General features: G+C 41.0%; 1 protein-coding gene across 1 annotated transcript; it reads right to left on the reverse strand.

Annotated features, from left to right (window-relative positions):
• Positions 1-30,991: 30,991 nt before the first annotated feature.
• Positions 30,992-50,795, reverse strand: LOC119726004. Its single transcript, XM_038197625.1, has 20 exons — positions 50,030-50,795; positions 49,092-49,202; positions 47,751-47,864; positions 46,528-46,702; positions 46,192-46,379; positions 45,637-45,747; positions 44,080-44,193; positions 41,841-42,075; positions 40,419-40,540; positions 40,248-40,331; positions 39,151-39,525; positions 37,928-38,047; positions 36,769-36,885; positions 35,585-35,705; positions 34,994-35,074; positions 34,367-34,438; positions 34,037-34,108; positions 32,827-32,901; positions 32,317-32,400; positions 30,992-32,196 (listed from the first exon to the last, which is right to left on the reverse strand). The coding sequence occupies exons 1-20, from the start codon at positions 50,517-50,519 to the stop codon at positions 31,023-31,025; spliced, it is 4,035 nt and encodes a 1,344-aa protein (XP_038053553.1). The 5' UTR covers positions 50,520-50,795; the 3' UTR covers positions 30,992-31,022.
• Positions 50,796-72,089: the final 21,294 nt, after the last annotated feature.

The raw sequence follows: 72,089 nt of genomic DNA on the forward strand, positions 1-72,089 counted from the left end.
ATTTCAGGTTTGATGACGTCATCAGTCAAAAAAGGGAAAGGAAGTAAAAGTAACGAATGGAAATATGGAAATCATAAGTGTATGTAATAATAACTCCCAACGTCCGGTTTGATGACGTCACAGTATTTTGATGCAAAAGGTCAATATTATGTGTAACAGATGTCATTATTTGGGCTAGGAACATAGTCATGAGACAGAGATCAAATGATGGATTTAAATTAAAAACAAAATTATCATTCTTAATTTCTCCCTACTGTACTTCCTGTCTGATGATGTCATGATCATGAAACCTTGCAAATTAATTTGTGGTTGCTCACGGAATATATAGGGGCAATTTGGTAGTTTGGGAGTTTTAACATTTGAAAAGGTAAAACTCCTTTTGATGTTCTGCTAGAGAGCATATTTTCGGGGATGACGTGAAAATAATGTTTTCTTTTGTTTGGCATTCCTCACTTCACCACACTTCAATAATGCATTTGTCTTTAGTGAGGTGCTTTCCTTTTCGAGTTAGATTCTATTTCTATTGCACTTGACACCGGAAGTGAAGGTCAAGCGGTTTTGTGCACGGGAATAGGAAATGTTGCTCAAGGTACCGTATACAACCTCAGGAAAAACTGAACAAGATACTCCAGAGATACAGCTCAGACTATTTTGTCAAATTGTGCCCTTCAATTGTCATGATGAAACATGGTACAAGTTCACACTAGGTTTCCCGTAAACGGTTCACAAGAAATTTAACTTTCTTTGATTTTAGGCAATTTCTTCATTTTAAATTCACCTAACTTTGACCTTCCGCTAGACCCGGAAGTAAAGGTCAAGCAAGTTTACGTACACGTCATTTTCAACGAAAATCGCTTGTAACCTGGAACCCGATGACGTCGAGGAATATGCACCACTTGGGATGAGGGTCTATATATGTTGAAAGTTACAAGTTCATACCAAATACCGTTTAGGAGAACATCCGCGGAGACTTATTGTCCAGAAAAAAAATAGAAAGAAAGAAGATTTATCAGAACAATTCGAAACATTGTCGGGTTGAGCCCGACCACTCAATGATTGTTATCAGACCTGGTGTAGGGTCCGTCACCGAAAGTTATCGTTCGGCAGCTGGTCGGGTAAGCCACGGTGACCACTATCCGCGTGCCCGCCGGGGAGGAGACAACCCACACGGTGTCGTCGATCAGGCCGCGACGGTCAAGGGAGTAGACACCGGCAAGAGTCAGGTTGATGCGGGACTCCATATCACCTATCAATCAAAGTGAGTATATTGTAGCGTGACTTAGTTTTGGGTCCTTGTCCTCCACTCCAACAGAAAGCTGAGAAAGTGGACTCAACGGATTTTCAACTCCAAAAATTCAACTCTGTTTTTATTTTACACAAACAAAACAAAGAGTCTTAGCAAATGCATACAAATGCAATTACTTTCCCCGACCATGGAATCTAGCCAAGCCCCACCCGAGTAAGTGAACAAAAGAAACCCAAAGAAGCTACCTATTTAAAGAGCCTATTTCCGGAACGCGCGCCAGCCAGACCCACCAGGTCGGGTGCGCGCCGCCAGAGGCCCTCCGCTGGAGTCCCAGTGCAAGAAAGCATTGACAACGAAAGTGCTGCATAAACTTTCCGTTACAATATATTTAAATCAGAAATCTTATCACTAGAAGGTATCGAATATAAATCGTCTGCTGGGAGAAGTTATATCTTTCAAACTGACTGTAATAGGCCTGCACTCTCAAAAGGTCCTGGTAAGATTTGAATCGGAATCTAGGCCTGAAACTTTTCAGGGTCAACCAGCCCCATGAGAGAGAAAAAAAAAAACAATTTTAAAAGCAAATATGCCAGTTTTATTCATCAATTCTCAACATAACATTCTGAACATTAGTCTGTGTGTTATGTTTTTAATTAAAGACGAATTTAATTGTTGAAATAGTTGAAGTAATTTAGTATTTCTAAGCATGGCAACTAAGCATTTCGTTGAAACAGATCGCTGTCATTTCTTGTACATGCAATAGGCTTGCACTGATCTGCTTAAATCTTAAAATCAAGCTCCAACCCCCCCCCCCCAAAAAAAAAAATACATTCCAACACCCGTCTTGTTAACAAAATGGCTTCCCTAGATCGTTTTAGGTTGGTCAAAAAAGGAAATAACAATTTAAAAGGTTCAAGATTGAATGTGTGACATGACAAGACAAATTATTAGTGGGCCAATTTCAACTGATCACGTACATGTATTTTTACAGCCAATATGATAGAGGGTGGTGCAAAAAAAAGAGGGAAACCCACTTTTGACAGGAATGTTAACTTACTTACTTAACGTATTTGATTTGTTTATGACCTTTGTGGGCTTTGATTATACTGCAACGATCTAAGCTTCTCATAGACACACAAGAAATACACAGCGAATCGGTCTAATCGTGTGTCCGTGTCATGTCATTGTTATTGGCGATATCGTACTACATCCCCATTGTTTAGCTGCTTGTTTGTGCAATGTTGCAACATAAATTCATCAAAATATTTTTGAAAATTGCAAATAACTTACCACAATTAAATATGTCGTTTGCAGCGGGACACTGTGCAACCCCCTTGCAGACATACTGTGCTTCAAAACACCTCCCACCAGGAACGCATTCAAACTCATCTACAGGACATCCACCTTTAAATGAATGGTAACCAAAATTAAATAGAGACTTTCTTAGCAGTGTGTTTAGACGCTGACTAATAAAGCCTAATGCAGTCCCAAACCTTTTGCTTTTGAGCACGTACTATTTACACTGGGATATGCAACTGTGAGCAGCTGTAGTGCAAACACACGTATGACCACCCATCCATTCATGATGCCGATTTTAATTAGTCCTGCAGGCTAATCTCCTTTGAATGAGGCAACTTCTTTACTTTCTGCGGTAAATGTTTCTAAGAATATACAAGACGAAATAACCAAAGAAACATATACTTTAAAAAAGATAATACTCTGACTTGAAACACATAAAGAAAAAAAACAAATGAAATGGCAGAAAGGTTCATACTGCTTTGCTGCTTGTATTAGAGAAAGTTGGACTGCTGGGAATGGAGAAAGTGTTATATAATCCAACGTAATCTGTCCTTAATCCAACGTAATCTTTCCTTTGATATTTTGTCGGCCGTAACACGAATTAAACCAACTCTGAGTTGAAGATGCACATCTTTGTGTAAAAGGTCGGTACTTCGATTGACCTGGGCCAAACTCATTGTCTTAATAATATGTATTTAATGATCGCGAGAAAACTAACAGTATTCTCTAACATTTCATTAAAAACAATCACACAGGCAACACAAAGAGCACATTAAGACAGCGGAAAACGATTGACAGATAATCAGCAAAAGAAGCGTCAAAACAAACCCTTAAAGCTGAATTTAGGCAAAGACAGCCCCCCCCCCAACAAAAAAAATCATTTGTATCCTTTTAGAACTCAAACCCGGGTCAAAAACATGGGACACGGGAAAAATACCAGTGCTCGAATCTGGCGACCCAAATGTACGGTTCCAAGCTAAACACGTCATCAAGGGCACTGGAATCAGTATCTCCTAACTTGGCCCGGTGGCAGTCCGATAATAAGCAGTGGTGTAGTCATTCAACACTAGTCCGGTCAGAAGCAAAGTCAAGGGTAAGTCCAATTGCTTGAGTTGAGACCTCAAGACTGGTGATGTAGTGAATTCGACTGCAATACTGCTTATGGTTTAAATGTTGACAAATGTCTTGAATGAAGCCACACAAAGCCAAAGTATCGAGCACGGTTATTAATTACAGTCAATCACTTTAAACATATCCTAAAATGCTTTACAAACATGTGTATACAAAACTGGCAAAATTGCTTACCGCATCCGAGCTCATCACCGTGCACTTCACAGTTACTGAAGCCATCACAGCGATATGCCATGTCGATGCAGGCCATATTGGACGGACATTGAAAGTAGTCGATGTCACAGTCTAAGGAAAGACACGAACGCTGGCAACATTTATATTTATACCAAACTCGGAGGACAGAATTTAGTTGAGGTTAAGACTGTTGCACTGCACATTACGGGAAAACTGGTCATTTCGAGAGTGAGTTGTTATAAGCAATATAAAACAAATATCGAACTAACAAATATTGAACTAACGGTACATGACGTGGAAAAGATGAGCAAGTACAGGTGGATGAAGCATCTAAGGGGGGGGGGCAAAGCGACAACAGTTACTTTCCTCATAATACGACAATGGCGATGCAGTCAAAAATTGTGGAGATATGTTGTGTCGACGTCATCCATCACGATACTGTGATCGCAATGTGAGTCACAAATTCAAGATGAGAAACATAGAAATTACGATGAACATATGGCAAAGATGAATATGGCGTTCATTTGGCGTATGGTGTACTACGAATTCATGGATCAAATGGGAAATGGAAAAAACTGGCCGGTGTAAAACAAGTAAATATGTTACCATGTGTTTTGTGAACAGTAAACTCCATCTCCATTTTCACCAGGGCCGAATCCATCTGGTTGTTGAGTGTCACCCACATGGTAGAGCCACTAAAATATATCTTGGCCGGGACGTCGTCGGACCCTCGGATCTCCGTGATCGGTCCGGCAGTGGGCAGCTGGGCCTCGCCGTCGTCAAACCTCAGCCACGTACTCGAAGTCAGGTGGTTGTAAGCAGTCACCGCAATCTCCATGCGGGTCCCAGCCGGGGCAGTTACCCGCCAGACGCAGTCGAATTTGGAAACGGAAGCGATCGGCTGCACCACACCGGCCGGTAGTGTCGGTGTCGGTGACGGCAACACCGACCGGTTGCCGCGGAACACGACGAATGCACCGTGTCCGGTGTCGGAATCGAAATCGGCAAAAAGGCTGACTGGGTTATCCACACATAGCTCTATGTTGAAACCACCGCATGTATCTGATTTAAAGGAGTAAAACAATAACATAATATTGACACACACGCACAAGTGTTTATTTGCCTGCAATCGGGGACCCCCTATTGTCCCTCATTTGTTTGTACTAACTTGTTAGGAAGACCTCCCATATGTTTTGTATATGGTCGTCAATTGGGGACCTTTGGGAATTGGGGACCATATTGTCCTCTACTGTCAACGTCCCCTGTTAAATGCGGAAACAAACTCATATACACACTTTATACATGCTTCTCCGAGTCCCCCGACCAGTTTTAGCAAAACGTATATCAAGCGTTTATATTACGTTTGACTGCATTTCGAAAAAGACGTACACAAGGTACTCATCTTTTCTTGTGTTTTTGGTTTGTCTGTTTGTTGGGTGTTGGGTAGTTTGTTTGTGCCTTTGTTTGCTTGTTGTGGGGGCCTATGAACGTTGGTGTCCCTCTTCACATTGTGATATTTGTTTCCCTAGTATTACCAAAATCGATACCAATATGTTTTGATAGTTTGAACTTACCAGTCCAGACACAGTTAAACACTACAACAGAGCAATTTGACAATTACCACATTCCATCTCGTCCGAAAAATCCCTCCAACTGGCTTTCCCGTCACAAAGCGCATGCGCAGAGAGGCAGACGTTGTGGTCCGCGAACCGTGTCTGGTTACCGCTGCAAATACCTGCCGGATAAAGCGCATGCGATGTTACGATCATAACTGTTAAAGACGAAAACAAAATCGAATTACGAAATACGAACTGCTGCGAGGTAATTTATGTTCATACCTGTTAAATTCCGAGCTCTGATATTGAATTCCCAATTCGTCGCATGACTGCTCCCCTTCGAGGCCGAGGACTGGATGATACTGGTATTCGACAATGCATAGAGCGACGTTCCCACCATGTTGTCGTAATTCTCTAATGGCTTGGTCCAAGTAGACGGGAAATCCTGCATACTGATCGAATGGACGTCTGACTGGTCCGCCGCTGTGATGTCGATGTAAATAAACGTGCTGGGGTCGCTGGTAACCAACCACCCACAGAAGTAGTGGTAGAATGTTGGAACCGACAGATGTACTGGTACTGTCTCTTCTCCTGTTATGCTGATTACGCTAGGTCCGCAGATGGTGACTTAAAAACAAAAATGAGAAAAATGTTTCCATTACCTGAATGCATTGTACATGTATAGGGAATTGCGGACGGCTTAAATCAATCACAAAACATGTTTAAAATTATAATTTTGTACACAAATACTTTAGGTGGTAATACGGACGATGCAAATACCGGGCGAATTGGACGTCACGAATAGTTACTTGTTTTGTCAGATCAGCCGAAACAGCTCTAGTTTTGTTTTTCTTTTTTCTTGTCTTTTTTTCGGAATGTACGAGTTTTTTTTTTTTTTTGCACCAGTACGCGTCGGCACTGATCAATTTCAGCCTTTGCTCACACATAGACCACCAGCCGCTGATGCCCACAATAAAAACAAAAAATAACGTCATGATCACGTCATCTCAAGTCATGAGACATCACATTACATTGGGATTATTTGTAGGCCTATATCTAGAGAATTACAGGTAAAAATATGTGAAGAACTGTTGTGTACAATTTAATCATAATGTGCTTGAGATATGGTGATAATCTTTAAAAAAAATGTTTAAATCCATACTCAATTTCCAACTATGACACATCCCTGTATAATAAGGTACTTATTATACGCCTCGACTTACTGCATGTGCGGCTGTTTACGGATGTGTTTGTGGGGCGTACGTATGTACGTGCAGACAAAGTACATGCAAAGGTCGTTGAGGGTCGTTAGTCATCATGAAGTCACGTACCCCAATGTGTACCTATAACACATCCTTGTCATACAAACATTCTTTCAACCAAATCGGATGTACAAATATTTATTCGAATATGGGGATTTAAAATATACAACTTCTTATGTTTCAAAGGATTTATGACTTTGTTTGATGCAAAAAAAGTATTGCAGAGAAAATAACATGTGCCAAGGGTAGTACCAAGAGTATGGGATAGGGGATATACCCCCCCCCCAAAAAAAAAAAAAAAAAAGAGAAAGAAAAAAATCCGAAGAAAAAGAAATGTCCAAACAAAAAAGAATGCCGAAACAAACATCGACGTCGAAACATGGTAGATACCTAAACTAGGATGTGTCATAACAATTGAAGTGCCGTCATGATGACGTCATCACATGTCATGTGATATCAGAGTAAAGGACATTTTCTTAGGCCACTGTGCAGTGAACAAAAGGTCTGTATCGGTTGTAATTTGGTGTCATTATTTTGTTTTATTCGTGAAATTTAGTAACAACTTGACACAGTCACATAGTCATTTCAAAGTTCAAACAACCGAAACAGCTGGGTTTTGTTTTTCTAGTTTAAGTTTATGTATTCGTTTGCCGAACAAATTGATATTGGGACATAAAAACTTACCCGAACCAAATAGCAATGCGCTGTCAATACTGCATATAATGTGCATGCTTATTCCCTGTTCACGTTAGCACCAATTAAATAATCCAAAACAATACAAACTTACAGCAATCAAATTCGTCGAAGGCGTTGCTGCAGTCGGTAATATGGTCACATATCCTGGTCACCTTAACGCATTTGCCATCACCACAATGGTACTCAGAGGAACTGCATCCGCCTTCAAAGGAAGATGAACAGAACAAACTCGAATTTGGGATCGCTTAGGTACTCTGGATAGCACTTAAAATACACCTCAAGTTAGTCCATGGAAGTTGCTATGTCCCTGGTTCCCAAATATTCTTGTAGTAAATAAATATAAAAAAAAAACAATTTGAATAATTGTTCAGCCTCAATCAGCCTCACTGGTGCCCGCCAGTGTGGAGAACATCCGGGGATAACTGGTAGGCGCTGAACCACATTTTACGCGGAATATTGCGTGGAGACCCAAAAGACTTGTTTATCCGAGCCGTACTTTATTTTGAGCAAATGCGAATGACCATCCAGCGTACGTGATTTATACACAACAACGTCATTGTTGGTACTCAATCACATTTGTCTCTAGACAGCCGATATTAACGTATCGACATGTAAACTCTCAAGACTCCCGGAAAATATTGTACCGCAATCCGTGTCCAAGTTTGTTGAACCCTTTCCGTCGTAAAAAATGACACATTTCTGGTTCACATAACATGCTTAGATGTCATTTTTTTTCACGCGGAAAAGAACACGGTTAGGCAAATGTGTAGTCAGATTTCGGTTTAATATGACCCGGGAGATTTTAGAGTGTGTAACTTCGATAGCTTAACAAGTGCTTACACATACTCCTTGTCAAACTTATACTGTTGTAAAATGGGGCAAGTGTGCACGCTCGCGCTAGAGGCTTGGATAGTCAAAATATGTTGTTTTCTTCCGGATGCTGAAACTGAACTCGAAGGCCTTGCGGAGAGCGAGTTGCGCTCCAAACAAGCGAGTGACCTAACGAGCTCCTAGCGAGTACCCTTGCGAGAACTCGGGGAACTCGCAAAGTTTCGAATGTGTTTTAAAACCCGGCGAACAATTGCGAGCGTCCCCTGCCAGCTTGTTCTGAGTATCCACACCCTCTCATCACCTCTCACCACCACTTGCAGGTCCACCATCGACCCGTGGACCCTTAACTTACCGCAACCAAGCTCATCTGTGAAGTCATCGCAATCTCTGGAGACGTTGCACCTGGCAGAGAGAGGCACGCACTGCAGTCCGTACGAACAAGGAAACTCATCGACTGTGCAGTTTACTATGGTCAGTGGTTAAAAAGTATGAATGACATTCAAAAGACTGAGATCATTGCGAAGGAACTGCAAAATAAAACGCCAAGCCGGATGCCGTCTTGAGAGCAAGTTTACGGTTGCACCGTGTGACAAATCTCTCTTGTGCGTTAGTGCTGTTCTGAAATAAACTGTGGGAAAATTGACGTTTCGGAAATTTGTAAGACCTCTTCCCGAGTGCTCGAACAGACAATGTCGTTCGGCGTGGCCGGCCTGCCTGGGGCCTTGCATGATGTCTTCTTACGGGGATAGATCGAGGAGTCAGGGCCGTCAGATTTTGTTTATCAGATTGTTGCGGACACGCGGACACAGTCGTATTAATATAATTGTTCTAATGTATAGTGTCAGGACTAGGGAGGTGGTGTCCGCCTACAACCCCCCAACCGTGCCTGATATGCAAATACATTTTTTAACCCCACAAGCGTACTCTCATTCCCAAATTTGCCATGAAAACCTTCCCAGTATCGGGAGGGTCAATCAACCGGCTTACCAGTGTGGTTGACCTGAGTCACTTCAAACGTGAAGTGGTTGGCCTCCGAGTCGCCTTTAGTCGTTAGAATGTAGAACCTCATCCATGCCTTGTCACTTTCTGGGATGACCACCGACCCCTTAGGCAGGACGCCGCCGGAATTCTTGTTCACAATCCGCGAGGCGTAGGAGCCCGGATCGTGGCCGTTGCCGATCTGCATGTAGCTGCTGGTCTCCGTCACGTACTCCACGACGCGGATCACGATGCGGTGGTGCGGGTCCGAGGCCTGCAGGAGCCAGATGCAGGACACAAGGTCGTTGTCGGGCGAGACGGACGGGGAATGGATATACTCGGGAGAGTCGGGAAGTAGACGGATCATGGACGGCCCACAGTAAGCTATTGGAAAGCAGAACAAACTAGTTATGACCGGGAACAATTGATGACGCTGTGACATCTCTGTCGAGAATGTTCAGAGCGTGCAGGACAGGACATATCACGTGAGTGCAATATTCACAGGCAAAATAAACACTAGCAAATGTCATTTCGACCGAGAATAGTGTGAGGGATTCTGGGCAAAATCCGACCAGGGACTGTTAAGAGTGCATAAGGTTAGGTTTCGATTGAGATTCCGCGTTTTAACCTTTCACGTGATTTTAGTTTATTCGAATGAATCGAAATCCAACGTTTCTGACTGACTACATGAGCAAACCTACCGCAATCCATCTCGTCGAAGTAATTTAAACAACGCCGACTGCCATCGCAGATCAGAGCATCGGAAACGCATTTGTCGTTCCGGTCACTGCAGTGCATCATGTCGAAAGGGCAAGGCCCTTAAACAACGACAAAATAAACAAGACCAAATTGGCATTAGGGGTCTTAGTTGTCATGTGAGTCTTTTATTGGCAAAGTAAGACTTAAGGAAGTCTACTCCTCAATTGACGGTGCACTCAGCTCGATCTGTGGGTTTGAGCATGTATTATTCATCATCATTGGGCGGCTCAGCCGAGACGGATGAAACCAAGCTCTTCCAGACTCTCGTGTCAGCCATGGCCGTGGTGATGTACAGTGTCGACGTAGTTGAGGGGTCTCCTCCCTCTGTTGGGGCAAGGCAATCTCCAGCAGATGAAGTCAGACACAGTTTGCTCTTTGGTTCTGTAGCAGTGGCCGACAAGGCGGGCTCTGCGTTGTGCCACTGTAGTTGAAATAGGTAGGATGTTGCTATACATTTCTGCCTTTGTCTTATGTTCCTTCCATGATATATTTTGCCTTCTCATGAGAAGGCAAGCGTAGGTGCTATCTAGTCTCTGTTTAAGCTGCTCTTTCACAGACCATGTCTCGGCACCGTATGAACATGTATAATAATTATAAATATGACCGAAAGGAGAATTCATTTCCGTGTACTAGCCATTACTAATTACCTTAAAAAAAGAGAGTTAACCGAAAGTCAAATGAGAGCTACATTTCAACTTACCGCATCCAAATTCATCTGACTTATCAGCGCAGTCCTGATATCCATCGCATACCTGCCTGCCGTCGATGCACTCGATTGCGGAGCGGCACAGGAAACTATCTGCACCAGCGCACGACACTTAGTACAAAACAGAAAAAAATACTTATAAAAGCCACTTTTAATTAATATTTACGCTATGAAAAAAAATGTAACAAATATTCCACTAAAGGCTTGGGGTGATAAAGTTCTCTTCGTACATGGTGTTTGTGTTCGGTTAGGGGCGAATTCCACATATTTCGGATGCCGTATTTTGCAGGCAAGCAATGTTGATTACAAGTTGTCCAGATGGAATTGTACATCTGATTTAGGGACGAGGCCAAACACACATTAAAAGTGTTTTTTTTTTTTATCTAGACTTAAACGCCATCCCTTAACGCCATTAGCAACGTCAGCAGCCCCCCCCCCAACAGATGTCTGTTCCCTTCCCAATTTAAAATCTGGAATTGAACATAATGATAAATAAGCTATCTTCAGTGCTCTGTCCTCCACCCCTTTCAAAAAGGTATGCACCCTCAGGTGCCCCCAGAAGTTTAATAAGGTTACTGTTACCCGGATCAACAGCCGTCACATTGAGCTCCAGTGTAGTCTCGTTGTCCGCTTCCAGTCGTATCCACGTTTGAGACGCGTTCACCACTCGGCTAGCCTCCCTCAAAGTCTTGTAGACCTTAACGACGTCATCCAGCTCGCCATTAATGTCTAGTATCCCGACTACCAAGTTGACGCTGGGCTTGGCTTTGTACGGCTCGAATCGATGGAAATCGATTTTGATCTTCTGGCCCGGTTCGGCGTAGATCCACCAAGTGCAGTTTGTTAGCGAAGCGGCTTTAGGCTCCCTGTCGCCTTCCGTAAGGGCGCCTTGAGGAAAGACTAACGAGTATGACTGCGTTTTGCTGAGAACGATTGACAAAGACCCGCATTCATGTGAATCTAAAAAGCAAAATGCACCGTACATTAAAATGTGTATAACATAGCTATCTAATATAGCTAAAGTGCTAAATTAAATATAGATCTATGATAAGAATGACCAGGCTTCGCCTCTCCTACTACGCAGGGGGGGGGGGGGGGGCTTTATTAATTTTGCTTGCATGGAGGTGTTATACTCTGTAAAACAGAATTTGGGTAAAAGACTGTTGGACAATGTTATTTGAATTTACCTTATTGTTGGTTAATTTGTGTAAAACATTACTACTTCTTGGGAAGAATTTACCCAAGAATATGGGCAGTTGGTACGTTGACAAATATTGGGCAAAATATCAACTCATTTGCCCAACGTTTTTTATAGTGTAGGTGCATATACAAGGAAAGTAAAATTCACAGCGTTCACTTGTTCTCTCCAATCTTCAATCAAACGGGTATTATTTTCAAAAGGAAAATTGCTCACCGCGACCAAAATGTTGACGGGGGCGACCATCAATTTCTGCCGAGTAGTAGTTATGAAGACGTTCACACGGGACATCTTCAGCAAAACACATGGTATACGAAGAGCCGTAACATGGACATTCGTCGGATGAGCAAGACTCTTGATAAAAAAATACATACTGATAAATTCGGAATTTAAAGAGCCATAAAAAAGAATTGCCAACACATCAAGTTGTTATCAAAACAAAATTGCTTGGATTAACAATTGGACTGGCACAAAACATATGCATCTGTTACTCGCTGTTAATTAAAGATTTTTTTTTTCTCGAAACCTAAGATTTCTCACGACATATTAAAAAAACGGAAGACCTCATCTCAGTCTTATTTTCTAGATTAAATGACATGCCCTTCATGGAATCAACATAAAGGTGGTAATTCAAAAGCCGGTACATTTCAAATCACACTCGCAAGTGACATGGAATGATCAGTTTTCAAATGTAAATGAAATCAAAATATCAAGACAGCGAATGGGCTTTAGTCACGAGTCGGCCATATTGAATTTAAGTGAGGTAAAATCTTCTTGTTTGGAACTTGAAATGAAATGAAAGTAATGACATAAAGTTACTTACATATTTTACCGGTCTGCTCTGAAGATTAATTTTAAATGTGTGATTAAAAGCACCATAATGTTGTAAGCCACCAAAAAAATGAAAGTGAGGGGCTAGAATGTATAAAATAGTCTTATACCATCCCACACAACAGTTCACAAATAAAATAAAATACATTTCAGGGAACCCGACCAAAATAGCTTTATCGTGATTAAGGTACATATGCACCTGTTTTGAATAATGTTTGAGCACCATTGTTGATAACCTAAATACTCACTGTTTTGGTTCTCGATTGGGCTAACCGATATCTCGAAATCGGTACTTGTTTTCTCAGGACTGTGGAGACCAACGAGAATGACCAATCCCGATCGAAGAGAAATTACATTATTCGGAACCGTATCGGTGTCGAGAATCGATTGTGTGCTATCGACAACGTCTGGTTGCAAAACGACCACACGAACTTGTCCACCCGAGCACTTCAACCTCGCCTCGATGCTGCGGCCCCAGGGACCCGTGAAAACCCAGCATGCTGAGGCCGGGATGGACTCCGTCAAGTTCGGTAGGAGAGCGGTTACTTGTTTAACGTCCGCAAATGCCGTACCGTACTCCAACTCGACAGCTGTGCATGTACTGAATTTACTGCCCACCCCTACGGGATAGAAAGAAAAGACGTTGCAGTCTCATGTTCAACAGTTTCTAAAACTCTACAGTTAATTTGTTTGTCTTGGTTCACTCTTTAGCCTAGACCAGTGGCGCCCTCCAGATTAGCCTAGTGCCGTGGCGCCCTCTAGAGACAAATTGCCTGTTCTCCGTTTGTATTTCGAACTTACAGGCTAACTATGGCTGACCCGGCATATCCGGGTCGAATTTGACCCGCAAACAGGCTGACCAAGGATGACCCGGCATTACCTGTTCAAACACAAATACCCTTTTTTCCGAGTCGTGTTGACCCGGAAAGGGTCAAACAAATTTGACCCGGAAACCGGGTCAAAATTCCGACCCGGGACCTTTTATATTAATCCGTTCATGTATTGTGTTGTTATCAATACCTCCGTATTGCCGTTTCGAGGCTCTACCATCTGAGTTGTCCTATTTTTTCGGTTCCACATTTCGGTTCCATATTTTGTGATTCCTTAAAGAAAATTGGAATTGTCTTTACTTTGATTCTCTCATGTAGTAACCTTTACACCTCCTCTAAGTGATGATGGATATACGCTGTACAAAGGTTAGAAGCATGACAAAACACACACACACACGGAAGACAACGAGCACGTGAAGCAGGGATTACAATTTGAAAATCCAGAATGATTTCCCTTTCGTAATATGGACGAACAATATACCACTAGGGAGACATGTTCATGTACTGGTGCACAAATAATAATCCGACTTTCCTCACCCCTAAGCCCAATAATCCTTATTCAACCCTCTCGAATTTAGGTATCTTTATTGGACCATGGGCAATAGATGTAGCCTATGTTTTACAATAGAATCTGTAGCAATAGAAGCTGACGACATTGAAGTGTCTCGTGTCTCATTCCACATTTCTCCCAAAGGTAGACCACGCCAAAAGTATAATTAGCCACAATTACCAAATCACGAAACAGAGGCCTTGTTATTGAAAGTGTGATGTTAGGATTCGCATGTGAAATGCACACGGAGAAGACGAGGATTTACCAATCACACACTCGAATTATCGTAACATTCCTATCATTTTATATTCAGGTCTAATGTTTTGTCTGCAAGTGTTGTGATGGCGGGTTCTGGTTTTGTACATACCACAGTCAGCCGCCGGGTTCCACAGGCAGAGACAACTACTGATTTCATCATCAACGCAGAAAGAGGCGCCGTGCTCGCACAGATGTTCCAACGGTCCACAAATAGCTTTAGAAGCACAATAATAGAAATCACTCATTAGTATGGACCCCGGCGTACACAAAGCCTCTAGACCGAAAACAAACAATGATTTGAAAACGTAGAGATCACATTTGTTGAGTTACAAACGCAGAGTGGTCGGACAGACAACTATTTCATTTAACACTTCTTAGCTAATTCATGGATATTTGTTTATGTCAGAAACATAAGATCACGAAATTTAAGCTTTCCAGTACAACCCACTATTTCGTAAAACAAAAAGCATTTTTAGAGTTTGATAAATTTCAGGATACATTTTGTGAACAAGTAAAAGTTATTTCTGGTTTTATGACGCCATTACAGGAACAATGGGGAAAGGAATAGCTCGGAGAGGAAACATGTTCATTTTGAAGGAAACAAAATTATGGAAATCTTGAAACTATAAGTGTATGTATGGATAACAACTAATTTCGGGTATGATGGCGTTACAGCATTATGGATCCAAAGGTCAACATTGTAACTTATATCATTGTTTGGCCTACGAACATAGTCATAAGACATGTATCAAATTATAAAAAAAAATAGTGATAGTTTTTAATTTCTCCCTACAGTAACTTCCGGTCTGACGACTTCAAGATGTTAAAACCTTGCAAAGTTATATGTGGTTAATACAAAAAATATCAAGGGGCGATATGGTAAAATTTTGAATGATTTTTTTAATTAAAAAGTGATCTGGTTATATAAAATAAAATGACATATGGCATGATACTCATCTGAAGTATTCATGGAATATATTTAAATCTCAGCCAATTAATTCACCAATCCCTACTTCCAAATTAGTTGAAATTTACAATATTTGGTATTATAAACATTGGTGTTTCTTCCTTTAGATTGTGCTGGTGTGATCAACGACTGGTGCGATAAAGGCAACAATTAAATGATTGTCTACGATGGATAAAGGACATTGAAAGAGAATGTTCTCATCCGTCTAGCTGACCAACAAAATCATTACATTTTCTCTAACATCAGGTGTTTAGAGGGACAAAATATAAATGGAACTCTCAACTTTTTTTTGGTTGGGAGGGGTGTCTTGACGAAAGCCTGTGACAATGAACTTAATTTATAAACAATATTAGATTGAACGGGTCGAGAAAGTTTGGGGAACGTTTAGTAATCAACCGTGGAAGTTATCTATCGATTGGCAAGTGTCTGTCCTGTTTGTGAGTCTTTTTCATTGTGCGATGGACAAGACTCTATATGTTTCGGAAGAATCACCTGTGGAGTCCAATTTATCACGAACCTGGTCAGGAAAATTGCGAGTTGTCCCAGAGTTGAAAGCTCGCTAAAGGCACCCGGTCTAAAGGGCACCAACAATATACAGGAAGAGCACTACAGTTAGAAACACACTTTTACGAAAGTTGTCATTGACTGAGCACGTCTTTGACAGTAATTTTTATTTTCAACGTGTACTTCTTGTTTTGACATCAATTTTGAGCACTTTGCCCGAGACCACCTCACACAAAATCCCTTCCCCCCTCAATTTCGTCGATAACGATAATGCAGTTTGGAGGTGTGGTTGTCAAAATGGAAAAGGAAAGAAACGTGAAAGATAGCTGGTGATTAATTGAAAGGGGTCCATATTCTTTTCAGACAAACAAATTACTTTTGCCTGACATCTTAATGCAACGTCAAGAACCCTATTAAATAAACGCCAACGACCATGTTTGTCTTTTTTCACACGTTGTGTATCGGTCTCTTCTACAGATGTGTCAATACAAATTTGCCAATACCACTCACTTCGATTAGAGTGCGCGCAGTGAAAACATCGCCAAATCTACGCAATTTTTTCCACTTTCTTACAAACATGCCACGCACACGTTCATTGTTTCCTCGTTTGCAATTTGAAGAAATAGCCGAGTACGCGATTTTATTGTTAAAGCGATAGTGAATCGGACTATCAACCTCACAGAGTGTACTTTTAAAACAAGTTTAAAAATGAAACAGATCAAGGTTGGATTAAACCAAAATTTTAATCAAAAGAAAAACTCATTTTTCCCCCGAAACACTTTGTCTGATTCAACTTAAACTTTGCTGAGTACTATCCATAGTTGCCTTTGCTTGTTTTCCAAATATCAATAAAATCTGTTATCTTACGGCAGAGATCTGAAGAAGCCATTTTAGGGTGAAGCTTATTGAGCTATTATTTCTTCTATAATCGGATGATGAAGTCTTCACCATAGCATCGACGTACACACACGTTTGTTTTACATACGTAGTGAGGACTTTCCTTTCTTTGCGTGTAGTTAAGAAACACCAGTGGAAAAACTCATTTTTCTCAAACTGTGAAAACTCTTTTAACCCAATATTTTTTTCTATAATTCCCTTTAGTGTTTCTGTTCATTCTGCTACAGATAAATCTAACCCCCAAAATGCCTCTAAACCTGTTTTCCAGAAATGGGGAAACAAAGTGTGGACGTGGACCAGTCCACACTTCGTCGATGCCACCTTCATTATGTGGACGTGTTTTGATCGGAGTACAAACCTACCACTGTTTATACTGGTTAATATAAACCTCCTTTGTGGAGTGGTCGGCTATAACTGGACCACTGTTTAGAAATGCTCTGATAATTTTTTTTTTTTTATAGTAATATGTACCACTCGGGATGAGGGTCTATATATGTTTAAAGTTACAAGTTCATACCATAAACCGTTTTTGAGAAAACCTGCGGAGAATTATTGTCCAGAAAAAACAATCAGAACAAGTTTTTAAGAGTGGTTGATGGTATGGACTTGTAACTTTCAACATATATCGATCCTCATCCCGAGTGGTGCATACTACTCTGACGTCATGATGACGTCATCGGGATTCAAATGACAGGCAATTTTCTTTGAAAAAAATGACCATCTTCGTCAACCTATAATAATAATAATAATAAATTGCATTTATTATGCGCATATACCATAAAATGTTCAAATGCGCATTACAAAATTTGAACAGTAGCTAACATATTAAAAATACGAATTCGAATTAAACATTAGTCTTAAATGTAAAAAACACTAGATATTTTAGAAAACACTGTCAAAACAATGAAACTTAAAATTACAAAAACAAGACCTACATTTAAAATAGATAATAATAAAAACTTATACGAATGCCTTTGTAAAAAGAAAAGTCTTAAGCTTAGTCTTAAAAACTGTTAGAGACTGAACAGACTGAATTTCAGGCGGTAGCTGCTGGTTCCATAAGCTAGGAGCGGCTTGTGCAAATGCACAATCCCCCATTTTGCATTCTCCCAGATGGATAATCTAAAGGCAACCGCCCATTGCATCGCAGGGAATACTTGGATTGGACCTTAACTTATAACATATCTATAATGTATCTGGGAGCAAGATCATGAAGAGCCTTGAAGGTCAACAGAAGGATTTTAAAGTGTATGCTAGATTGTATAGGCAACCAATGCAACTGATAAAGTAGGGGAGTAACATGGTTTCACGATGGTTTGCCACAAACAAGCCTTGCTGCAGCATTCTTAACTCGTTGAAGCTTAACTAATTGTGAATTTGGTAAGCCATTATATAGGCCGTTGCAATAATCAAGGCGACTGGTTATGAAAGCATGTACTAAAGTAATCAATGCATCTCTTGACAAGTATTTCTTGATTCTTCTGATATTGTGAATGTGATAAAAAGTAGTGGAGCATGTGATAGTAATCTGCTTATGCATACTCAATTTTCAGTCGAACCAGCAACCTAAGTTACGAACTTGTAATGAAGGTGATGTAGTACAGTCTCCCACATTGATACCAGATATAGTCAGTTTAGATAATTGCTGTTGACTACCAATAATGATCACTTCAGTTTTGGCATCGTTTATCATAAGTTTATCTTGTAGCATCCATAGTCGAATATCCCTTACACAGTTTTCCATGGCAGTCACCGCTTGCTCTTGGTTATCTGAACTACAAGGTTTAAATGACAAGTATATTTGGGTGTCGTCGGCAGAGCAGTGAGTGTTAGGAAGATGTTGTTCTACTATGTCGAATAGTTTAGATGAATAAATACTTAAAAGGAGTGGTCCCAAACATGATCCCTGTGGGACTCCACAATTCAAGTTGAACTTATCAGACTATTCTCCGTCCAATAAAATACGTTGACTCCTATACCGGTTGAATTAAACCAGTTTAAAGCTACACCAGATATTCCAATTTTAGACTTAAGGCGGTTGAGTAAGATAACTCTTGGACAAAGTAATAAATGAAGTTTGTATTCTGTTATCAGATAGACCATTAATTGATAAATATTTTATGTCGGGTCTACGCTAAGGTTAAAGTTAGGTGAATTCAAAATGTAGACATGAGCCTTAATTGAAAACAAACATATATATTTCTTCCAAAAGGTTTACGGGATGATCATAAAACCTGGTGTGAACTTAGACCACGGTACGAAGATGTTATTCATTTTCTTACGTTATCATGACGTCATCAGGTATCAAATTACAAGCGATTTAAAAGCACAATTTGACAAAATAGTTTGAGCTATATCTCTTGAACTAAACAGAGTGTCATGTTCATTTTAACTTGAGGCTGTAGACGGTGCGTTTCGCAACATTTCTTATTCTTGGGTACAAAACCGCGTGACCTTTACTTCCGGTGTAACCGGACGTGCAACAAAATTTGAATCTAACTCGAAAGCGGAAGCATTTTGGTACAGACAAATATCTCCCCGAAAGGACGCCCTCTAGCGGAACACCAAAAAGAATGTATTCTTTTAAATGTTTTCAAACACTCAATCAAAATTGTACCATATTGCCCTACATATTCCATGAGCAACCTCAATTGAATTTGCAGGGTTTCATAATAATGACGTCATCAGGCCAGAAAATACTGTTTGAAGAATTTAAACATGATCATTTTGTTTTTAATTTTCAATCCATCACTTGATCTTTGTCTCATGACTTTGTTCCTAGCCCAAATAATGACATCTGTTGCACTTAATTTTGACCTTTAGTTTCAACTAAATAATGTGACGTCATCAAACCGGAAGTTTGGTGTTATTATTACATACACTTATAATTTCCATATTTCCATGCGTTATGTACTTAGTGATAACAGGTATCCCCCTTGAACTAAATCCGTACTCCCTTCACTGTTTTGACTGATGACGTCATCAAACCGGAAATGATTTGTACGTGTACCTAAAACTTATAGTGAAATCTATCACACCCTAATTGATGCATTTTTATTTACACAATAATTGGGCAGTGTCTAATGAAATAGTTGTTTGCCAGACCACTCTGCGTTTGCAAATCAACAAACGCGAACCGTTAAATCATGTCATTTCAGTCAGTAAGTATTTTGCAGCAGTTTAAATCATGTTCAATAAGCAATGAGAATGTACTTACGCACAATGTCCATGCCAATCGAAGTCAACTCAATGCTGAATGTCGCATTCGATTTCTTGGGCAGCTTAACGGCGATTCCCAGCCCTGCGAATGGTGCGTACATAGTGTTTGGGTTCCTCGTTCCGGATGCCAGCGGGTCTCGGTGTGAAGTGTTCAAGTCCACGGCGTCGAAATGGATTTCCCCTGGGTAATTCTCCACGAAGCGGAGACGTGCGTGCACTTGCTCGCCTGGCGCGGTCCGGACCGACCAACAGAAGACGGAGAAGCCGTCTTCTCTGTGAACAGAGCTCGGGGCGGAGGTGGATAGGGAGAGGGTCACGGGCTCCGCCCGGGGAACGAGGTGGATGTCCGTACACAAAGATTCTAGATTGAAACGAAGCCAGCAATACAAATATCGAGTGATCAATATACGTTCCAGTAAAAAAAAAAATATATATATATAAAAAAGGAGGGGGGGGTACGAACACAATTGACCTATCACGGTAGAATCGCGTTAGAATCGCGTCAACGCAGCTTGCAAAATATTGTCCAATTGCATGATATACCAATAGACGAGGAACGCGCTAAATCGGAGACAAAAAAAATGAGTGCACACACATTCCATAGAGTTGTCTAAGGGGGCGTGGGTAACTTGCAACGGCGATAGGTCAATAGGGTAAATTACAATTGACGATTTTCTAAAGGTAATAGAGCTTATTTTCACAAGTGATAAAATGGATGAAAAGGTAATGAAGCGCTTTTTTTATATTTTGGATACATAAGTCGAGATAATCCCAAGCTCCAGATATACGGGCTACATGGCGACAATATTGAATGACTAATAATATTGACGAAGAAGTTCCACTGGTTTCTCTCTGAAAGAGTATGGAAATCTTCTTTTTCTTACATAAAATAACTGAATTTTAAACTTTGGCGTTCAACTTTCTAGTGAGGGTCATATTGAAGTGAAATAATCACAAACTATTCCCTCTCGCGACAGGTGGCAAAGAATTCAAATGGATTGCTAAAACGGCATTCCAGTGACTTTATCCAATCTCTAATCCCTATGATTTGACTTGTAATTCCGTCGTTATTGACTGATGATTATGTTACCTGTTTACAAATGTTGCTTCAAGATGTCCCCAAAACTCACGTACAGGCTGTTTATAACGCTAAAACTCTTACAGTGAAGCGCCATTATAAGCAATTGGACATATATACATGTAATTCAAAAGCTTCTCAATTTGTTGTAGGAATAATAACCTGAAAAAATACCTGAAAAGGCCGCCCAACAGTGTGGCTTGATGGCGGTCATCATCAACCATAGGATGAACATAAAACGGACGAATGCGAACCGACCCATTGTCTAAAGGGTGAACAAACAAATACCAAACAATCATTCAGTACATTAAGTTCATGCGAATTTCCAATAAACTATCAACTAAGCAAACCGCCAGTCTTTATTATGCAGTTTGTACAGGTGTTGATTTTCAAATTGCGGGGTCTCTTCAGCTTTAGCTGTGTAAGCACATCAACGTCGGAAGTTATGTCAAGCCAATAATTAGTAACTCTGCACTATTGCCAATATTGAATCTGGTTCTCCTAGAAACTGCACATTATAAAGGTGCCATACCGATGTTATTGCGAGTAAAAAAAAAAGAGTTATGTCTAAGATATCTTTCTTTTAAGTTAAAACAAGTTAGGTTACGAACGGATTACAGGTACACCTACCTAGCTGTTATCGATTCGTCTGGGTCCAAGAGAGTGTGTGCGCTCAGTCACTTAGCAGCAATAACTGTAGGAAGATGCGAGCAGTTCCAAAGTTCACACTTAAATGTATATCATTTACTTCAACAAGGGATGCGATGGTCATGCTTTTTATGCAGACCATTTTTCAAACATTGGCTTCCATTCGGCTTTAGATACTTTGCACAGACTTCCATTTCTCAATATTTGCTGTTGAAAGTTTAATTCTCACTGTTACATTATCTGTCCATATACAATAAAACGGCGCTATAAAGATCGACCAGTATAACGAACGTTTAAAAATAAATAAATAAATAAATAAAAAATAAACATACGGACGCACGTAAGACAGTTTGACAGTATTCGTGAACACGGAGCACTATTTGGAATTTACGTGCACACTGAGTCAGAAAGTACAAATCAGGAGCCGATGTAGTCGAAGCCTGAAGCCAAAACTGTGAGCGAAATTTTGATTCGAAAAATCACCCATAATTACTGCATTGCAGTGTTGTAGTCGAGACCGGATAGTCCGAGACCGAGACCAAGACCGAGACCTGAAGTTGCGAGACCGAGACCGAGACCGAGACCAGCCCCTTCAAGGCGGACCGAGACCGAGACCGAAATGGTCCAAGACCGAGACCGAGACCGTGGATAATAAATAACAATAATGTAAATAAACAACAAGACACTAATTACAGCTGAACAGTCTGTCCTTGAGATGTTGATGTTCATGGGGATGTTAAGGAAGTGATTGAAAGTTAGGAATCACTTGTACCTGCTTATTTTTGTGTCATGCGAGTGCTCTTCGTGTTTGCTTCATGCCATAAATTACAACATGGCAACAGAATTTGTTATTGTCACAATCAATTTAAAAAATTGGAAACAACCTAATTTAAAGAAGGGGAAACCTTATTTGATGAACTCCATATATTTGTGTCACTTTTTTAAAAATATTGTTGTTTTTTTATATTGTTTGACTACTGTAAAGTGAAAATCTGATGAAGAAACTCTAACTTAGGAGTACGACAATTTGTACTAGTTTTCACGAAACTTGAACATGTTGAAACTTGACAAAAGTAAACAGTTAAAGGTGGATGCTTCATCCGTTATAGGAACTCGGACCCTAAACTCCACAGCCACCCCTCGGTTTCAGCAATGACCACTAACGGATATTTAAATTCAACTTTAATTTTACATTGGACCTTCTTGTAAACCTGATTCGAAGAAAATTTGGAGCAAGAAAATATTGATTTATTTTGTAAAATTTTAGTCATGGAATATAGATTTGTACATGTAGACCAACAAATTGAGAGATGGTAGCCAGATATGGATTGGTCTGCCCCCCCCCCATCCCTCTTTGTGATTCTCCTTCCAACCCTGCATGTTTGTGTGTCCCCTACATGTTTGTTTCTTGTTCCGCTGTCATAACCTCTGAAGAAGGTCTGGCTAAGGCTGAAATGTAATGCAACTTTATTTTTGTTTTATGTCAATAACGTTACATATACTATGGAAGATTGATGAACCATATATTGCCTGATCTATCTAATGCCCGCCGTCATCATCGTCATTAGCCTAATATGGCCGACACAATAGAAGGGCGCTGTCACAAACTGAATGTGGTGGGTGAGATGTACTTTTAGGATGGGTGAGAAGTACTTTTATGATTCATGGCTCAGTGCCCACGCCTCTCTGTGTTTTGTACCGTGCCATCGTATCACCCGCATCAGCTACTTTGCTGGGCAATTTACTTGAATATTTTAGTGATTAACAAGGACGACATGTTGCCAATTTATCAATAGTTTATTGTGATGGCCGTAAACAGCATATAGCGATTAATGGAACACAATTCTTCTCGACTCATGCAAATGCAATTGACATTTAGGAAGGAGACGAGGCAGGCAATTAGACTCTATTTTTGTGTGTACATGGCAGTAGCTCAATTTGTGTTTATCACGGATGAAAAGATGAATACATGGCGAGTCAAAAAGAAAGTGACCGTATGATAAAAAAAATGGCACGCTCCATTTTGTAAAACAATATAATTGGGATAAAGAACATGTTATTGAGTAGTAACTGTGAACATTTCGCGTAATTTGCATACTCTATTCCCAAGTCGTGTCTATTTTAATAATGATATCACAGAATTCAGCTGTCCACCACTAATACCAATTTAACGGTCTACGAATTGATGAATATCCATTCAAGTTATAGTCCATCATTTGTAATTTGTGCATTTTGTTCGTTTGAGGCAACAAAAGTGCTTAAAATCTAAAGAAGGGTACTGAACAACTAACCTGATAAAGTTTCAGCTCAGCTTCAGCTGTATATTCTGAGAAAAACAGCATTCTAGGATCTCAATTTCAAATCAAAAGTTGCTGAATCATGTTTTGAATTGCGCCTGAATTCAGCGTCCGAGACACGTTCTCGCTGAGCCGAATGCAGCTACGCGATGTCGCGCACTGATCTGATGAATTATAGCAACCGGGGGTGCGTGTGCGTCGTGCCAATGCTTGCGCGCGCTTCGCCGAATAACAAAACGAACTACTAGTTTAAATTTTCCTACGGTGCGTCTTAAGAAGCACCGTTGGAAAGGCCTTCTTTCGTTGATTACTTCAAAATGACAGCTTGCCAGAAAGAATAATTTCACAGGGAGTTTAGTTTCAACCAAGTATGTTTTTCAACAATAATTACGCTAGCGACTTTTCGGATAGCTGCAAATGATGGACTATAGCTTTAATAAATATAATGGAAAAAATAACGTTTTCCCGCCTCCACGAATAAAGGTAAAAATTGAATAGGAAAATAGGTCTCGAGACCTACAACACTGCTGCATTGACGTATATTATGGTATATAGGAATATCACATAAAAGGCATCACAAAACAGAACAAATGTTAACCAGGAATGTTTATAATTCCATCACTATTTTAATTATTAACCAATGATGTTAATCTCAACCGAAGTTTTAAATATAAAAACAGTTAATGTTCTTAACCAATGATATTGATACGTCAACATTGTTGAAGTTCGCATTTTCAGTTGGAAAATAATGTGTTCACACTGCAAAAAAAAAAATAATAAATGGACTTTTCAACACGCTTACCATTCAGCTTCGTGGTACATGGTCTTCATGACCTTCACTAAACAGTTTTCAGACGCTCCTCGCCGAGTAGTTCAGAGAAGAATGAAAATAGTTGAGCCCTTTCAACGGTAGTTACGAAGGGGAGCCCGCCGGTGATCAATCAGGGGTATATACCACGTGTGTGTCATCTGCTGGGCTTGTTAGCAAGTTTGGTCGCTCCGTGCCTGATGTAGTAGTAACACCCTTCGTAGGCGGCCTGTCGTGTTAATGTTTAAAATCTGTACTTGCGAAGCGCAAAGACTTGACCAACTTACGCGATCAAGAAGGCTTATTTACCGCTTTGAAAGCGACCAGTCAATTTGCAGTTTTCAAAAATCAGCGTCTTGGTCGGAGGCCTCATGGCGGGCAATGACTATAAAATGTTGTCTCTTTCGAGATGCATGCAATGATCGTGTACCATAAAATATTAATGAAAAATATCGTATGCGCATGGAACCATGGACCATTCCGGATTTGGACATAAGCCCCGCCCACTTTTGGCTTGAGATCACTTCTCACGGCTTATATTGTGTTCTTAAAATAGACTGAGGTCAGATTTGAGTCAAGTCTAGTCATCAGCAAACGCGGAAAGTAAAGGCATCAGTCCGGCACCCTGCGACTTAACAACCGCTCATTGCTGTCAGCGTCACGTGCGTGCAGCGTAACTTGTTCGTTGAACTACGACAATTCGAAATTCGAAACTGAAATAGTTGCATTGCATTAACAGTTCACTATTCTTTAAGCTTGCACAGAACAACAACGTGATCATTATTTTGAGCCTCGTTCGTTTGATCTAGCATTTAAAGCAGCCCTATTTCTATCTTAACTAGAAAAACAGAATATGGAGGATAATGATTGCCTGATAATAAAAAAAGGCATTAACAACGGCTCAAAGTCCCCCCCCCCCCAGCTAACAGCATCGTGACCTAAAACGCTGAAGCTTGAAATCGATGAAAGCCAATTACTCCCCTTTTTATCAGCTGAAAGCATTGTGTTTGCGATCCGTTTGCGCTTACTAGGGCGCACATCTTGCAACCACTTAAAACACGCTATTGTCAAGCCGTACTCCCTGAATTGAAAAGAGTAAAAACCACTCTTTTAAAGAGCGCACAGGGGACAACTCCTTTTGAGCGGTTTCTTTCCCTGCTCTGTCAAGTTTGCACCTTTTCGCTTGTTTTTTTTTTCCTCACTAGGCACGTAGTGAAAACCACTTTAAAAGTGTGCTGAATATCCCTATTTGTTTAAGAGGACACGTTCTTTTTTTTCTCTTTTTTTATAACTAATTTACATTGAGAGATAGTAGTGCCTTGGTTAATTAACCAAAACATATGACGTTTTTCCTTCGTGAGCCCTCGTTAATTTGGTGCAGCTTGTCTATGTCGTGACTTTTGACAAGAATTCCTAATATGATACCAATTTAGTTTAATGCATCATCTATTTAATTCTTTTAATTTTTTACGTTTTCAAAGAAAAGTACACAAAAATGAAGATCGTACAGTCTTTCTCAAAAACGTCTAGTTTGAATCAGAGTTTGAAAGCTGAGAGCTGGAAAGCGCTTTTGTATTGGATTTGTTGAAGTCGACTATGGACGCGAAGATATCAACTTCTCAAATACAATTGTATTTTATACCCAAACTGATCTTTCATAACAAACAGCATTTAACCAGAGTTCACGTACTGAACATGCACCAATGCTTTTGACTGGTGTTGAGACGCGTTAATCTACGTCAAATAGTAGCTGTTATTAATTGGCTGTTATTAATTGTTTGCTTAGAATATGAGGCAACACAACACAATCAACAGAAATATTGTTTGTTTCTTTTTTCCTGTTGGTTTACCTTTTAGTATTATCTTTGCACCTGTTATCGGTACGTCAAGGAGACATTTTGAACGCACAAAAGGCTAAATAAAATGATGCAATATGTTGAATGTATTTCAGATTTGAGATTAATAACCACCTCACTTTTTTGTTTACTTGAAAAAGTTGCTTGTTGTACATTTAACTGCACTTACACGTTGACGGCAAACAAGTGTTATAAGGACTTGAACAAATTGAATACACGTTGCCCCAGATGCGGCATGCAATGCTCGACCCCAACAGCGTGAAACAGGATGGTGAGGACCAGCGAACATCGTACATGTAGTGCTCACACAAAGCCTGGCGTTGGGACAGTACCTCAGCTCAATCTGCACCACGCCACTCCGTTGACAATGCACACAAGTAAAATATTGGACGATTATATCGTTATTTCCTCACGTTTTTTTTTCTAGCTAAGACATTCAAGACATACAGGGTCAGCGACTACCCTTCGCCAATGTTAGCCCAATTTACGAAGTACTTCACATCCAATTCCCCCTTCTTGAGTTTTCTGGGATTAACAAAAAATGATGTTATCATTTATCACATGATCTTCCATATAGTTTTATAAGGTTAACTGTGCCAGTTAGCGACCTTTTTTGTGAAAATCATCAATACTGAGGTTTGGCAAGACAACTCGATGACATCTGGAAAAACGATCAATATAATGGGTATAATGGCAGCCATTTTGGATCTTCCATATGTCCTCATAATTATCCAGTCACTTATTTCCAAATAGATTTTTCAAAGAAGTAAAAATACATAAAACAAATTCCAAAATACGGGAATCAACATATTACACGGAAGCCGTTACGATATATGCAAATATGACACCCCTCCCACAGGAAATTTAGGTGTCATCCTTCCAAATATCTACTTTAGGGATATGGGCTCCGTCCACCAAAAAAAGAGGGCGCCCTTTTACATAGCAACGACGTCCCATGGGCTGGTTGACGCGCGCACCGTTCCTTGTGTGTGACGCACGTACACCAGGGGATTTGTAATATGTACACACAGTGGCCGCGCTTCGCGGCAATAATATTGCAGTCAGGCAAGATGGCGTCGTTCGGTAACCCCCCAGCTGTACTTGTTTTGCCGGTGAGGGAGATAAGAGTTTGTCTGCCCAATTTGTTGCTGTGGACCAATCTTGTCAACAATTGGATCTAAGCCACTTGACTATTAGAGTCCCCCTCTGTCCAGAATGTGTCCGTGAAGAGTGCGTGAGAGCGCGAGCGTTTGTTTATGGTGTAAATCGAGGACACACACACGTGCAACATCATCGATGAACTGAGGACAGGAACTAAACCGAGAGCTCTTGTGGTTAGAAAACGTGTAAAAAAACAACGACAGCTGTTGCAAAAGAAAATGTTAAAGCGTTGATATGTGAGTAGAATATAAACAAAGGAAAAGGGAAGAGGAACAACAGAAAATCCCCGATTTACACAATAAACAGACGTGCAGGTAAGTGTTCCCTGTGTGCCTGGTGGTAGACTGCCCTGCAACGAGCCTGCTCCCTTGGCCTTGTCGATTGGACTGCAGGATGGTGTCCGCGAGGTTCAACCTCGAGTTACCTCGAGTTACCGCTTGTTTAATTGGGAATCCTCCCCTAACGTCAGACCATGATGGAGCGACATCGTGCATGAGCTGCCAGGCTGGCCATTAGTCTGCTCCATTACATATCGCGCTAATTAAACATTTGTTTACAGCTTCCAGATACACGACCATCGCTCCCTCAGGCTGGGAGGATTACACAATTGCAACACCGTCTGCAAATGGTGCTCGACTAGAATGACACTGTTAAAAATGCCCCTAGATTTACGGACTCTGTAAAGTGAAATATTCCGTTATAGTTATACTATAAAGTGAATTTTCGGCGTAATTTTACGGACTTTCCGTAAATGTAAATATAATTGTTTTGCTAATTAGTGTGATTACAATTCACCAAATCGGCCCAAACACCTACACATAATATAGTACATCTAATTACATATTGTTATTTCACCTACAACCGTGTACACATGTCCAATCTTATGTTAAGGGTCTGTTTATTTTACGGAAATTTTGCTGCCAGCAAGAAAATAGCGTTCCATTTGCCTACAGCAAAATTTCCGGATTTTATTTTTTTCATTCCGTAAAATTAACAGACCCTTAACATGAGTTTGGACATGTGTACACGGTTGTGGGTGAAATGTACTTAGATGTATTATATTATGTGTAGGTGTTTAGGCCGTTGTGGTTGATTGTTATCACTCTAATTAGCATAATTAATATTTGCATTTACGGAAAGTCCGTAAAATTACGCCGAAAATACGGAATATTCCACTTTACTGAGTCCGTAAATTTACGGGCATTTTTGACAGTGTAGTACAAAATATATGGAAGCCCAGAGAGATACTCGATTGTAACCCCATCTAAAAACACATTACAATTGTTCAGCAGCAGGATTCCATCATGAGTTTGGTGGTTTTGAGACATCATCTTTCATTAAAAAAAAATTATAATAATAAAAAAAAATATAAACTTTTTTTTAATTTCGCCGACGCGCATGGCTACTTTTTTTGTTGGCCTAAGTTTAGTAGGTCAGTAATCGACATCGTGGTTTGAGAACTGTAACGTCAACTGAATTTGTTTTACACATTGTAACAATCCTGAAATGGCGTCACCAGTAACCTTGTAGCGAACATAAGAAGCATAGGCTAGGCTGGCTCCCGATTCACGAATCTTCAGTGCTGCGGCTTCGAATGTTTGTAGCATTGGGGAGGCGGGAACTAGACTAGGCCGTAATACAGAATGATACCGCGCCAGCGTTGCGTTCCAGGTTGAGCTATGGAATCGATTAAAAAGAAATGTACTCGATTTGTGTTCTCGAGTACTGGATTCGAGTACCAAGTACCAAACCATGAGTCCTTGCAAAATTCGAGTTCCAAAAACCAAGTACGGGTCATATCCAAATAATTTCGAGTTCAATTTGGTTTGTTATTTCCAAATCAATTAGTTTTTATTATAACCACAGCCACGCAATTAACTTCCATGGTAAACCTTTGGAGCAGATTATCTGACATTAAAACAAGTTGTACAAAGTTTACAAACTACCACATAGATCAACTTTTCAAGACATAAACTTTTGTTCACGACGACACACGATTGTTTTATATTTACTTTATGTCGGAACGCTGTCCTTTATTTGATTGCGGTTTATTAGATTAAGTATTGCTTTCATACAGATCATCTGTTACGTAATATTTACGTCAAAATAACTAAATTGCATTCGTTTTAAATATGAGCTGAACTCATCACCATGATCATGGCCGTACTTTGAATTATTTATATTTCATGCAAGGTTATTGTATCTTTGAAAGGTAAAAGTGCAAACGTGCACAAGCCTATGTGCATTGGTGGTTGTGCAAGTTTCTAATATCTTGAAAAATTTTGCAACTAAGCTAAAGTGCGTTTGGAAGAAAAGTAACGTATATTTACTATTTGAGTAGGTAAACTGTTGCTTGACAATTACACATGTACCATGCTAATTAAACAAGAATAGCCTCTGAGGCATGTTTTGTATTTAAATACCGTTACATTTATCAAATATGAAGCACTGCACATTTATCGCTTTTTTTTTGTTTACAGAACATATACCACAATTTATATCACGAGTATACTGATAAGCTGAAACTATGAAAAAAAGAGATAACATACACATATGATGCAAACGATTCTTTGTCCCTAGTTGAAACAAATAAAACAAGACAGCGCGCCCTCACGGACTGGAGAGGCAGAAAACGCAGCAAGAATTGGTGACATTTTGTGAGGTACGTGCTGCGCTTTTTTTGTTCAGAAGATTGCTTTCGTGTGCGGCAGGCTTAACGTTAACGATGTGTTTAACACGCATTGAGTTTCTGATGATTCAACCAAACAGTGTTTCCAAAGCGGTGAATGGCGTGCAGCAAATGGCCTATTCCTTTCCCTATGGGCTCCGTGCGACAACTAAAGAGGGCGCGTTTTTTCCCACATGTAAAAGCCTCTTGGACGGGAGACACAGCGTGTGCGCCTGTACTGTATGGGTTCGCACGTGAAGTGCGCACTACTTCCTGGAATGTATCTCAGGCTAATCCCCACCCACAATAACTTTGGATCGTTCGAAAGACGAAGTGGATGGACCGGGAAAAAGTCCAGGTCTACCCCAACTCTCCTTTTGTGGCCGTTGAAAAAGTATTTTGTGCACGGAGCCCATAGGTCACTTGCTTCTTACGGAGGCCGTGTGCTTCCGTATATTTTTAATTAGTTCAAATACACATGGTGTAATCGATGTTATTTCAATAAGTTATTGACAGGCGTCGTTCGGAGTTATGCGGTTCAGAACACATCCAACGTAAACGTAAGGTGATTTTCAGCACCTGCAATGCATGCGCTTACAATAAGTGTTAATCAATTATGTTTTGCTGTCTGACAAGGAGGAGTTTACTGTTTCGATTGATCCAGTTTTGGGTTTCGAAACTGTATTACCCGACTTCACGTTACTGGGCTGCACGCTGCGCTTGGCCATGACAGACGAATAGATCGTGTACAGGTAAGGGTTGAGAGAGGAGTTGATGGGAAGGACCAGGACTACGATCCAGGAGTAGACCTCAGCACCGACATGCACCGCCCCGGTCTGAGACAGGATACCGAGAATGATGACAGGCATCCAGCAGGCAAAGTCCGTACCGACGATCAGCGCCATCTTGACGGCCATTTTGATCTCGCTGTCCCGGTTAGAGTTCTTTCTGATCTGGCTAGCAGACCGCTTGGCCTTGATGAAGATGGCGACGTAACAGACAAGGACGACCAGGAAACAGCAGAGATTGATGCCGAGAAACATGACGATTGACAGGATCCAGGCTGGTTTCTGACCGGTCGAAGAGACGATTTGCAAGGCGTCTGCGTCCCCGAATGGATTGTTGACGTCACTGGGCTCAAGCTGGACTCCGTCCGCCTTGGTGGTCAGGGGCAGGCCGATGCAGACGTCAGACAGACCGTAGATGTCCGAGTTGGAGTCGACGACTAGAGTCGGTACGATGCTTAAGCAGAGAGCCGCCACCCAACCCACTATGATGAACTTAATGGCAGACGTCTCGCCGAGCTTCATCCTGGTGAAGGGAAACACGATACCCAGGAGGCAATCAAGACTGATCATTGTAACGAAGAACACCGAGGCCTCACTGGACAGAACAGACAACACCCCGGCAGCCTTACATGGCGCGCTGGTCCGCCACTGCGCCGCTTGAGTGGAGTACCGCTCCCCGTAGTGAATGTCGGCAGCGGCTATTATCAACATGTACACCCCCATAATGAAATCAGACACGGCAAGATTAGCTATCAGCAAAGAGTGAGTCTTCTTGACTTCATTTCCTTCCTTGTGACGAAGCCTCCAAACAATTACCACAAAGTTGCCAAAGAGGGCGCTAATCCCAAGGACCCACATGCACACGCGCAGTCCGTAGTTCTGCATGAGGGAACCGCAGAGGTTGAGCGGGGGCTGTGACTGTGTTGTATGACAGTTGCTGATCTGGAAGCCTGGAATATCTCTCAGGAGATTGCAGCAAAGTCGGTAGTCATCAACAACACTGGGGAAGAACCAATGGAAAGTAAACTTGAGAAAAGCTTCAAAACTTTCATCGTTGGAAAGTATGGCATCTCTTTGCTCATAACAAAGCAAAATGTCATCTAGATCAAACATATATTACGCTTTTGTAGAAGCAGGTAGAGAGGAAAAGGCTCCGTATTTCGCATCTAATGGGTCATCGTCGCCTATGTCTCGAACCAGGACCCTGCACAAATCATAATAATGCACAGACATATTTTTTTATCGAGGCATGGTATTGTTCATCACCGATACATGGTGTCCACATAACTAGTCAAAAACGACAAGTACAATATCTATCACTGCTTATAAACCTAAAAGACGATGTGGTTTAAAACATTTCAAAAGGAACATCCGTTATTAAATCATGTTAAGACTCCAGTCTCATAGAAACCTACATTAACACTAAAATAACCCCGGATATCACACGCAGCTCAGTTGATTGAGAGTGTTTTCTTTGACCGTTGGCAGCCTACAGCGTATTGTTGATACTAAGTTCATATTCAAATTCTAACATTCGTCTAAGCCATAATGTTCAAAATAGGTTGAAACCAACATTAAATACAAAAGAAGTGTTAGCCTGCTTTTCAGCCCGTCCAAATTATACACTTACAACGTTTTCAGATTGTAGAGACCAGTGAATGCATTCTTAGCTGCAATTCGCAATTCTGGTGCATCCGTAATGACCCTGTTGAAAATACAAAGAGCAATATTGTCTTTTATTTACCCAAATGTCGTACTGATATCAATCATGCGCTTGAAGCTATTGAAAGCTTGCCATGTTGTCTTTATTAAAACTTCCCCAAAGTACATGAATGTGCAGACTATCGACAAATACGTCGTGCGGCATTATATACGCCACAGTGAAACATTCACTGTGGGAGCTACGAATATCCACGGGTTAACAAGAATCAATAGATCACGATGAACCGTCGAGATTCGTGGAGAAATCGCCTTTCTAAGAATGCACTACGGTTTCAGGACGGATACAGGCACGACTGTCATTATGTTTCACTACGAATAAACCATGGTTTGTCAAGAATATGATCGGATTGTTGAAGAATATCGACGGTACTACTAAAAATAATGACGTAAACGCCACGGTTGTCTGCGATTGGGCTACGCACGACCAAGGTTATCCTACGAGTGAAGCATATATACTAGTAGTACAACCTTAGCAGAATCCTAGCATATCAGGGCATATCCGTAGGACATTAGAAGCGAATTCGTGGAGATTTCTACCACGAACGAGCTACGAATCTACAGGACTATGTACAAATAGCCATGAATAACACTCTGAATTAGTACGGTTGCACTACGGATGGATTTTCACGACGATTCACCACGGAAGTTTTGAACAGTTTAAAACTTCCGTAGCTCCTCCACAAGTACCGGAGGCAGATGACCGATAAACACGGATGTACCAAGGATGAATACGGTATTCCCACGGTTCAACACGAATTTTAAACTGTGTATATCCATAGCTGCGAACCGTGACTGGAGCTTTTAGGTCACGGATCAGATGTGACGCTTTGGGGTCAAAATGTTTCCACAGGGGGATACTGACCCAAAATGATCCCTTGGCCTTATGGACTAGGTAGTGTAACAATTTGATTCCTGTTCAGGTTCCACTTATTTGTGTTCGATGACGTTACTGTTCGAACCGAAAATGTTCGAGACTCTTAAAATGGACATCCGGCGCGACCAGGCTTGGGTCATATGTTATTCAAAACATGTTAAAATGTGTCTCAGATGCTCCTTTTGATTAACACTATAAGTACTTGGATCAGATTGAACTGTAATAAAGTTTTCGTTTCACTTACAGCGCTTCGAGGTTCTGGAGTTCACTGAATGTGTCGGCTACTATCTCAGTCATCTTATTCCCGGAAATATTCCTGTCATTCAAACAAAATATGTACGAAGGCAAATTAGTGTGGAAGATGAGAAACTCTGTCAGCTTAAGATTTTACAAGAACCCGACATGGACCACAGAAGGAAGATCGTAAATGCCAAAACAAACCTTAAATTTCGAGGTAAACAAATTAATGAAAGGGAGAGTGATTGCAATTGCTACAGCTGCCAGACGTGTCTATTTTATCAGGTCATACTTGAATAATTCTTGGCAGATTTAGTTCGAAAAGAATATCACTCACAGATATGTAAGATTTCCCAAGCCGTAGAAGGTTCCTGGTGGGATTTCACGTAGCTTGTTGTAGGGGACAGAGCTTTGAATTAATAAAAAAAAACAAGGTTTAATGTCAAGGTTTGATGTTTCGTCGAATATATCGATAAAGAACTGTCGATTACACAAAGATTGAACACGTGTTAGGATCATTCTAGTTTTTGAAGGTCGAGGCCCGAAAGACATTACAACGGAAGGCCTTAGTCCGAGCATAAAGGTTATTGCAACGTCATTTAGTTAGGCGGTCTTTAATTTTGAATAACGAGCGGAGAGACAGCACTCAACTTGAGGTTGGTTTTGTAATTTAACACCTGCATTATTCACCAGAACTGATTATCTAAACTTCCCTACAAGCTTAATTGACTCGCTCTTTAAATAATTATTGATCCTGCGGTAATGAATGCGATGCCCGCCAAAAATTAAACGGACGGGAACACCTGTTATTTTTTTGTATTTCTTATTTGTTTGTGGGGGGGGGGGCATACCACTGCTTTATAGGCAAGGATAACATTGATACATGTACATTATTTACTAATTGATTGATTTCCAGCAGACAAAGACAAAGGAAACATCAGTTTCTTTTGCCTCTTCTACTTACAGTGATCGAAGAAGCTTCAATTCTTTAAAAAGTCCCGGTACGAGTTGAATGGAACTGTGGTTCTTTTGCCGAGTTAGCCGGCTATATAAAGTAATATAAAGAGAAAACAGTCGCTGAATGCATTATTAACAAAACAAAAAGTTGAGTTACAGTTTCTAGGTCGTGCAACTCATTGGCATATTTTCAAAACGGTAGGGACGATTTTGAAATAAAATTATGCATCGTATCAAATAATCGTTTAAGTATGAGAATAAAAGTCAATGCATCATTACGGTACATCGGCATGTACTAAACATGTTGTGTTAGTAACAAGAAGGGCATGTTATATGGTAGTGTTTTAACATAAACAGACCTAAAAAGAGGAAGAAGGCATTTGCTGTGAGAGACTTGAAGAGAGTGGATAAAACGAGAAGAAGGAGGCCCTAGAGTTTAAGATTAGAAAGACAAACAGACACAATGCGACAAAACCAAAAGAGACGAGACTAGACAATATAAGATGAGACAAAAAAAAAACCGAGATATGGTGGAACAAGACGAGAAATGAGCCAGACATGACAACGCAGTTGCACTTTTCAGCTTAGAAATACTCACAGTGCCACGGTGATTTTCGCGATGTCTTGTAAATCATCTGGTTTCCAATCATGTGAACACATTACCTGGAATTGGCCATTGACGTACGTACAGGAACAATTGTTTGGACAGCGTTTGTTATCTGCAAAATTATTGTAAAACACAATATGAACCTCTTTGCGTATTGCATTACCACATGTTACAAGATGCTCAGTCTGGCATGCATGTTCCTGTTGGGAAATTATTTTTTTATTTATTTTAATGCCAACCTTATAATAAACCGCACCGAGCCTCATGATTGGGTCAATACTGTACTATGAACCTTTGCGTATTTATTTCGGAACAAAAATTCCAGACATTGTTTTTACGTGCATCAGGCGCGGTTCTAGAACCAATATTTTTTTTTTTTTTGGGGGGGGGGGGGCTAGCATGGTGGATACAGTTTTTTTTCAGGGAGGCGTGCTGAAATGTTGACCTGTTATTTTTTTTCAGACACTTAGGCCTCCAATAGGGAGGGGGGGGGCATGCCATATTTTCAATGGGGAGCGCCAATAAAATCCTAAAATCATTCACACTATATTAACTAATCCACCCTTGTCACGGCTATTTCTTCTTTAAGGGGAGAACGTTCGCATGTACATCACAATCCTTCTTTTTGCTAATGCTTTTTTTTGTGTTACGGAATTATTTTGGGGGCTAGACAACATTTTAGGGGGGGGGGGGGGCTACAGCCACCCTCCAGCCCCCCGTAGAACCGCGCCTGACGTGCATCTATAAAGGGTGCCCCCTAAAAAAACACCGGAACGCCATAATACTTCAACTACCTTGAGACTCAAACCACTAATACCTAATGGACGGAGAATCTTTTTAGAAGAAATATAATGCCAAGCTCTTCCGAATTGGTCCAGTTGTTTTGCTTCCTATTTTGTGAAGACCACATCTTTCTTACCTAACAATTAACCCCTCTTTCCAATTAAGCCAAATTAACGTAGTAATTAGAAATTAGCTCACAATATTTAACATGATCAATGCCTTAATGTACACTCGGATAACGACGATTTATTCAAGCGCTGTATGAATGGAAATAACGAACAACAATAAAATGTAAGTATTTGGTTGCACGTGGACAACATTCTTGTACCAATATGGGAAACCAAAGACCTGGACTGGGATGGGATGTATTACAAAAGTTCATTTGTCCTTACCGCATTCTACTTCATCGTCGCCGTGCTCACAGTCAATTTTACCGTCGCAAACACTTTGGAACACAATGCAGGTTTTTGTTCGGCTGCAGTGGTAATCTGATGGGCAGTACACCTCAGCTGAAACAATACAAAAAGGATCACTGCTAAAACTAAACTGTGGAGGAATTCAGTTGTGTAAATGTAGACTTATGTTTGTGGACAAACACAGGGATGTTTCGTCAAACCATTTTGCTGACATCTGTCATGCATATACAGTTACAAGTAGACGTTCTACCCAGGAACGGTACTTATATATATATATTGCGATGTGTACAATTGAAGGTGGCGTTTAATAATACGTGCTTACATTATCATATGCCTTCGAATCCTACATGTTCAATGTGACTTTACATAACAGGTGATGACGTCATCATGACGTCACCTCAGCAGCGTATCCAGCTTTTGATGTCAGGGGGGGGGGGGCAACCGCACATCCGCACCGAAATGTAGACATGTTTTTTTTTTTTCTCCATACACTTGCCCTCCGTAAAATCAAAAAAGCGAGGGGGGGGGGGGGGACCCATCTTCCAAAGGGGGCGCTTTCAAACTTACCATTATTATGTTTACTCTATTATTATATGGACAATTTCACGGCGCATTGTAATGGTTGTTTAGCGGGGTTTTCTTTGGTGGGATTGATGTCAGAAGAACTCTATAAACACTTCAAATCATTGCTGACAAAAAAACTTGTCAAAAAAATCCGCCAGGGGGACAAAGTGCCCCCCCCCCGCCCCCCACTGGATACGCCACTGCGTCACCTCAATTGTCATCTATAACACATCCCGGTCTATACCTACCAAGTTACTTCACCGATTCGGAAAAAAAATACTTCTGTAGGCCTTTAGGCCTATGTTGGCCGAAAAAAAAATCAATTTTAATGTGTCGACACATGACATGTGATGACGCCATCATAACGTCACAACGACGTCACTGAAATTGTCATCTATAACACATCCCGGTTTCGGTGCATGCCAAGTTACAACCAAATCGGAACTAAAGTTCTTTAGATATAGGACTCAGATAGCAACAAACATTAGGAAGCAAAGTATCAGTCAACATCAGACAATACATGCCATACTATGTTCACTGATAACCTGTTTAGGATGTTTGCACAACTTACCACATTCGTTCTCGTCTTCTCCGTTCAGGCAGTCAAGGAATCCATCGCATTCTGCTGATGCTACAAGACACGCTCCCTCCTCGCACAGGAACCCTGACTGCCCGTCAAACATGCACCAATCTGCAGGGGAAAACAAAACACATTTAAATAGTGAAGTTATTGCGTATCTTCGAAAGACAATAAAAACAAAACATAGACCTATATTTAAAGGGAATATACAACATTTGCAAACATCGAAAAATAAAACTACCAAGTTTTTACGAAATACCTCACTAGGATGTTGGTAAATGACAGTCACAAGCATTCTGTAAAATTACGGCACCTGGTGTGAAGTCATTTTCAAGAAAATGGTATTTTTGTATACATTTCCAACGGTGGTCGGCCGACCACCGTTGGAAAAACCTAACTATTGTTCAACTACTGCTCCATATTTACCATTTGTTTCAGTTCAAATTGTGTTGGCTATTTGTTACATGTTCATGAATGAGTGCAGGCCAGCTAGACTGGTTCCCTTACCTTACAATTTTCAATCTATAAATTGATCCTTTTCATCTTTAGTGGAGTCAGGGAGCCAGACTACTTGAACATATTTGTTTTTCTTGTTTTTTTCGAGCATTTTCGGACACAAAACTTCAAACATGTAAGTGTAACAATATTTTGATCTATTATACTAACCCCTCAACTAGTTCATTTCTGAAAATTACAGTGAAAGCCAATGATGTACATTCCCTTTAAGTGACAAATGACGATGATGAGAGGGAGCAATGACGGGGCTAAGGTCTAATATAAAATTCGTGTCCATGCTCGATTCTCAAGAGTGAGAAATACCAACGTTTTTGGAATTTCATCCTCAAACGTACTTGGTTTGTAATCTTAAAAACAAAAATAAGATTTTACTTTTAAAAGATAAAGTAATTCCCACGTTACTGTATTATATTTAAAATGGAATAATTTAAACTATTTTAAGTCAAGCTACTGTTTCCATGCGGAATTGTTTATCACTTCGCATATCGTTGCCTGTTTTAACCTCAATGTTTTTCATATTTTATGTTGTTATTTTTGGCAACATTTTAGAGTAAAACTTTTAACTGGTAACTTAATCAATCACACTGACGGAAACCAATCTGTTTCTGACCTTTTAACTTCAACGTTTAATTGGCAATCTGGTTCGTTGTGGAAATGTACAGATTAATGTAATGTGACGTCAACATAATCTTAATCACCTGACTCCCCAGCTGTTAAATTGATATTGATCAGGTGGAAGTGGAATCCAGTCAGCTGGATGTTAGAGTCGGTCTGGAATCGGACAGTCAGTCCCATCGAAGCGTTAAACACCACGGCGAGTATCTTGGTTGTGGTCCCCGCAAGCGTGTAGCCCACTGGTTCACCCCCGGGGAAAGTGAGCCCGCTGACCTGGGCCACATCCTCGCCTGCCTCGGTGGAGAAGTCCAGGACACGGAACAGTGTGGCTGGAGCCGGACCGCGGGAGGGCACTTCCCAGCGGCAGTACAGGCCCGCCGGGTAGGGCTGCGGATAGCCCGGCGACTTGACGATTACAGCGTCGTCGAGAAAGGTCACAGCGTCGGAGTCGCATTGCACTGTAGAAATGCAAACCAAACAACTCTTTCTTTGAGCGACAGGCAACACAATGATTTTCAAAGCCTTCTTTTAAGGAGTTCCAGGAGGTGTTTCATACACAATGTTGAAATGTGTTCTCCGCTTGTCCAACCTATGCCGAAAATACCAGTATTCCGATAACGTCATGCTGAATTTGAAATGCGAAAACAGGAGCATGTAGTGGATACGTCTCCACCCCCACCCATACATCTTTGTGAACACCGGCAATCGTGGACCACTTTTTGTACCAAATCCTCACTCCGTTGCTTAACTTTTTTACAGCAGCTCTCATTGGTTTTGTACACGAATTCTAATCGAGGACTACCGGCCAATCGTGGACGTATTGTTTGTGTTCTAACCCTTTTGTCCTATGTCCACAATTGCCGGTGTTAACCTACTCACAGGAACACGCATGAGAACAAAGCGTGGCGTTATTACGTCTCAGATCCAATGACTCGCCCGCAGTGCTCGCGAATTGTCAATATCAATCATGACGATTCAGAAACAAAATCACTTGAACGAAGTGTAATACACTAATAAAAACATAAAGCCTAACAGCGACAAACGAACGAAGATTTGAATTAAAGGAGAATAGTGTGCTTAACTTTATAGCGACTTGAGAAGATCAAATAAGTTAAATCATATTTGTTTACGATTTCAGTTTTAAGGGTTGTACTTTATGTTACGTAAGTCTGTTACTTACGGTCAGGACAGACTTCTTCGTTGTTCTCGCTGACGCAGATAAAATCCTTGTAGTCGCACAGCGTTTCCTCTGCTTCACAGGAAACTGTCGGGAGAATGGTTTGCGAGTAAAAAGTTAATAAATTATGTTCTTAATTCGTTGTGTTTAAATATCAAATGAACAAGATCTTACCTTGGTCAGGAGAAACCTGTTCAACTCGCAGCGAAAACCCCGGATACTTGTTCTGGTAGTCAGAAGAAAACACCAAATACATTGAGTGTTCCATCGAAGCAACCCTCGCCGGGAACTTTTTGCTGCAATAAAAAAAAAAAACAAACAAACAAACAAACAAACACAGGTTAGCATTGATTGGATCACAAAGGCATACAAATAACTATATGTCGTAGAACACACTCTGACGGGGGTGATCGAACTGTTACTACCTTTGACAATGTGTGAATCAATGTTTGCGAATGTTCGTTGCATGCATGTTGCGTATGGTCAAATTGGTTTATAAAGAAAAAGCCCATTTTTAGATAGGATGAGAACCACGGAAGCGAGTAATGTAACATGGTGCTGTCATTCTCCATCCGTATCATATCCAAACCAAAGGGCGACACTGATGACCGCTCCTTTCTCCCTCCCCCCCCCCCCCTCCCTCCCAAAAAAATAAAAGTGTTAATAATAATAATTACTGGCAATGGGGTTATAGGGAGACTTTCCCATAGACTTGTGCACAAAAAAAATCCGAATTAATTGTGCCCTAACCCAATATTCCCTGGTCCTTTTTCCACGAATTTCGGTGTTTTTACTAATTAGACCACGAGCAACAAATATAACCTAATTTCGACGGGAACAATTTTCCTCTAAAGGGGGGCTGCGCCAATAGGGAGACACCTAGGTGTCTCCCTATTAAGCCCGTGTCTCCCTACTATCGAAATTTCTACGCTAACGTGTCTCCCTAATAGGACATTTGTAGGAATAATTATTATTATAATATTAATAATTTAATAAAAAGGTAAACATTAAGGCTACAGTAGGATATATGTGTTTATAATTTCATTGTTAGGGCAGTGGTAGTGTTGTGGACGCTGAATTATTTACTGTCTAAAGCCAACGGGGTATCCAGATTTTTTTTGGATTACACAGCAGTGATATATAATGTATCTTTTATGGGAGATCAAATGACTCCGGCAAGTTGGGGACGAGCGAACATTAAATCTTAAATTGGCATTTTTATTTAAAAACCCTGCGGTCTGAGTTCAAACAGTAAGTTTTTTTTAATATTTTTACTTTTCCAGCATTTTATTTTTCGAGCCGATGTTGTAGTTAGGCACATAGTAGTTAGTCCTTACGCGCGAGGCATCATATCATGTCACGTACCAGTTGTGCAAGTCACAACCCCAAGTGAAGACGTTTGAACAAGTCTAGTCAAGTCCAGACACAGTCGCAAGGTAGGTTAAGTGACAAGGCAAGTCAAAGCTATTTAAAACTGATCACGAAATGTGTTGTTTGTTTATCACCCTGTTACATTTGGCATTTCCTTCCAAACAGAATTATGATTTAGCTTGTAGTGGACGCGTCTGCCACAATGGCCAAAAGTCATAACTTTACCCGCTGAGCTGTAGAATGACGTCCTCCATCGGGGTGAGCCCATTGCCGATCCACAGTTTGTCGTAGCCCTGCTCCGTGTCAAAGGTCATGAACGTCATCATGACACGGTGGCCCCTTGCGGCCTGCAGCAGGTACTGACAGTCCACTTTGTCAGGGTAGTTTTGGGGCCAGGCTGGGGACGTGAGTGTGACCGGCGAAGTGTCGGTGAGGTTAAAGTGTGCATCTCCACATGGCCCTGCGTAATGGGAAATATATCTTTATTCATATATTTTAATGCGGGGACCTGCCCAATGTAAGGGACTACGTCTTTCAACTGCACAGTCAATTTCGCCTTTACTAAATTAGTCGGTTCAGAATAGGCGTAATAGTATGCCCGCGCATGTATAATAATTGTCACTCAGTATGTTTTTAGCACCTGCCATTGACAAGCTAAGGCTAATTATGGCTTGAATTAATTGCTTTGTCATTTACAATTTAACTTATTTGTTTTTACGAGACACAATTTATATTTATTTTCCGTTATTGTACATGCCAATGAATTGTATTTTGTTCATGGTTGGATATAAATAAATATAATTGAATTGAATTGAATTATCATTTAATTTAGACACATTTAAGTTGGGATTATTTGTTAGAACATGTTGTATTGCTTTGTTGATTACCTTAAATATTTTTTAAACATTGATTTAATGATTATTCGAGCTATGTTATAATGTATAAATTTTACTGCGAACGAATATCAAACTGGTCTGCCGTAATATTTGGTTCCGCAAGGTCTTTTCCTTTTCCATGCCTGAATCCCATGCAGTGCTACTCAGAAAACTTTGAATCCGTGGCTCCTGCCTGGTCCTGTTGACCATTAGGAGTGTCCTTGAAAGTAGTTTCTTTATATTTGGTTTCATTCTTGCGACTGTATATTCTGCATTTTTCGACGCTCTTACGATGGTGTTGTTTTTAAGCTACAATGTGCCATGTGTACAAACGTTTCGTGCGCGTTGCGAGTACACATGCTACAGTGATGTTAAAAAGTAACTATGGGTCATTGCGAGGATACCCGCGACATACTCCCGCGCTAACTAAACACTCGCGCGTTTACTCGACACTCGCGCAGTGCTGGAAATGTTGTATAACTATTAGTGAAAAAAAAATGTAATTTACATGTAATTCATTAGGATGTGTTTCGATTGAATTGTAGGCTGTTTGTTTGTTGGGGTGTTGGGGTGTTTGTTTGTTTGTTTGTTTGGTTAATTTTAGTTGCAATCTTTATTATTTGGTGATTGGAGAGCAAATAAGGTAATGTTGTGACATTAAAGGTAATCACTGTCAATCCAGGCCATTCCTTATCTGACGGTTTTTCTACTCTACGGAGACCAACACGACTATTAAATTATAATAAGCAAGCCTCTGTATTATGAGATAGTGGCTTTCCGCTGAAAAAAGGGAAAAGCTGGGGTTTTTTTGGTTTTTTTGCTTAGCACTTTTGGGGACCAAATTCCCATAAACGTGGTGTATGATGACATTAGTCAAATTTATATAAGGGCAAATCTGAGTGTCTTGAACATTCCTGAAAAATGTAGATAATGTTACACATTTGAAAATCATGATAACGTCATAACCTGATTTGTATTAATTTCTGAACCTTTTACTTTTTTTCCCTCTATCAGCAACATTAGTAAAAAAAAAATGCAATCAGATTGACTTCAAACTAGGCAAGGACAAAGACCCCAAAATGAAAGGTTACCCTGGACAGGTGATGTCATGATGACTTAATCAATGGTCTTGTGACATCAGCTAAAATGTGTATATTTTAAGATTTATATATTGAGAACTGTACGCCCGATTGGTTTGGAACTTGGCTGGTACATAGACAGTGACATGTTTCAAAGATCGGTTGACGTCATGATGACGTGATCATAGGTTCCGATACGCCCTCGTATAGGTACATATTGTAAAAGTCATATATCTGCAGAACTACAAGAACAGCTAATGGGATTTGGAACTGCATTCAAAGCATTAGAAGCATAAAGGTATTGAAAAATATACAGAAAAAAACCCTATGTTCTGTTCCTCGAACATACAGAGACCTAGTTTAATAACAGTATGTTCTGTTCATTCAGCAAATAAGCCAATTTTCATCGCTTATTGGCTGCCTGAATTGTTTCTATATCACGTATTTTTACGTTTCTTTGTTTGCCTGATTGCCCGGTTTCATTTATCTATCAACAACAACTGAACTGACCGCAACTGAATTCATCAGAGGCTTGCTCACAGTCGACTATTCCATCGCAGATTGAGCGTTTGGATATGCATTTTCCTCCCAAGGGACACTTGAACTCGTCTGGACCGCAGTCTCCTGCTCAAAGAAAGTGCAGACTTCGATGTCAATGATTCAAATTTGTTTCTTAACAAAATATATAGTAACACTTTTAAATTGTCCGACCTTTTAATTTTTACACTCATCGGCTCACAAACAGTCATTGCGACAAACAAATACAGCAAAATGACTGATAAACTGACTGACTGACCAGTCTACCGACCGATCACTGACCGACAGATCGGCCGATTAAGGGTCGGATGAAGGTAGCGGGAGATCCTTGGGCCGGGACAAGTTTGAAGACCAAAAATAAACATAAATGCATGGCTGCTAAAAGATTAGACGCTCTATCAAGATCTACATGGTGTCCCTAACAAACATCAACACACAACGCACCCTTTTTCACAGCTTAAGATGTATATCGCAAATATCAACACAGTTTTAGCGACAATAGTTAACTTTTGCACCACCAAAAATAATTTCAATCGCGTACATATGTATGCAGGTATGATTGGTCATTTGAAATTATTCGGCAATTGGCTGTGAAAGCCCCACGAACGACCGTCGACTTTTTTCAAGTAGGGTCCCTTGGTAGAAGGCAGTGAAGGAAATGACAATTTGAGTGGCCGGGGAAACCTTGAAAAAATAAAACGCACTGATTCTGGTAGGGACTTATCAACTCAAATCCACATGTTGGCACAGGCGAGATTCGAACTCGGGTCACATCGGTGGAAGGTGAGGAAAGTACCACTATTACTGATTCCTTATAAATAAAGTTATCAGATGTTTCCCTTTTTCTCAGAAGCCATTGTGCAAGACCGTATGACGTAATGCTACTTAACCGACCAACTGATCCGATCAGCTAAAAAGCAAAACTAATTGATTTCAAACCAAAAAACTTTTACTGCCCGACTTAACAAGACAGCCGACTGCGCCTGGTCGACCTATTAACCGTTCGACATCATCAAACAAGGCACCAATTTACGGTCTGACATTTTGGTTATTTTGACCATCTCTCAACCGGGGGGGGGGGGATTCCGACCCCCCCCCCCAAGATCTCGGCCATGGAGAGACGAACATTTTGAAACTGAGAACATGCATAGGGCAAGTCTTCCTAAACATACCCAAGAAATTTCAAGATTATAGGTCAAAGGGTTTTGGAATTATGGCCAATTAATTATTCATATGTACGAATGGCAATTCTGCTCTGTGTACACCTGCGAAAATTCACTTTTCACGGCGCGTAGCGCCGGAAAACTTTTCGCTAGGCGGCAACCCGTGGTCCGATTTATATGTTTTTGGTATCAAAAGATGCGCAAAGCTCGAGGCTAAAAAGTCATAACAGCTCGGGGCGGGAATTTTTTTTCAGAGGCTATCGCGAAAAATGTCCGCCCCCCGGACTGTTTAGGGTTAATAAACCACTATCTTGTATTATTAAAAAAAAAAAGAAAATGGTTCATCGGGGGAAAAAGAGATACCAACCGCATCCAACTTCGTCTTCGTACTCTGGGCAATCCACTTTCCCATCGCAGAGAGCCGATGACTCGATACACGTTCTTCCAGACCCGCATAGCACAAGGTTAGAGGAACATTCTGTTTGGGACACGAAACACAACAGAAAACAGCTATCATGTTTAGTGTCAAATCCCGATGGGAAAACAAGGGAACATTGGCTCACGTAGTGGTCAGAATTAGTACCAAATTTAAAAAAGTCTAAAGAAAACCATTGAAATTAAAAGTTCATGCCTGGGCAAAGCAATGAAATGATGTCTCATCCAGTGATGTGTGAGATGCACATTTGGCGTTGCTGTAATGACATAGGACAGTTTCGCTTCTTCCTTCTCTAGATTCTCCTCGTAATTCTGGCTTGGATAGGAACTTCAACTGTTTAACATTTCTAAACTTGTGCAGAAGTCAGGACAATGCCAAGAGGTTAATATCGAGCAAATTATAAAGTGTTGCACGAGGGCGTTCTCGCCAATAGTAACTTCAACTATATCTGGTTACATAGCCTGGCTTATTTTAATGATGTCCTACCTGCATCTGAGAAGGCCTGAAATTGAAGCCAGAACCCCTTGTTGATAGTCACCCAAAAATTGTCTTTGACTGTTATCCACATCTGCGGGCCGCTAGACGAGATCGTCTGCGGGTATGCCGTGCGGTTTGCTCCGCCGGAGAGGCCGGGAGGCCTGATTGTTCGAAACCCGTTAGAGGTGTTGCTGTACCTGTGTTGCATAACGTTAATAATTCGATAGAAGACATATTCACGTATGTCTGTGCAGCAATAATGGCAATTCAAATACCAACTCATTTTCGCGGTAACAATTTTCACTTGCTTCAAATATTCAATGTTTAATGACTGTCTTATCACACCTGGTATAGGGTCCCTCACCGAAGACTATATCATAGCTGGTCGGGTAAGGCACAGTGACCATGATCCGCGTGCCTGCCGGAGAGGATATGTCCAACGGGGCGTCCTCGTTCAGGCCGCGCCGGTCAAGGGAGTACACATCGGCCTGGGTCAGGTTGATGGGGGACTCTATATAACCTATCATTCAAAGTGAGCATCTAATTAAATCACCAATGTCTATCTATCACTATCGCTATCAATACAAAGATAAATAGAAAGGTTCCGAATTTAATTTTCTGAGAGGAGAAGTTATTATTTCAAACTGACTGTCATTGGCCTGCACTCTCACAAAAATCTTGGACAAAAATCTAGGCCTGACACTTTTCAGGGTCAATTTTGTTTAGGTCAGGGGCGAAACTTTTGCTAAGGCTTATACCACAGGCTTTCAAGTAGCCCCAGGAGGAGAAAAAAACACCATTGTAAAAGCAAATAAGCCAGTTTTATTCATCAGTTCTCAACATTAAGGACATTACATTGGACACTATAATAGCCTGTGTATTCTGATTTAATTTTAGACAAATGGTGTTAATTAATGAAATAGTTGATATAATTGCTCACTAAGTATTTCAAAGCACGGCAACAGCGTTCTAAACAGATCGCTGTCACGTTTCGTGTACATGCAATAGGCTTGGACTGATCTGCACAGATCTTAAAATCAAGCTCCAACAAAAAAGACACATTCCAACATCCGACCTTTTAACAAAATGGCCTCCCTATAGCGTTTTAGGTATATTGTTTGTTTGTACAGCCGATGTTAGAGTAGTCTGAATATCACCCGTTATCCACGGAGCCAAATCCTGTATAACGTCAGAAATCTCCTGACATGCAAATCTGTGCAAGCCGCGCTTAAAAAAAATCAGTATACATGTAGACTTGTGATTTGTGTTTGTTGGATTGCAACGTTCTGCCTCCAAAAGACACTCAAGCAATGCATATCGTTCTTAAGGTGTTAGACTTTGCATGGTGGAGTATCAGTATCGTTTCTATTTGCGGTAAATGTGATAATAACAACTGTCGTTAAGTACATATTTAGTTCTGATAAGAACTTCGCCTGCTCAACGTTTCGACTAATCTTGTTTTCGTTTATTGGCGATATCGTAATGCATCCCTAGTGTTTAGCTGTTTGTTTATGCAATGTTGCTTTATTAATGTATCGGAGTAATTCTTAAAATTCCAAATAACTTACCACAATTAAATTCGTCGTTGGCAGCGGGGCATATGGCAGCACCATCGCAGACAGACTGTGGGTAAATACAGCTCCCACCTGGATCGCATTCAAACTCATATAAACGACATCCCCCTTTAATGAATGGTAACCAGAATTAAATAGAGACTGTCTTAGCAGTGTGTTTAGAAGCTACCTAACAAAGACTGAAGTAGTCACAAACTCTTTGTCTTCGATCACGGAACATTTACCAACGAAGTGTAGTTGTGAGCAGCTCTAGTGCAAACACACGTATGACCAGACATCCATGCATGATACGGATTTTAATTATCCAAGGCTAATCTCGTTTTAAAGAGGCAACCTCAAAAGTGGTAGATTTTTCCCATAATGTACAAGACGAAAAGTAACATACTCTAAGGAGGGGCATACTCTGGCTTGAAACAGGGCCTACCCGATATTCCCCAATACCAATGTTCCCCGAAATCATTATGATTAGGTTAGACTGTAGCCTTTGTGTGCGACCTCAATGTGATTTATCAATGACGTGCGTTGGACTGATGGGAGAAGAGAAAGACCTACATAATCCAACGTAATCTGTCTTTAATCCAACGTAGTCTCTCCTTTGATCTTTTATCGGCCGTGACACGAATTAAACAAACTCTTAGCTGAAGTTGCACATCCCTGTGTACATGGTCGTTGCTCTGCCAGCCCTAATAATTAGTTATTTGATAATCTCGATGAAACTAACATTGTTCTCGAAAATTCAATAAAAAACTTATTCAAAGGAAACACAAAAAGCACATAAGGACAGCGAGAAACGATTGACAGATAATCATCAATAGAAGCTTTAGAAAAACCATTTATGCTGTCTTTAGGCAAAGACACCCCCCCCCCCCCCAAGGCATTTGTCTGCTGCTAGAACTCAAACCCGAGCCAAAGACGGAAAAAACGGGGAAAATGTCAGTGCTGGAATCTGGCGACCCAAATGTACGGTAACCAGCTAAAAATGTCATCGAGGGCACTAAATTCAGTATCTCCTAACTTTGCCTGGTGGCAGTGAGGCAGTCCGATACTAAGAAGTTTTGTAGCCAATTCCACCACTGGTCAGAAGCACAGTTAAGTGAAAGCCCAATAACTTGAGTTGAGACTTCATGACTTGTGACAATTTACTTGTGATGTAGTGAATTCGACTGCAATACTGGTTATGGTTTTGTCAAAGGTCTTGAACGTAGGCACACAAAGCCAGAGTATCGAGCACAGTTATCTGTAATCGGTTATTAATTACAGCCAATCACTTTGAACATTTCCTAAAGACGCTTTAATTTACACACCTGTGTATACAAAACTAGCAAAATTGCTTACCGCATCCGAGTTCATCCCCGTGCGCTTCACAGTTGCTGAAGCCATCACAGCGATATGCCATGTCGATGCAGGCCATATTGGACGGACATTTAAAGAACTCGGTGCCACAGTCTGAGGAAACACAAGAGCGGTGGCATGATGTATACCATACTAGTAGGACAAAATTTCATTGAGGTTATGCACATGAAGGGAAAAAAACACCAAATAGTCATTTTGAGAATGAGATGTTTGAGCAATGTGAAACAAATATCCCATAGAATGGTATACGTGACGTGAAGAAGATGACGGGTACGGGTGGATGAAGCATCGAAATGGGGGAGTAATGACAGTTACTTTCATCATAATACGACAAAAGCGATGCAGTCCCAGATTGTGTCCACGTCGACCATCACGATACAGTGGTGGCAATGTGAGTCACAAATCCAAAATGAGAAACATATAAGGCGAAGTAAAACAAAACAAACATGTTTCTCGTCCCCGCCCGTTTCCTTTTTTGGAGGCCGCCTGATTTTTTTATTTTTTTGTTATTTTTGAAAAATGCAGAAAAAAAACACCAAAAAAAGTCCACAAATTCATCGGAAAATAAATTGTAGACCAAAACAAGTTTAAATGACACTGTAAATATGTTCAGTTCTCTTGTCCAACTCATCTTTCATTTTAAAAGTGTCTTCGAACAGTGAAAACACCAACGGTTGCAGGAAATTGTTAAATGGCGGCCATCTTGAAACAAATAAAAAATATAAAAAATAAAAAGCCCTGCTTCCTCTTTTTTTTTTTTTAACCCGGACGAGAAACATGTTTTTTTTTGTATTCGGCCTAAGCTATGATGACTATGGCAACGATGAAGATGGTTTTCATTTGGCATTATGGTGTACTACGAATACATGGATCAAATTGGAAATGGAAAGGAAACGGCCGGTGCAAAACAAATATATTACCATGTGTTTTGTGAACAGTAAACTCAACCTCCATTTTCACCAGGGCCGAATCAGAATCAAACTGGTTGTAGAGTGTCACCCACATGGTAGGGCCACTAAAATATATCTTGGCCGGGATGTCGTTGGGCCCATGGATCTCCTTGATCGGTCTGGCAGTGGGCATCTCGGCCAAACCGTCGTCAAACCTCAGCCAAGTACCCGAGAACTGTTGGGTGTAAGCGGTCACTGCAATCTCCATGCGGGTCGCAGCCGGGGCATTTACCCGCCATACGCAGTCAAAATTGGCCACAGAACCGCTCGGCCGGGTTGTACCTGCCGGTAGTGTCGGTGTCGGTGACGGCAGCACCGACCGGTTGCCGCGGTACACGACAAACGCGCCTTGTCCCGTGTGGGAATCGAAATCTGCAACGAGGCTGACAGCGTAATCTGCTGATAGCTCTATGTTGAAACCACCGCAGGTATCTTCAATATAACAGTGACACAAAAACATAATCAGTGCTGGAGACACAGGAGTACTCAGCCCATACTCGACTTTCGGTCCATGAATTTTATTAGGACTTGGCCCGTTCTCGATACACTGGATATAAACGTTAAAGGCGTGTGGTACTTAGCGGTAGCAATATTAATAGTTGGCCCTGGATAATGTCAATGATCTGCAAACTGTTCAGCTAGCTTTTGCTTGTTGAAGGTTCCATTAGGCAAAGGTTCTTGCCAAGAACTTGTAACACGTCTCTGGCCGCTAAAGCATGAGTGGATAAGATAGAGGATTGTTAATTTTCATGGGCTTGGGGGGGGGGGGGGGGGCAAGGGGGCGCATGCCCCCCCCCCTTCTGGAAAACGAAAGAGAGAGAGAGAAAACAAATAAAAATGAAAAAGAGGTGCGAAGCCATATTGCTGCTAATTGGACCGGGGGGGGGGCAAATCAAATTTCTCGCCAAAATTCCTGAACTTTTTCATTATATCCTCATTTTTTTCAAACATCTTCTGTCTGGCCCGTTAATTAATTGTGTCTCCTGCAATCGTGTGATGTATGTACTTTTTTAACAGCATACGGATTGATATGCCCTTTGTCCTTCCAATGATTTCTATCCGAGTTTTGTTATTGAAGGGATTCGCTCGTACCCCCCGCCCTGCAAACAGGACGCTGGGATACTCTGATGAGCTTCACAGAATCTTGTGAAGGAAATGGCCTATGACCTATGTATAAAGCATCTGGCTGCAGCTGTTCAAGACCGCAGTTACACAATGTGCGCAAATGCTATCCGAAAACTTCCCATAGAATTGCGCACATTCCATACCGGAAGTGATTTCTGTTTCATTGCGGACCATGTTGACAAAATTTTGGGCGTCGCATAATGCAATCCGACCGTTCGTTATTCGAAACGGAGCCTGAGCGAATGACGGGAATTGTAAATTTACAACACAGATAAGGTTTACAGAATTTCCGACATTATTACGCTTTTCAACGAGAAAAAACATCTCTAAACTGGAATACAAGAGTAATGAATCAGTCTTAACGGCCGTTTCAAACCTTGCAGAGTCATGACCTTGATGACGCGCAGGTCACTTGTGACATTAAAATCCAACCAATCAGAGCGTGAATTCATCAGAGTATCCCAGCGTCCTGTTTGCAGGGCGGGGGGAACGAGCGAATTGTAGGGAGACCAAGTGCGCCCTCTTTTGTAAACCAAAAGTTTCGCATGTGATTTGCATAGCGTGACCTTTGTGCTTCCCGCGCAAAGGCAACTTGTATCAAGTTTTTCTTGTGTGGGATTAAACAGGGAAGACCCCCACAACATCCAGGCATACATTATTTATAGTTTTAGGGAACATGCTCCAACTTTATATGTTTTTGGAAGGTTGGTATTATAGATTCGTCCCTGTGAGTACTCTGGTGTATAATGTGATCTTTTCGTGATAATATTGTGTTCATTTTGAGGGCCGGATGATTCACGAGTTGTAATGTGTAATGTATGTGTAGGCAACCATGTTATGACAGTTGAACTATACTATATCGATGTGTTATTTTATTGTACCTTACTATATCATGAATTATTGCCTAGTGCAAAGAATATGTTATCATCTTGACTCTTGTGTACAAAAAAAAACATTTAAATCTTAGTTCGGTAGCTCATCGCATTTTCGTCGTCATAGGTTCATGATTTAACTGGCATTATTGTTTCATAGAGTACTCGTCCCCTTTAACTAGAGGGCCGGCCTCCTTTTGCCTTCCTGCTACACTGTTACTAACGAGACATTACGTTTGCATCTGAAATCATTGCAGCAAGCAGACGCTTCTCGTTTTATCTCACGATAAAAAGGCTTTTGAAATATATATATATATATATATATATATATATACGTTTTAATAGTGATTCGTCAGCGAAATTAACGGTGCATATACAGTAAAATACTACACCGGATCAATTTGACAATTACCACATTCCATCTCGTCCGAATAGTCCGTCCAACTGGCTTTCCCGTCACACAGCGCATGCGCAGAGAGGCAGGCGTTGTGATCCTCGAAACGGGTCTGGTTGCCGCTGCAAATACCTGCCGGATAAAGCACATGCGATGTTACAAATATATAAATTATATGAAGGAAAACATCATTTGATGTCAGGGGAGGGGTGGGCAACCCCGCTCGCACATCCGCTCCAAAATGTAGACAATCTGTTTTGCTTCGGTCATTTGGCCTCCGTAAAATCTAAAAGCGCATTGGGATGGGGAAGGGGCGCTGGTACTCTTCTTCCAAATAAGGGCGCTCTTCTAAACGGTCCATTATTATGCACGGCGCCATGTACTTAATTTGGAGCTTGTTTGTTTGTTTGTTGTGTTTTTTTTTCTATGTAAGGACTCTATAACCATTTACGAAAAAAAGATACTGAATATAAACTCTTTAGAAAACAAATCCGCCGAGGGCGGGAATCCACGGGGGGGGGGGGTGCCCCTGCCCCCTTCTGGCTATGCCATTACACCAAATCCTAATTCTCCAATGGCAGGGTCTAAGTCGACACTTCAGCAAAGCTTTACAGTTACGAAATACAAACTGTTTCGAGGGAGTTTATTTTCATACCTGGTAAACTCTGAGCTCTGATAATAAATTCCCAAGTCGTCGCATGACTGCTCGCCCTGGTCGCCGCCGACGACTGGATGATAGCGACATTCGACCATGAATACAGCGACGTCCCAACCATGTTGTCGTAATTATCCAATGGCACAGTCTTGGCCGACAGGATGTCCTGCATACTAATCGAATGTATGTCTGACTGGTCCGCCGCTACGATGTCAATGTAGATGAACGTGCTGGGGTCGCTGGTGACGAACCACCCGCAGAAGTAGTGGTAGAACGCTGGAACAGATAGACGTATTGGTACTGTCTCTTCTCCTGTTATGCTGATTACTTTAGGTCCGCAGATGGTGACTTTAAAACAAACATGAACAAAGTGTTTTCATTACATTACTGCACTGTACATGTAAATGGAACTGCGGACGTCTGAAATGTATCACATAACATGTTTTACATTATAATTTTGTCCACAAATATTTAAGGTCGGTGATAATACGGACGATGTAAATAGCGGGCGAATTGGACGTCACGAATTGTTACTTGTTTTAATATATCAATCGAAACAGCTCTCGTTTTTGTTATTTTTTGGGGGTTTTTTCCCCTTCCTTTTCTTTTTAGGATATATGATTTGTACACTTTTTGTGTGTGTCGCAGTTCACTTCGGCACTGATAAACTTCAGACTTGGGTCACGCATGACCCACCAGCCCGTTATCCCCCAGGATGAAAAAAAGTGTAAGTATCGTCATGATAACGTCATCTCAAGTCATGTAACAACACGTTAACCCTAAAGGGGCCGGGTTATTTTTACCCTCTCTCAGCCGGGGGGGGGGGCGGATTCCGCCCCTCCCCCCCTAAGATCTCGGCCATCGAGTGACGAAAAATTTTGAAACTCTTCCCATGCATAGGGCAACTCTTCCTAAACATGCCCAAGAAATTTCATGACTGTAGGTCAAAGGGTTTTGGAATTATGGCTGAGTGGCAATTCTGCTCGGTGTACACGACGTATATGCGAAAATTCAGTTTTCACGGCGCGTAGCGCGGGAAAATTTTTCGCTACGTGCCAACCCGTGATCCGATTTTTATGTTTTTGGTATCAAAAGATGCGCAAAGCTCGAGGCTAAAAAGTCGTAACAGCTCGGGTCGCGAAAAAAAATTTTGTTGGAGGCTATCGCGGAAAATGTTGAGGGGGGATTCCGCCCCCCGGCCCCTTTAGGGTTAAATTGACGTTATTCTATGGCTTATATATAGGCCTAAAAAATCTAAACTATTGTGTATAATTTGTGTATAATTGAGGCGGTTTACGATTGATCAAATTACGCTAGTGCCTCAAAACATCACTGCTACTGCGATGTCGAGTGACACATGATGACTTCGCAATGACGTCGCTTTTGATGAAACAAACTGCATGTTGGATGACCTACTGTGATGTCACACATTCGTCACGTATTAATGTGGAAATACATCTATTACCTCCCAAATCTATTACAAAACAATTGCGTGATATATGATGATAATCTTCAAAACTTTAAAAGTCCATACATCAATGTTCATCTGTGACACACGCCTGTCCATGTAATTCCAAATTTTTAACCCGAAAGTACTTGTAGTTCTCAAGATATACGGCTTAAAAATAATTCGCATTTAAGCTTACGTCACATGACACATGGGAACTTCATAATGACGTCATTTGAAATCGTACAATGCGGTCTCGGTCTTGTGTCAAGTTTGGAGTAGATCAGAGCAAGGACAATGTAAGTTTTCGAGTAAAATGGCATATTAGAAATAAAATAACACTATGAAAAATCAACCAATGACGTCATTATGACGTCACTTCATGTTCTTCATAATCTGTAGAACACTATTAAAACAAAATAAACTTACAGCAATCGAATTGGTCGAAGGCGTTACTGCAGTCCCTAATATCGTCACATATCCAGGTCACCTCAACGCATTTTCCATCACCGCAATGGTACGCAGAGGAACTGCATCCGCCTTCAAATGAAGATGAACAGGAAAAAGGTCGAGTGTGGGGTCGCTACGAGACTCTAGATAACACTCTAAATACACCGCACGTTAGTGCACGAAAGTTGTGCTGTCCCTGGTACACAACTATTCTTGTAGTTAATACATACAAATAACATTTGAATTGTTTTCTCAATCAGCCTCACTGGTGCCCGCCAGTGCGAAGCGGAGATAACTGGTAGGTGCTGATCCACATTGTACATGGAATCTTGTGCTTATGGTCAACATGCTTTTTCCTCTAGCCAAAGTTTACTTTTGTCACTAGCCTAAAAAGGGTTACCCCATAATTTTGTAGCTCTCCCAAAGTACTGTTTTCTTATTTAAATATGTTTTATTATTATTTAGATCACCAACGGCCAAGCACAATAGCCGTAGTGAACAGGACCCAGGTTAGCGTCATTGCAATGCTGACCGGAGACGAGGAAAGAACATGTCACAATTTGCTTTCCTTTTCCCGTTTATCCATGTAAATATTTTGTACTTTTACCTATAGATTTCATAGTTCATTTATCATGAACAGTTATGTAGATGTATTCATGTGATTTCCTGAATAATTCTGCTTGTAAGTGTTGCTCTTTAGAAGCACAGATTCAAGTGAGCATGTTCCCGCTAATGTTCAATTTTGAATTATTCTTAACCTTAATCAGTCAAGATTTACTGTAAATTATTATTGCTTTATCTTGTTGATCTGGTCGAACGAGTAGTTTGAAGTATTTTGTTTCATTATCTTGGAACTTGATGCTATTTGTTCAGTAAAAAAACCGTCATTTTCAAAGATGGCGACCTTAAGATACGGTTTGGCGGGAAACCACTATTAGCCGCCATTTTCCATTTTCTTTAAACTTATCGTTAATAGTTAAGTGTTCCTAGAAATAATATAGATGCAGAGATTTTGAACTCTTATTTCGTTTTATTTATTCCATTTAATTATGTGTTTGTAAATATTAATTGTCATTGCAATGCTGACCGGAGACGAGGAAAGACCATGTCATAATTTACTTTCCTTTTCCCGTTTATCCAGAATAAACCAGCACAAAACAGAAACCGAATCGGCGAGTCCTCTTCCAACTTTTCGACTCCTTACAACCAGGATCACACTATGAACAAAGGCAAATGACCATTCAGAGTGTGTGATTAAAACACAAAGACGTCATAGTTGGTACCTAATGACACTGCTCTTTAATCAGCTGATACCAATGTCATGTAAACTCTGACAAAAAAAATCCCCGATGAGACTGATTCGGAATCTGGGTCCAATTTACCACTCTTCATGGTAAAAAAATGACACATTTCAGCTTCAAATGACACATTTCTGTATTTTTCCGACCCGAATAACAAAAAGGTTTTAGAAAATATAGAGTCAGATTCCGGGTCATTCTAGCCTTTCACCAAGGCCATCGTGGCTTTACGTGCCTGCATTAGACAAAGCGGCGAAACCGCCAAGTGACTGGAGATGTAGACCACACACACGACTGGCGAAGCCACGAGTGCCTTTCCTAACTTGTCAAAAAATTATTATGTTTTTCTTTATAATCTGTATAATCTTTTGCTACCCCAAAAGGGTAGCAAAATTCCAACCAATCATCAGCCTTTAAGTGCGTGCGTGGCTACTACCCAGACGCGTCGACGAGCCCGGATGCTTGCACAAAATTTAAAAACTAAAAATGCGAGTCTAGTTTTCCACGAGATCGTGTAATTGTTTTAACATCATCTTCTTTTAATTTAGTTGTAAACAGTATTTCAAGAACTTATTTGAGTGTATGAACTTTTTTTTTCATCTGAACTAACAGTTATTTGCTCTTACGTTTCCTTACTCGTCCTTCTTTTAAAAATGGAAGCGACTAGGAAAAATCCGCGTTGTGATTTGTTAACCTTCAGAACTTACTTATTTGCATAAACACTATGGATAATTCAACAAAATGAAGTTGGGAAAGGTATCGTGGCTTGGCCACTCGAGCGTGCTGACTTAATCTTTGCTCCAGTAGCTTCGGGTTTTCGCAACTCCGCCGCTCGAAGCCACGATGGCCTTGGCGAAAGGCTATAGGTCATTCTTACCCGGGATATTTTAGAGTTAGTAGCTTTTACAGCGTAACATTTGCGTACATATAGTCCTTGGCAAAAGTATAATGGTGTTAAATTTAATCTCCCTTGGGGTGAATGTGCACCTGCGTGTGGCAGGGGGTGCCAACGAGTATAATTACCACAAGGGAGGGAGAGAGCTGTAGAGAATGGAAGCGGGTGTTTCACGCGTTTGCTCTCACGGTATGCAAGTGATAGCTTTTGCGTGTTATTACCGGGTACCGAGTAGCGGACGCTGGGATAGTTGAAATATTTTGTTTTCTTTCGGATGCTCACACTGAACTCGCTGGCCTTGAGGAGAGCGAATTGCGCTTTCACACAAGTAAATAACCTTGCAAAATGCCTGGCAAGGACCCAGAGAGTTCTTGCAGAACTCGCAAAGTTCGAACACGTCCAAAATCCTGCAGGCAACTGCGAGCGTCCCCTGCCTACCAGTTGCGAATAAAAGATTGGGAATATTCCCTCTCCTATCAAGGCGAGTTCCTGGCAGCGGCACCCACTCGATAACACTCTGCGCAGGTCCATTCACTCCGTGAATCTCAACTTACCGCAACCAAGCTCATCGGAAAAGTCGTCGCAATCTCTGGAGAAGTTGCACCTGGCAGATAGAGGCACGCACTGCAGTCCGTACGAACAAGGAAACTCTTCGTCGGTGCAGTTTACTAAAGTTAAAGGTTACAAAGTATGAATCACAATTACAAAAAAACAGTTCGTGCGTCTCTGTAATGGTCTGGGAGAAATTAAACGTTTTGGACAATTATTTGCTCTGTCCGAGTGCTCGAACAGACACTGTCGTTCCGCACTGTCGGTCGCCGTGGACGGCCCGCCTGGGGTCCAGTATCACATGTTGACTTCTTATGGAGAATCTTATCAAAACAAAAAATTGCGGACGGGTAGATATTGAGGAAAATGTTGAGCTTTTTCGGTAGACACCTAAACAGCTCTTGTTTTCGTTAAGACGCAAAACTTAGCAGTATGGTTTAAATGAGCTGCTTACCAGTATGGTTCACTTGGGTCACTTCGAACGTGAAGTGGTTGGCCTCCGAGTCGCCTTGAGTAGCCTTAATGATAAACCTCATCCAGGCCCTGTCTCTTTCTGGGAGGACCACCGAACCCTTTGGTAAGACGCCGGAGTTCTTTCGCACGATCTGCGAGGCTGATAAGCCTGGGTCGTGACCGTTGCCGATCCGCACGTAGTTGCCAATTTCCGTCACGTATTCCACGACGCGGATCACGATGCGATGACGGGGGTCCGAGGCCTGCAGGAGCCAGACGCAGAACACGCCGTCGTTGTCGGGCGAGACAGGCGGGGAGTGAATATACACGGGGGAGTCGGGGACTAGACGGATCATGGAAGGCCCACAGAAACCTGGGGAAATCAATACAACATAACTATGAGCGAAAACAATACGTCACCACCACCACGAACTGACACTCAGTTACATGGGCGTCGCCAGGATTTTTTCTAGAGGGGGGCACAACAAAATGTTTGCCAAAAAATGCTTGTATTTTCAACAGATTCTCGATTTATCAGTTTTAGAGGGGCAGGGACATTTTGCCCCCCCCCCAACTCATTAAATTTACACCACTTTGTCTTCGCGCCTCTTTTTTTTTATATTTTTTTTTTATGCTTTTCCGGGGGGGGGGGCAAGTGCCCCCCCCCCCCTTGCCCCCCCCCCCCCCCCCCCCCCCCCCCCTCGCGACGCCCATGCTCAGTTACGCGTGAGTGCCTGCGCGTGTTTTGTGTCAGCGAATACGATGAGCGCGCGCAAACACGGGTGTTAGTTCGTGAAACCAAAATCAGTGATCAGACCCCCATCACTACCTGCTCCCTCAGCCTGGTATTGGATCATTTGCATGTGCAAGATTTTTGAACACGTATGCGAATGAGGAATAGTCTGGTGCCTGCTTGTGCGTTACATTTGCGTTCGTTTTTGTATGCGGTGTCTGGGGTAAAAGCAGAGTCAATTCGTCGCAGCACGAGCATGGCGTGAGTTACGAAAAACACGATTTATTTAACTAAATTGTTACGATCATACCGAGACAACATGTAGTATCACATTTCATATTAATATGAACAAATTGGGAAGAAAATGAGTATTTTCGAGAAGGGGTTGACCAAAAATCGCGAAAACTCGTACTGCACGTTGTGAATAACAACACCAAGTACACGACAAAAACCCATTACTAGCCAATTGCCGTATCGAATCAGGATGCAGGAAGAAAGTTTCCTATCCAGGGTTTACTATTGGAAACTAGGTTGGAAACACAACCAATCAACTGACCGATTATGTTATTTTCAGCAAAAGTCGTCTACTTTTCCAAAAGCAGAATTGAAAGAATTAGCTCTTTTGAAGACTGCATGAATAAACTCACCGCAATCCAGCTCGTCGAAGTAATTATAACAACGCCGAGTGCCATCGCAGATCAGATCATCGGAAACGCATCTGTCTATCAAGTCACTGCAGTACATCTCGTCGAAAGGACAAGGCCCTTAAACAACGATAAAATAACAAGAACAAATTGGTATTAGGGGTCTTTGTTGTCATCTGAGTCTTTTTGTTAACCCTAAAGGGGCCGGGTTATTTTGACCATCTCTCAGCCGGGGGGGGGGCGGATTCCGCCCCCCCCCCAAGATCTCGGCCATCGAGTGACGAAAAATTTTGAAACTCAGCACATGCATAGAGCAACTCTTCCTAAACATGCCCAAGAAATTTCATGACTATAGGTCAAAGGGTTTTGGAATTATGGCTAATTAATTATTCATATGTACGAATGGCAATTCTGCTCGGTGTACACGACGTATATGCGAAAATTCAGTTTTCACGGCGCATAGCGCCGGAAAATTTTTCGCTACGTGCCAACCCGTGGTCCGATTTTTATGTTTTTGGTATCAAAAGATGCGCAAAGCTCTAGGCTAAAAAGTCATAACAGCTCAGGTCGCGAAATTTTTTTTTTAGAAGCTATCGCGGAAAATGTTGAGGGGGGGGGGCGGATTCCGCCCCCCGGCCCCTTTAGGGTTAAACCAGATCAGACTTAAGCAAGTCTACTCCTCAATCGACGATGCACCCAGCTCGATATGTGGGTTTGAACATTTATATTAATTATAAATATGACCGTAAGAAGGATTTCAATTCGGTGTAATGACCAGTACTTTACTTAAAAAAGAGACACTTACTCGAAAAGCTCAATAAGCGGTACATGTCAACTTACCGCATCCAAATTCATCTGACTTATCGGCACAATCTTGATATCCATTGCAGACCAGGCTGCGGTCGATGCACTCGATCTCGGAGCGGCACAGGAAATTATCTGCACCAGCGCACGACACTTAATACAAAACGGACACAAATACTTTAAAAGCCTCGTTTAATAAGCATTAGCTAAGCAGTAATGTAATATAGAATTCACTCAAGGTTTGGGGTGATAGAGTTCTCTTTGTACATGTCACAAATCGTGCTTGTGTCGGGTTTGTGGCGAATTTCACATATTTTGGACACCATATTTGCAGGCGAGCAGTACTGATAACAAAGTTGATCACAATCCTAGATGGAATTATGTCTCCTATTCAGTTAACCATTTTATATCTGATTCAGGGACGAGGCCAAACCACAGAGCTATAGTAAATTACTAGAGCGCTGACTTTAATATGTGCAAAGTGATGCCTGCTGGGCGCATCCATGTTTGTACACAAACCTATGGACAACTCGACATTTTGAATGGCTTTTCTCATGTTCCTCTACGCAAACAGCGCAACGCGTGTGTGTAGCCGCAGCAGATTATTAAAGGGGCACTAGGTCCTGAAATCCCCGAAAATATCATGTTTTGGATTGTTTACTTATCCTATTTCAAAGGAAGTAGTTGAAAGGAAACCTACTTAATGTCTTACCGTTCCCGATAAAAGAGGAAACATCCCAATGTTGTTTACATCGGACACGACGGAGTACGAAAACGTTTTTCGTATCGTTCTCATACAGTGTACGATATACACGTTGTGTGTCTCGGGAACAGCAGTGAACGATCACCAATGCAGAAAAAGTGTAGTTTCTTCAAACACTGTACTAATGAAATCACAATTAGCATCCTAACAGCTCGAACTTATGAGGTCGAAAAAAGGTCGAAAAAAGTGGACCCCGAAATTCGTTCTCGCACGCATAATACAGGAATAACACACAAACGCCCAGTTTTGAAAGGATAGTTGTGTGAATGTGTATATATCCTAGTTTCAAATGTTTTTTTTTTTTCCGAATAACATAATTTCGTTCAAAGCGCGTTTTGTAGCCCAATTGGGCTGTTCCAGGACCTTTATCTGTGTGATTTCTTTAACCATCACGACGCGCTTTAGTTGTTTGCGTACGTTCCCCTTGCGCGGTGCATTTAGAGTACACTTTCAAAATTAATTCATCTTATTTCATTATGTTCTACATTACGTACAAGAAGTAAAAGTGTCTGCGCCCAGGACGGCTTCAATGCGTCTCCTCGCGCAAGAATGAGGAGTTAGCGTCCTAGTTATTAAATATAGCTCTATGGGCCAAACACACATTATTAGAATAACCCCCCCCCCCCCAAAAAAAAAAAAAAAAAAATATAGAGATTTGTCTAGTGACATTTACACAGATTCAAAGTGCATGTATTTTAAACCGACAAGCGTCATTTGCAACGTTACCAGTCAAAGCCCCCCAACCCAACATAAGTCTGTTCCCTTGCCATTACAAAATCTGGAATTGAACAAATAAGATATATGTTACTTTCAGTGCTCTGCTCGGGGTCCGCTCATAAGTCCGACGGACATATAATGAGGCATCGGACTTATGATACGACCCCCACCCCCTCTGCTCTCTTCCCCTTTCAAAACGGTACGCACCCTCGCGTGCTTCCAGAAGTTTAACCTAATTACCCAGATCAACAGCCGTCACATTGAGCTCCAGTACAGTTTCGTTGTCCGCTTCCAGTCGTACCCACGCTTGAGACGCGTTCACCACTCGGCTAGCCTCCCTCAAAGTCTTGTAGGTACGTACGATATCACCCGGCTCGCCACTGTCGTCTAGTACCCCGACTACCAAGGTGACATTATGCTTCGATCTGTATGGCTCGAAGCGATTGAAATCAATTTTGATCTTCTGGCCAGGTTCGCCGTGGATCAACCAAGTGCAGTCTGTTGGTGAAGCGGATGTAGGCTCGCTGTCGCCTGCCTTAAGAGCGTCTTGGGGAAAGACTAACAAGTATGACTGTGTTTCGTTGAGGACGATTGACGACGACCCGCAAATTTGTGAATCTAAAAAGTAATACATGCATCATACACCAAATGTGTGTATACAAAGTGAGTCAAAAAAAGCGAAACCCCAATGTCGGGACCATTGTTTTAAAGTTACGTCCACAGATTACACGAAGGTAGGCCTAAGTGTTCTTTCAACAAGACGAAAACAAATATCAAAGGGATGTGTGTGTGAAATGTTTTCGTTTTGCACATGCCAATGTATTGAACAATACAACTATATACACAAGAAAATAGAATATCTAAATCAAAATTTATACGCTGCTCTCATTTTTGCTTGTTACTGGCCTTTCATATCCTATATTTTGAAAGTGCTACATGCACCTTATGAATCAAGCTGGTATTGTATTCAAAGGTAAGGCTGCTTACCACGACTAATACGATTACGGGAACGATGATCAATTTCTGTCAGGTGGTAGTTATGAAGACGCTCACACGGGACATCATCAGCAAAACACATGGTATACGATGAGGCGTAACAGGGATATTCGTCGGATGAGCAAGGCTCTTGATAACAAAAAAAAAACACATGTTGATAAATATGGGATTTAAAGAGCCATGAAAAAAAAATGCCAACACATCAAACTATTATCAAAAAAGGGCTTGGATTAATAATTTGACTGGCAAAAAAAACAGGTGTATCTGTATACTCGCTGTTTACTTAGGCCAACAAAAAAATAAGTCAGTCTCTGGTCAGCGCGCGCGTCGATTTTAATCATGCGCGTCGATCTTTTTTTTCCCAAAATGTTCCGCGGTAGCTCCAACAGCGCCCTCTATTACCGCACCTCCTCAAATTTTTTGTACCAAAGAGCACCAAGGAATGGGAAATTGCACCAAGGCAAATGATCGAAAGCACCAAGGCAAATTATGGAGGACACCAATGTACACGAGGACACCAAAAAAGCAAAATAGTACCCCACCTTGTCTGTACAATCCAAGCTTGAAGAAAAAAACACCAAAAAAAAAAGCCGCGTGGCCGCGTCAATTCCGGAACTTTGGTCTGACCAGAAACCGAATATTTTATTTTTTTGGCCTTAATTAAATATTTTTGTTTCCAAACCTAATATTTCTCGCGACAGATAAAAAAAATCGACCTCATCTAAAGTCGTCCTTACGCAAAAGTCTCTATTTTCAAAATCAATTGCGATGCCTCCACCAAGAAAAAAAAAAGAGTTCAAAAGCCGATTAATGCCAAATCACACTAACAAGTGACATGGATTTATCAGGTTTCAAATGAAAATGGAATCAGATAATCAAGACACCAAATATGCACCTGTTTTGAAAAACGTTTTAACACAATTGTGGAAAAACTAAACACTCACTGTTTGGGTTGTTGGTTAGGCTGACCGATAACTTGAATTCAGTACTTGTTTTCTCAGGACTGTCCAGTCCAACGATAATGACCAATCCCGATCGAAGAGAAATTACATTAATCGGAACCGTATCAGTGTCGAGAATCGATTGTGCGTTATCGACAATGTCTGGTTGCAGGACGTTGACCCGAACTTGTCCACCTGAGCACGCGAACCTCGCCTCAATGTTGCGGCCCCAGGGACCCATGAAAACCCAGCATGCTGAGGCCGGGATGGACTCCGTCCAGTTCGATGGGAGACTGGTTACCTCTTTGACGTCCGCAAATGTCGTACCGTTTTCCAATTGGACAAAGGTGCATGTGTTAAATTGACTGTCCGCCCCTAAGGAATATAAAGAAAGACATTGCAGTCTCACGTTCAACGGTTTCTCTTTTTTTCACTCTTTAACCTAGACACTTGGCGCCCTCTAGATTAGCCTAGACCTGGGCGCCCTCCAGAGACGGTTTGCCACTTCCCATTTGCATTTTGCATTGATTTACCCTGGGCGGAGTGACCTGATGCCCCTGGGGCATCAAGAACCTAATATTTGAATTAAAAAAAAATTGAGGGCCAATGACGGTCACCTCCTATCTAATCCTCATTCAACCCTTGCCAAATCAGCTGGTTCAATGAACTTTGCAGCCAGGGCTACACCCAGGCCGTGTCAACACACTTTCGACCAGGCTTCCTGCCAAGTCTCATTGAAACATCAACAAAGACCTGTAACTTGACACAGCCATCTCCCTTCATAACTGCATACCACAGCCGCCAGTCAATTATCTTTCCAGCGCACTGTCTGGCAACTGTCTGGACACTGTCTGGCACGTGGCTTTTTTTGTATTGTTATGAATAGGGTCTTGCGTAGTGCGGGAAAGGACCTGCTGCCCAGAGGGCCGCCGTTGACGAGTTATTGTATAGTTGTTTTTTTTTGTAAACGCTGCGCAGGGTTTATATGATATGAGAAATCGTTTTGTTCTCTCGAGGTATCATGTATTCAAATAAACAACAAAGGGAACTGTCAAGGTGCAGATACGATATGTTTAAGATAAACAAATATATTGAGTGGAGCGGGGTTTGAACCTGCGACCTTTGTATTGGTATTCCGTGACTCTACCAGCTGAACTATCCAGCCCTATGTTGGCGGTTACACATTTCAGTTTCAATTTCGTCGTTAACAACCTTCGCAACATAGGCCACATAGTAATTTAAAGTCCAATGTTAGGATTCGAAGGTGAATTGCACTAGAAAAAAAAGACGAAGATATAGCAATCTAAGAACCGAATTTGTGTAAAATGTATTTAAACTTATATGTAATATATTGTCTGCGAGAGTTGTGATGAAGTTTCTAAGCTAGATTAGTATATTACTTACCACAGTCAGCCGCCAGGTTCCATAAGCAGAGACAACTGATTTCATCATCAACGCAGAATGAGGCTCCGCGCTCACAGAGATGTTCCAACGTTCCACAAATAGCTAGAAACACAATAATATACATCAGTTATCACTATACACCATCATCTATACACCTGTATCTACATCAAAACAAGTCCGATTTGGTTGAAAATTGGCATGCACCTAGACCGGGATGTTTTATAGACAAAAAGTGAAGTGACGTCACGATGACGTCATCACCGGTCACCCGACGACACGTGAATAGATTTAATCGCTGAAAATCAATATAAAATCAACCGTGCGAGACCTGAACCTTTCGTTTGTGGGAATTGACAAAATACTCCAGGATCTAAATTTATTTCGTGCGTGCCAAATCACGTGACTTTTTCTTCCGGTCCAAACCGGAAGTGCCTTTCAAATTGAAAGTGTAAAAAGATGTGAACTTGTTTCAACGATGCTAGTCTCTGACTGGGTTGTACTTTACAAAAAAATACTCGTGACGTCACAAAATATTAGAACGCCCTCTAGCGGCAGTTTGAAAAAAAAATGTTTGCAATAAATAATCACTTGGTTCGCGTGGCGAAGCTTGTGGTAATCGCTTTAAAATTAATATATATGATGACCTTTATACAGACAACACCTCTGCCCCAAAAATGTTAATCATGACGTCATCAGACTAAAAATATGAATACAAATACCCTTTTTCCTGTGACAATTCCTAAAATATCAATCCTGAGAGATATCATCTTGATTTTGCTTCAAATGTTCATGTAAAAGAAAGTCTTCAACTTTTGTGGCAATAAGCGAACTTGGACATGCTCTGCGGCACCCTTGACCATTTCAGGCTGACCACGCCTAGGCTTAAAACCTTCATCAAACGACAGTTATAGTGTACCGTGTGTACAGCGAAAGTGGGAAATCCCACCACCGACATTGCGTGCGTTCATTGTGCTCGCCTATAGAGGGCGGTACATAACGTTTACGGGAGCAAGTTCCGTGCTCTGTTAATGTAACATAATGAATGCCATGTGGGTTTTTTTAATTCTCTGGATTCTATTATTGCAACTTCGCTTCGTCGATCAAAATAAATGTGAAATCTGATGTTCTTGGGGTCGTAGTGACGTGTTATTACCGTTAAGCTTTCCGTATTAATACCCGTGGCGTTGTAACCGTCCACGGTGTTTTGGACATGAAGATATAGTCAATCATTTGCAGCCATCCGAAAAGTAACCGGCGTAATTATTGTTAAAAACAAACTTGGTTGAAAGAGAGTAAGGGAACTATTTCCCTGTGAAATTATTCTTCCTGGGAAGCTGTCATTTTGAAGTAATCAACGAAAGAAAGCCTTTCTAACGGTGCGTCTTAAGACGCACCGTAGGACAATTTAAATTAGTAGTTCGTTTTGTTATTCGGCGAAGCGCGCGCAAGCATTGGCAGGACGCACACGCGCGCGCTGTTGTTATAATTCGTCGGATCAGTGCGCGACGTCGCGTATAGATGCAATTCAAAATAATTCAAAACATGATTCAGCAACTTTTGATTTGAAATTGAGATCCCAGAATGCTGTTTTTCTCCGAATATACAGTTGAAGCTTAGCTGAAACTTCATCAGGTTAGTTGTTTAGTATCCTTCATTGGATTTTGAACACTTTTGTTGCTTCAAACGAACAAAATGCACAAATTACAAATGATGGACTACATCTTTAACCTTAAACATGGAAATAATTATGACGTCATGGTAACGTTATCATGTGATTTTAAGTTGAATTTTATTTGTTTTTTTTTGACACTGGCATACTAACTTGTGTACGTCTCCACAGTACACAGACCAATGCTGGGCAATGTGCAGCCCATCACGCCTCTACGGCAGTACGGTACCTTTATGCTCCACCCTGTGATATTTTTCAATAGGGGAATTTCCCTAAACTGTGCTAGTCTCCGTACGAGGCTACATACATGGTGCACTTTCGCTAAACATGGGTACTCCGTTTGCGACAGGATAACACGTGTTTCGTTCCACACCCCACTATGGGACTTTTTTTTACATCCGATCGACTTCAAACATGGCACATACTTTGTCCACCTTCTGAAGATTCAGGCCTAATCGTGAAATCATGATGACGTAATCACGTGACGTCATCCTAAAATTGTATATTTTAAGGCCCTATATCTACAGAACCGGGCTCAAAATTCGTGTACAGGTATTCCGGCACGTGTTATAGACAAAACTTGCAGTCACGTCTTGATGATGTCATCAGGTGATTTTACAAAAATTATTCAACGTTTGGACTTCTAAGTCATACCTCATGAACGGGACACTGTGAATTCAAAATTATTTTTGTATTAGGCTTGCTAGGTAATAGAAATATGCACAAAATTTCAAAAATGTGTGACGTCATCATGACCTCATCAACTATTGGCCCTAATCACTCTGCCTTTTTCTACAGTCTATAACATGACAACAAAAACAATAAAGCAAAATTAGAAACAGCCTTGTGTTTGTCCACAAAAGTCTATTTCTGTTTTCTTCTTGTAAATTGTGTTGTTGTTTCTTAAGACAATTAAAAATTTGGTAGATGTATGATGTTTATTTATTTCATGAAACACAAATCGATAACCGTTTGTTCACTTTTCAATGCTTTTGCTTATTGGTGCATGTGTGTTTTTTGTATAACTGTTATGGACGATCGTTATAAACGACAAAATAGAAGTAAATCAGACACATTTTGACTCCAGCAAAACTCGCATCACACCTTATAAAGGCAATAATATTACGAGGAGATAGGGAAACTACTTGGGGAGAAAATTAGAAATATAGGTCAATAGTTTTCTCCGTCATATAAAAACCATAAATGATTAATATGCCTCTGAGAAGGGTTTTGCTTGGACCGAAGCGTTAGGCCAGCTAATTTCATTGATTTGTATGTTTCAGGTCAATCCAGACGGTAAGCATTTTGCAGCAGTTTAATTCATTATTCAATCTGCAATGAGAATGTACTTACGAGCAATATCGATGTCAATCGAAGTCAGCTCAATGTTGAATGTCGCATTAGACTTCTTGGGCAGCTTAACGGCGATTCCCAGCCCTGCGTATGGTGCATACATAGCGTTCGGGTTCCTCGTTCCGGATGCCAGCGGGTCTTGGAGCGAAGTGCTCAAGTCCACGGCATCGAAGTGGATTTCCCCTCGGTAATTCTCCACGAAGCGGAGATGTGCGTGCACTTGCTCGCCTGGCGCGGTCCGGACCGACCAACAGAAGACGGAAAAGCCGTCTTCTCCGTGAACAGAGCTCAGGACGGAGGTGGATCGGGAGAGGATCACAGGCTCCGCCCTGGGAACAAGGTGGATGTCCGTGCATGAAGATTCTGCATGAAAATGAAGCCAATAATAAAACAAACAAAAACGTGCACGTTTCAGATTAAAAAAGTTTCAGGAAAAAAGCAATGCGAACACACTGGGGTAGGCCTTAATACAAGTTGACGATTACTCAAAGGGTATTGAGTTCATTTCACAAGTGATATAAAGGATGAAAAGGTGGCGTTAAATCAGTTATTTATCTGCAAAGTCTAAGCAACTAGCAAGATAATCTCAATCCATACATCACATGTAATCGTGAACTGCCTTGGAAGCTTACTAATTCCATCAGTATATATATGAAAGAGCAAGTGCATCTCCTTTGTAAAAACCATAACTTAATGTCGCACTATTGCGTACACCTTACTAGGAGATCAAGTACATGTTAATCACAAGCTATCCCTACTTACGTTAAATGGCACACCAACTTCCAAATGGATTGTGAAATTGGTATATCAATGTCCTTGTGCACTCACTATAATCCCTATGATTTGATTGGCAATTTGGTCGTAACGACTACTTAACCTGGTGACCCATTTTACTTTTAGTTATTCCCATCAATCAGGTATAAAGGGGGTTATAGCTCCAAATCTAGTCGAATTTACAGGAAAGCGCCATTATAACCAAGCGGAAAAAAATCAAAAGCACTTCAATTTGTTGACAGAATAATAATTTGACACACATAACTTTGTCCTATTTTTTACCTGGAAAAGCCGCCCAGCTGTATGGCTTGATGGCGGTCATCATCAGCCACGGAATGAATATAAGACGGACGAATGTAAACGAACCCATCGCCTGAAGGGTGAAAAGAAATGTATGAATCATTGGTTCAGTATGTTAAGTTCATCCACATTTTCAATCATTATCATCCCAACTAATCGGCAGGCTTTGATGCGCAGTTTTAAAAAGGTCTTGATTTTCAAAGTGAAAGGACCCTTCGATTATGTGTAAGGACATGAAAGTCCGAAGTCCTTTCAAGCCAATCGTTAATATGTTTGCACTACTAGCGGGATAGTACTGCAAACACGTTGGTCAGATGGGGGGTCATATATATTCAGCACGTACGTATACTGGATGCAATTTCATCAGAGATCATGTGTGCAGCCACTACATACTCAAGAAGTACATTTTACATCAAATATCATGTGTGACCTCATACTTCCGGTTGTGTAACCGCCACTTCCGTGGCAGACAGACAGACAGACAGACAGACAGACACCGTACTTCGGATCTTTTAGTATAGGATTGGCAATGTCTGTTCTACAAACTGCACACCAAGGTTACTGAGGAATAACATCAAGGGGCACCCGATAAGAGAAATGCACGGGAAATGTAGAAGACAAATCCTGGGAAACCAAGCGATAATCAAACATTCAACAAATTCCACTTTTTTCGGGATATTTTGATCGGGAAAAGGACACTTTTATTGGACCTAATGACACTTATTCGGGTATTAGAGAAAACCGAGCCTGAACCTTGATCACCCTAAGAAACACCCATGTTGGAATTTTATCTTGGCAATCCACAAGGTAACATGATGAGTCATCCGTCGGAGATGGGTAAGAACACATTTTACTAACGACATTTCAAATCCGGCCTTTTCTTACCTAGGTCTCCTGGAACGAAAACGACGCAACCTTTTGCCTACCTACAGCCGATGGCTTCTAAATTTAGTCGGGCTTGCTTGAATACATTTCTTATCACAGGTCATTTTAGATTTGTTTACATTGGATAATGAATCCTTCAACTTTATTTTAAAAAAAGTTCTGCCTAAAAGAAATTTTATTTTCCTACTTAAGTTGTAGTTTCACCTAATGACCGCCACAAAATGATTTCCTAGATGTTCATCTGTGTACGAGTGGAACATTTGTGATTGGTTAGTGATGGAGGTGTGAGCTGAACGTTTGGATTCCGATTGGTCAATATTGACAGGGTCAATATTAATATTCATGAGTAGTGGAATCGGTCTCTATATAGGGACTCCCCAAAACGTTCTTCGATCTAATAGGCTTTAAAAACTAAGTATATATTAATAACCGCAACAGTGTATGAAAAGATAATCAAATTACTAATATATAATGAGAAGGAATAACATGTACGTTTGCGACAACAGTTACGTTGGTGACAACGGTGACAGCAATAGTTAGGACAAGCCACAAAATAAATCGTCAAGAAAGATGAGTCGCGGGGAGTGTCATTGTAGTTTAGCATACCTAATAGTCTTGAAAACGACGATGAAATGGATGACAAGGTCAATGACATTGAGATCATCTCAAAGACATTGAGATCATATCTCCATTGATTGATCTCAATGGCAAGGATGACAGCACTGAAGAAAATGGAATTGAAAGAGACAACACTAAAGACACGAAAGACTGCGGGGATGAAAACAATAACTACGACAAACACCACAGAGATACGTTTATCGACGACGATGACCATTTAAAGAAGTAGCACATCGACACGACAACGATGGCCAATACAAAATGGAATGGTGTGGACAGTGTTCTAGCCATGAATACGACGATATAAATAAAGAATACGACGATGCGGAAGGTGCAAACAATCATGATTGCTATTGTGAGTAAAACGCGTTATATCAAAGCTTATTTTAAAGTTAAACATATTATGGGGTCCAAGAGAGTCTGAAGTGTGCTCTAAATCGATTTACAGTATTAACTGTAGGAAGATGCGAGCAGTTCCAAAGTTCACACCATTTATAATTTACTTCAACGGGGCAACGACGATGGTCATGTTTTATCCAGACCACTTTCCAAACATTGGATCCTAGCGACTATATGTTCTCTCCCATATACTGAATAATGTACCAGTTGTATAAACATGACACATGGACGCTTGTTCAACAGTTTGACAGACCGTACATGAATATGAAACATCAGTAGCCATTAACTTGCACATTGAGTCAGACGTTCCAAACTCATGGACCGATAAAGCCGAAACTTGGAGCCAAACGAAAACTTGATTTGAAAAATAACCCGTAATTACTGCATTTAATATTGTAAGATCACATAAATAGCATAATGATTCAGGAAAATCTGAACGTTGAGTGTTTATAATTCCATCACCACCTTAATTGTTTAGCAATGATGTTAATCTCAATCGACACTTTCAATAAAAAAAAACAATATAATGTTCTTGATGAATGTTATTCAAACCTACACATTTTTCAATTTGGTACCGAAGTAAAGTGGTCACACATTTTGGCTGCAACACTTACCTTTCAACTTCGTGACAAGTGGTCTTCACTGAAAAGCTGGTAAACGGTCGTACCAAAAGAACACGATTAACTCCTCGCCGAGAAGTTGAGAACAAAATGAGAATAGATGGGCCCTTCCAGTGCCATTTTCAAGTGGAGCCCGCCGGTTTCCTATCAGGAACAGGTACCGCTTGCGTGTCATCTGCTGGACATATGTGCGAGTTTTGGTCCATCCGTAGCTTATGTAGTAGGAACACACTTTGTTGGGCGGCCTCTCGTGTCAGTGTTTTAAATCTGCT

Source organism: Patiria miniata, unplaced genomic scaffold (assembly GCF_015706575.1).
Source record: "Patiria miniata isolate m_02_andy unplaced genomic scaffold, ASM1570657v1 HiC_scaffold_19, whole genome shotgun sequence".
Classification (NCBI taxonomy): domain Eukaryota; kingdom Metazoa; phylum Echinodermata; class Asteroidea; order Valvatida; family Asterinidae; genus Patiria; species Patiria miniata.

Bases quoted from the DNA above. Each gene is read 5' to 3' on its own strand.
- LOC119726004 (XM_038197625.1), bottom strand. From the start codon at position 50,519: ATGTTTTTGTGTCACTGTTATATTGAAGATACCTGCGGTGGTTTCAAC. The intron at 36,886-37,927 runs GTAAGTTGTGCA...GTATTGTTTCAG, and splicing joins AGAAGACGAGAACGAATGTG to CTGAGGTGTACTGCCCATCA. The intron at 34,109-34,366 runs GTGAGTGATATT...TTTGAATGACAG, and splicing joins TTGGGAAATCTTACATATCT to GAATATTTCCGGGAATAAGA.